Raw genomic sequence first — 72,089 nt, 5'->3', positions numbered from 1 at the left:
GGGAAGTTCCGGGAGCCGGAACTCGGCCGCTCCGTGCTCGGTGTAAGCTCCTATAAGGGTAGGCTTCAAGAAGCAGTCCCCGCGGGCTCAGTTCCGGGAGCCGGAATTCGGCCGCTTAGTGCTTGGTGTATGCTCTGATAGGAGCAGGGTCCAAGAAGCAGCCTCCGCAGGCTCCCCAGCCCTGGGCCAGGGCGGTTCCCTCGGTGTTCGCTCCGATAAGATCAGGTTCTAAGAAGCACCCATGCACTGAACCCTAGCAATCTGTCTGCAAGCCGCAGGCGAATGGCAGCCTGAAATTACCTGTTCTATGGCTGAATGAGCTGCGGTCAATCGAAAACAGGGATGGTGACGTCAGCTTTCCAACATGGTGGCTGCTGGCCTCCTCTGTGGTCTGACCGGTGTGGAGAACCGAGATGGACCGCTTCCTTCCCCCGTCTCGAACCCAGAATTCAGCCCTGAGTACGGTGCTTGCACGGCTGGCAGAAACTGCAGCGCTGTATCCCTGCGTCGCTATCTCCTCGTTTCCCAGCGCGCGCTGCAGACTCTAGCCGCGGGGCGATTTGCTGAATAAGCCGTGTTACCCTCCGTGCGACAAACCTCTCGCGTTTGAGTCCCCGTAGCCGATCCTCGTGCGATGGAAATCCTTCCTCCAGGTTCCGGAGCACCCCACTATTGCTGGAAATTCCTAACAAGATAGCCTTTAGCCGTCCTGACTTGTCATACTCCCACACAGTGAAGCAGCACACGGGGGGCAATGCACTCCCCTCGCCGCCATCTTCCCTCTCTCCAAATTCAACTTTCTATAACATTTCAAAATGCTTATAATTAATGCCTGAGCCTAATTCATAGTTTTTTCTTCCCTCCAGCTTCAGGAGATGACAATCTCTTTCTATGCTGTTGAAAGGCTCTCAGGCTTTGACGCATCACCCTAAATTAATGATTAATCATCCTTAACCTTTGAGTGTCTCTCACCAATTGATAGCACTCAACAAAAGTCATCCAATTCCACTGTCCTGGCAAGCACTACTTCTCCAGAACCTCTCAAATGCCTGAAATATTGCTCCCACAGTGCATTCTTTTTTTTTTAATTTTTTAGTTGTTGATGGACATTTATATTATTTATTTGTACGTGGTGCTGAGAATCGAACCCAGTGCCTCACTCATGCTAGGCAAGCGCGCTACCACTGAGCCACAACCCCAGCCCCCATGGTGCATTCTCTGGTATACGTTTCCCATCCTGGTTCATCACAAGTACAAATTTTAACAATTGTCCTGCAACAACCTGCCAGGAAGGAGCTCTCCAGATCCCTCATCCATGAGCAATGGGCTACTCATTGCCAGCTAACCAGTGCATAATCCAGCTCCAAAATCCTACATCTATCACTAGCTGTCTTGAGTTGGGTTCCTTGGGAAATAGATTCTGAGGTGATGATTTTTTGCACAATAAATTTATAGGGAATGCATGTAGGAATTCCTGAAAGGGAGTAAAGACGATAGGATTAGACTAAGAGGGAACCTGAACTATGATGCTGTTGCAATGAAGGCCTCAGCCCATCCCACCAGGAACTTTGAAGCTCAGTTAACCCATTGGCCTTGAAGGAGTCCAGGATGCTAGGCTTTTGCATCCCCATTTCAACCCTGTGGGTTGATACATGCAAAATGCCTTGAGGAGAGAGGAATTACTTTGGGTGAGATGGGTCCTTTAGGCTTCCCAGAGAGCCATTAGCCACTAACACTCCCAGCAGCTGGGAGAATGAGTCTGTGTACTGAAGGGAGGTACAGGTGGTACCTCTCAGAATCCTCCACAGACCAAGGTAAGGAAAGAGAGTGAACAAGTTTGTAAGCTTGTGGTCCAACCAGATCAGAACTTACTTTAAGCAGCTCTCATGAAGAAGTCTTCAAGCACTTCATTTATGGTTTTGTTTTTTGTTTTTTGTTTTTGTTTTTTGTTTGCTTTTTAATGCGGTGCTGAGGATTGAATCCAGTGCCTCACACGTGCTAGGCAAGTGCTCTACCACTGAGCCACAACTCCTGCCCTTCATGTATATTTTTTAAGCAGTTCAAGTTCAATATGAGGGAAGGTTACTTGCACCCAACCAAAAAGACCTATAATATTCCTAACAGTCTTCCTTTATTTCTCACATTCAGAAGGCTAAGTTGTTAATGCTCATGGTACCACAAGATCCAGGGTCTAATGAGAGCACTTTTCCTGGTGAGCAAGTGGCATCTTCTTGCTATATATCCTCACATCTTTCTCATGTTTCGTCTTATAAAGACACTAATTCCTTTCATGAGGGCTTCCACTTCATGATCTGAGGACCTCTAAAGTCTGTATTTCCTGATACCATCACATTGAGGGTTAAGATTTTGACACAGACTTTCACTCCATAACAGACTAGTTTTGTTTTAGTCCTAAGGCATGATCTTCCTCTAGGGAACAGTTCCTTTTCCTAATTGTATGGTCTTTTTGACTTCCCACTATATCCCATGGCACTCGATATGCACTTTAGCTGTACTAGAATGTCCATATTTTCTAACACTATGGCATATGGGATATATTTCTTTAGCTCTCAGGTACATAGAGGCTCTTAGCTGGGTTTGTGGAATGTTATCACATGCACTATAAGCCAGACCTCAGCCCCCAAAACCCTTATAAATTCTCACACAGAATTCCAGGGTAACCTCCCTGCACAGTTCCCTTTTCTGGTACCCTAACCACCAACTTTAACTACCTAAGGAACTTCTCATTTCAATCTCTGCCACCCAGTTCAGCAAGACTGCTGCTGTGCTCTAGCTCCGCACCCCCTGCACCACAGTAGGAGAAGTGGTCCTGGTCAGAGAGCCAGGACGAATGTGGAGTTCGCCTCATACATTCCCTTCTCTCAGGCATCACCATCCCTCCTTACCTCTGTTCAGTGAATTGCTTTGTATATTTTATCCCATTTTATAACTGTTTACAGTTAGAGGAAAAGCCAAGCATCATATCCTATTTTGTATGTTTTTCATTTTTTAAATATTTACAACCACGTGGAATAGATAACATCAGGCTCACTTTGAAGATGAGAAAATTGATTTCCATAAATCATAAGTAATTTTTTTAGATCACACAACTAACAGATAGTAGAGTCATAATTTAAATCCCAATCTACCTGATGACCAAAGCCATCCTCTTATAACTCTGTCAAATTTATGAAAGTAGATTACTGGTTTAAATGGTGTTTTCCAAATTATACTGTAGTAGTGTGTGCATGTATGGATATATAAGAAAAAATCCCACCGTTATGTACAACTATAATGTACCAATAAAAAATATGAGAGGGGCTGAGGTTATGGCTCAGTGGTAGAGCACTTGCCTGGCATGTGTGAGGCACTGGGTTCAATCCTCAGCACCACATATAAATAAATAAATAAATAAGATAAAGGTCCATCAACAACTAAAAAAAAAAATACTTAAAAAACAAATATGAGAAAAAAATGGTGGTGTTTTGAGTTCCCTTTAGAAAATGTGAATATCTATGTCTCTCCTTCATGCTCAGGTCCTTGTGAATTTTCATTTTTATAGTTAACCTTTATTTGAAGAGGAACAATTTACTATAAAAGGTCATAAATAAATAAGTTACTTCAGAGCAGAAGCAAGTTCCCACAGGCCAGGTAGAAGTATCAGAGAGCTTCCATGGGGAGAAACTCCCATCACATTTTGGCCAGGAGTTAAAGTGAGGCTGATGGTAGGAGTCCAAAAGACCCAGAGAGATGATTAGCAAGAAGTAAGTGAAGGTGGTAACCCTGAAAGTACCCCCCAACACACACACACACACACACACACACACAAATCCAATGAAATCAAACTGGAAGACCCAAGGATGAACCGGAAGCTACCAAGGGAAGGGAGAAAGAATCTAGAAGAATCAATGGCTCTTAGCCATGGTGAAGGTACAAGAAGTTCAACAGGATCAGAGGAAAAAGGTCCTCAAGAAAGGGAAGAGCCTTCAATCATGAGCCCTGCCAGCCGCAAAAGAGCCAGACCCTGCTTCTGGTGCTAGGTTCCCCCTAGCATCCAAGGCCAAATCATCTCAAGACTGAGTTTACTGTCTCTTCTACAGTACATACTGTCTATGCCAATGGTTTTCATCATTGTCTGTACATTAGAATAACAATGAATTTTTTAAAAAGTCCTTAAATATGAACCCTGCCCCACACAAATTGAAACAATCTCTGAGGGTGTATCCCAGTATGAATAATAGTTTATAGCTATCTAGATGATTCCTATAGGGGAATGGGGGTAAGAAAGATGGTGGAATGAGAGGGACACCATTACCCGAAGTACATGTATGAAGACACAAATGGTGTGACTCTGCTTTGTTTACAACCAGAGAAATGAAAAATTGTGCTCCATTTGTGTACTATGAATTGAAATGCATCCTGCTGTCAATTATAACTAATTAGAACAAGTGATTTTAAAAAAAAAATTCAAAAAAATAGGTGAGTCCTATAAATCTTCAGTGCAAGTCGACTGATTTATGTCATATATTCTATGTATTAGATATTAGTTCCAAGTATCTCTAAAGATATATTTTCATGTCTTCCTTAAAAACCATACAGTTACAAGAGAGAAGATCTAGCTTTGTCTTTGTACTCTATCTAATCTATCCAGTATACCACTAAAAATGGAGACTAAATAAAAAGTCTCAGCCTTGGTCAAATTTTCCATATTTAACAAACTATCCTATTTTGAACATATTTGACCAATGAACTGAGAAATACTCCCATAGTTTTAAAAGGAAACCAAGGTAACATGCAGTGATTCCATGTGAAGTTCTATGTCGGGCACTTTCTCATGCATTATTTCATTTAAACGAGGTCACCTGTGGAATTGGTGTTATTATCTATAACAATAATATAAGGATAATATATTACAATAATTAACAACAATATAAGGATAAAAATTTATAGGATCATTCTGGCCAATGTGTGACAATAGTGCCACCAGCTCATCCTTTCACGCCCTGTGTTGGTTTCATTTATGCACCTCAGAGACTTTCCACACCAGGCCCAGGTGAAATCATGCTTACAGCACTCCAAAAGGCCACTTGCAGACACTTTCGATGAAACCCCTTTTCCATCCCTGGCAGAGGGTCTTATGGCCCCAGTCCTGTACACAGCTTCCTTGCTTATCAGCTCAGACTATTCTACTTTTTTTTCACCATACCATTTTTCTTTCTCTCTTGTATTTTGAATCTTATTAGCTTATATATACTGTTCCTTTGAGAGCAATCTCATATATCTTTGAAATGAGGTTGGATGTCAGTATATAATTAAAAGAGAAAGAGATGGGAGATGGAAGAAATAAAACAATTTAAGGTTACTCCATGACTAACAATAGTGATGGGATTTGAACTGGCTACAAGTATACCACACCGATCACCCTGAGGACAAAACTTAAATTCCAATCATATATCATCCCATTAATATGAATAATCTTTATGCTTTTATGTACTGCTTAAAATAAAGTCAATTGATAAATAAATTTAATTAATAAGTTATATATTCTAGATTAAAAATTAAATCAAATAAAAATGCTCTGGTTTAAAAATTAAATTAAAACATTCAAAATGACTTTTCTAAGTCCAAAACAAAGATTTAAATTTCAAATCCCGAAGACAGTAGAACAAATTCAACCTAACTTTCCTATGTTCATATATGAATACATGACCAGTATAACTCCACATCATGTTCAACCACAAGAATGGGATCCAAATTAGTTATACTCCATGTATGTATAACATGTCAAAATACACTCTACTGTCACGTATATCTAAAAAGAACAAAAAAAAAAAAGTTAAAAGGAAGAATAAATAAATTCCAAATCCCTATGCAAAATTATAAGGAAGAATCCCCTTATTTACTATTACATTGGAAACCTGACTGCCATGTTGAGGACAGCCAAGTTGGACCAGGAATCAGCTCAATCAATCTCAACAGGGTGTGTCTTCAAGTGTTGTGCCATGTTCTACACCAAGCAGCACCTAGAGACCCTTCTATAAACTACGAAAATATCCAACTCACCAATGATCATGAGAAAACACAAAGAAGACTCCAACCTGGTCTCTGCCTTTTTGATTGAAAGAGGGAGGCAGATCTGTAGACAGGTAAATAGAGGAGGAGCTGAGGGTGGTGGCCCAGGCTTGTAATCCCAATGACTCAGGAGGCTGGGGCACAAGGATCACAAATTTGTGTCAGTCTGAGCAACTTAGCAAGACCCGATCTCAAAATCAAACTAAAAGGGCTGGCGATGTAGCTCAGTTGTGGAGGGCTTGTCTAGCATGCATGAGGCCCTGGGTTCAACCTCCTGTATCATTTAAAAAAAAAAAAAAACATTTAAAAGGCAGAGTATAAATGCCAAACATACATCTCAGCAGCTCCTACTGTTCCATCATATATGTGCTTCTGAAAAACAGAGTTCTATAAAAGTCCACACTGAAAGTCACAGGCCTACTTGGGGAAAGGGGACTATGCAAAGACCACTCAAAAGCTATGTAATTTATCCAGGTGCAGTGGCATAGGCCTATAATTCCAGGTACTTGGGAGGTTGTTTTAGTCACCTTTTTGTTGCTGTAACCAAAAAGACCTGATAAGAACAATGTCAGAGGAGGAAAATTTATTTGTCACTCACAGTTTCAGAGGTCTCAGTCCATAAAACAGCCAATTCCATTGCTCTGTGCCTGAGGTGAGGGCAGAACGTCAGGGCAGATGAGTATAGCCAAGCCAAGCAGCTCAGGACATGACAATCAGGAAGCAGAGAGAGAGTCCTCACTGACCCAGTGACAAAATATATACCCGACGGCACGTCCCCTAGTGGCCTACCTCCTCCAGACACACCCTCCCTACAGTTAATCCATGCAAGTGGATTAATGCACTGATTAGGTTAAGGCTCTCATAACCCAACCAATTCACCTTTTTGGAGGACACCTCATACCTAAACCATGACAGAGGCTGTGACAGGAGAATCACAAGTTCAAGGTCAGCCTGAGCAACTTAGTAAGACCCTGTCTCAAAATAAAAAAATAAAAAGGGTTGGGGATACAGTTAAGTGGCAGATCATCCCTGGTTCAGTTCAATCCCCAGTACTGAGAGAAAAAAAAAAAAAAACTATGTAATTTTACATCTAAACCACTAACAAAAAAAAAAAGTTAAAAAAATCCTAATTGAATTTGGAACATAGTTAAGACTCTCCCAGCATTTGTACCCAAGATTAATCAGTCCTTCACAGAATCCAGTTCTTGGAAACTTTGATCTCCTTTGAAATGTAGATTCTGGATGCCATATGTTTCTTATAGAAGGTTTGTTTCCCCCTCATAATTAAGCATCTGGTTTAGAGTACGGCCTTCTTTATCAATCCGTTGTATTAACACATGGGGAGATGTCTTTGCAGCTTCTTCATCAACACACACAACCTCAACAAACAGCTAAGTGGCGCCTGAGGCCACCAAATCAACTGCTACTCGGATTAAGGGAAGGTTCTTCTGGAGATTTTCATCTGTCTCCTTGAAGTCCTCATATATTGCTATGATTTTCTCTCCAAAAATGAGGAAGCATGCCCTTGAGTTCTAGAAAACATTTGCATAACTAAGAAACATCACAGGCAAACATGACAATCTCTGGATTGTACTGAAACTATTCCTTCCTTCTTGAAGAAATCCTCACAGAGAAGAAGTCAGCTGGGAGGCAAAATGGATTGTTTCAACAAAATTCTCCGTGTGATCAGAGAACCAAAAAGGCTTTAGGGAAGAGGTGACCTCTCACTTCAACCTGGAAGAACAAACAGCAATTCAAGAGCTGGATTCAAGTGGAAAGTCTTTCCCAAAGAACAGGAAAATAAGAGAGAAGCTGGCAGTGAGCCTGGACACAGACTGAAGCCAGAGAAAGGAAAGATGGGAATAATCTGGGAAGGTTTGGACCTTATCCCATGTGAACTGAGGAGTTTTCGGTGATTCTTGGACAAGGAGCAACATGGTTAGAACCCAGAAGCGGTAGCATGTAGAACTGATCAGAGAGGAGAGAGGGTAGAAAAATGGAGAATTCTCAGAAAGACATTACAAACTGTTTGGAAAGAGGCCAATTTAGGCAAGGCAAATAATATCAAGACTCACACCTTTGCCTACATTCAATTTCTGGTGGAATTCAAACCATCTGCAACAGGAACCTGAACTTGACACCTTCTACTTACAAGGACACGGTCCCTACAGTACGGCTCATCCGGATACAGTGTGATCTCATCATAATTTGATTATATCTGCAAAGAATATATTTCCAAATAAGGTCCCACTTATAGGTAGTGGGGCCTAGGACTTGAATATATCTTGTGGTAAACACAATTCAACCCATGGGACCATCTTACGATGTTTAAACTTAATTTCATGAGCACAGGCAAATAAGAAAAGGTTTACACAGGAAATTAATATATATATTTAGATTTTCACATTAAAAAGATCACGATGATGATAATGAGCAAAAGAGATGGGTAGTGGAGGGGGAAGGACTCAAGACAAAAGGGCCACCCAGAAAGTCAGAATGTTACTTAGGTAAAAAGTGATTAAAAGGTGGTTTCAGTAGTTCAAGGGAGCAGGGGAAAGTACCCGTATTAGAACAATGACATGGAATTAGAGAAAAAAGGGGAGGTTGTGAGAAATATGAAAGGAGTGTAATCAACTTATTTGGTGATTGATTTAAAAGTGGAGGATAAAAGAAATGAGCCGAGCTTGACACCATGTTTTAACTCAGATGCTATTAACCATGGAAGGAAAGAAAACAGTTGGAGAAGCTACCTAGTTTTGCTTCAAACCTGAGGAGTTTGAGGTGACCATGGGATCACTGTGTGGGGGTTAATATGTAGAAGATAAGTCAATCAGAAGGAGAGCAGGTGGAGTGGAAAGGAAAGAGGTAGCCAGGTAGATCCCTCGCAAACACTACATTTTAAGGAATAAGCTGAGGAAAAGTACACAGAGGAGGCAGAGAAGGAATGATCAAATTGGTAGGAAATCCAGGAAAAAGAAGGGAGTCACAGGACCAAAGTGGTACTAGTTATAATTTCCTGGGCCCTGGCATCTCACTCCCTGGCCCTTAGCATCTCACTTCCTTCTTCTGTACTGCACAGGCTAAAAGCTAAAATAAAAGTTGTATTGCAAGGCTAAAGGACTAACAGCTACATTCTAGACTCTCTTGCAGCTAGATTCCATATGTCATTTAGCTTCTACTCATAAGATATCAAAACAAAATTTGGACGGTAGGCAGGAAATGAAGGCCTTCTTTCAACCGAGGTGCTGGCTGACAAGAAAGGTCTAACGTACACCATGAGAACAGGGCCAGATTCTCCCATCTTGTCACAGGCTTCATGGGTGTGAACATCTGGGAGAACTGAAGTCATGATAGCAGCAATTTTCTGCTGTGGATTCTACCTGACAGGTGATGCTGGGCACCTTGTCTGGTGACAGCATCCAGACTTCCAATCCTCCAGTTCTTTCAAGACTTTGTAAGCACATGATTCCCAGTATTTCTACCAAACAGATGCTATTAACCATGGGAAGAAGAATAACTAGATGATATTTTTAAAGAAAAATAACTAGAGTGGTTCCACCTGCTTCACTCTTCCTGCTAAGGCTTGCTTTAGCTATTCTGGGTCTTTTATTTTTTCCAGATGAATTTCATGACTGCTTTTTCTATTTCTATGAGGAATGTCATTGGGATTTTGATTGGAATTGCATTAAATCTGTTTAGTGCTTTTGGTAGCATGGCCATTTTGACAACATTAATTCTGCCTATCCAAGAATAAGGGAGATCTTTCCATATTCTAAGGTCTTCTTTAATTTCTTTCTTTAGAAGTCTGTAGTTTCATTGTAGAGTTCTTTCACCTCTTTCATTAAGTTGGTTCCCAAGTATTTTTTATTTTTTTGAGGCTATTGTAAATGGAGTAGTTTTCCTACTTTCTCTTTCAGAGGATTTGTCACTGATGTACACAAATGCCTTTGATTTATGGGTGTTGATTTTATATACTGCTACTTTGCTGAATTCGTTTATTAATTCTAGAAGTTTTCTGGTGGAAGCTTTTTGGATCTTCTAGGTATAAAATCTTATCGTTGGCAAATAGTGATAATTTGAGTTCTTATTTTCATCTGTCTAATGGCTCTGGCTAGAGTTTCAAGAACTATGTTAAACAGAAGCGGTGAAAGAGGGCATCCCAGTCTTTTTCCAGTTTGTAGAGGGAATGCCTTCAATTTTTCTCTATTTCGAAAGATGTTGGCTTGGGGCTTAGCATAGACAGCTTTTACAATGTTGAGATATGTTCCTGTCATCCATAGTTTTTCTATTGTTTTGAACATGAAAGGGTGTTATATTTTGTCGAATGCTTTTTCTGCATCTATTGAGATGATCATATGATTCTTATCTTTAAGTCTACTGATGTGATAAATTACACTTATTGAGTTCTGTATGTTGAACCAACCTTACATTCCTGGGATGAACCCCACTTGATTGTGGTGCACTATCTTTTTTATATGTTTTTGTATTTAATTTGCCAGAATTTTATTGAGGAATTTTTGCATCTATATTCATTAGAGATATTGGTCTGAAGTTTTCTTTCTTTGATGTGTCTTTGTCTGGTTTTCGAATCAGAGTGCTATTGGCCTCATAGAATGAGTTTGGAAATGTTCCCTCTTTTTTTCTATTTCATGAAATAATTTAAGGAATATTAGTATTCTTCTTTGAAGGTCTTGTAGAACTCAGCTGTGTATCCATCTGGTCCTGAGCTTTTCTTCGTTGGTAGGCTTGTGATGGTGTCTCTTATTTCATTGCTTGAAATTGATCTATTTAACTTGTGTATATCATCCTGATTCAGTTTGGGTAAACCATATGACTCTAGAAATTTGCCAATGCCTTTAATATTTTCTATTTTATTGGAGTACAAATTTTCAAAATAATTTCTAATTATCTTCTGTATTTCTGTAGTGTCCATCAGTATATTTCCTTTTTCATCATGGATGTTAGTGATTTGAGTTTTCTCTCTCCTTCTCTCCATTGGCATATCTAAGGATTTAGAGGAGGTGACATATTTCAGAAAAGTTTAAAGTTGGGTTGTGAAAAAAATGGAGGGAATTCTTTTGTAATCAGGACCTATGACACATGCACATGTCTCCAACCACAAAATGACAATTAAAACAAGAAGGAGGAGGAGGACAAGGAGAAGCTGGTCTAGCCTATTCTGCAACGCATATATGATTGCATTAAATATATAGTTATATTAGTTATGATTCACTTGGTGTTTCTGATGACTCATTTTCTCTTTCCACTAGTCTGTGGTATAACTTGGGCAGCTGATTGAATTCTGAACCCAGGTATTAGGTGAAACAGCAGCTCCCTGTGCCCTAATGGCACATCACTATAAGACAGGGAAAGAGGGAAAGCTGACAGTTTTTTTTTTTTAAATAGGGGAAGGCCAGCCTTGTTCTAATGACCTCAGTCATACAGTGTGGCCTTCTCTGAGCTGACCCCCATGAATGGGTGGTGATGAATGCAGCAAGGCATGGGTCTCTGGATTCCCCCTGTGCTCTAGAACCAGGGTGGGCTGTATTTAGAGAGGAAGGAACAGGTGATTCTGCTCCACAACCCCATGTTGCCAAGGTCCTTCCTAGGAGAACTTGGGCTGCTCTGCTCTTGAGCTGTCCCCTTAAGGGGCAAAGAGGAAGGCAGCAAAAACTCTCTCTCTCAGTGCTAAACCTTGGGGCCAGAGGAGTGCTGGCATGAATGAGATGAGAAAGCTCAGTCTCCCACTTGCTGAGCTCCAGTGAAAGCAGCATCCTTCCACCCAGAGGAACAGGAGCAATACAAATACTATGGGTGTGGGTCCTTTCTATTAAAAGAAGCAAACAAAAACTCAATGAGCCCAACATTCTCTGTAAATAATTCCTTACAGAAATCCTAGCTTCTGGGGAGGATGTGGGGTAAAAGGAGCACTTTTACACCATTGGTAAGATTGTATGATTACAACCACTATGGAAATCAGTATAGATGTTCTTCTTAAGACTAGGGATAGTACCACCATATGACCCAGATACACAACTCCTTGGTATTTCTCCTAAAGAATTCAAGTCATCATACCATGGTGATACATGCACACCCATGTTTATAGCAGCACAAATCACAATATGGAACCAGCCTAGGTGTCTGTCAATGGAAGAATGGACAAATGTGGTCTATATGCACAATGGAATCTTATTCTGCCATAAAGAAGAATGAAATTGTGTCATCTGCAAAAAAAAAAAAAAAGTGAATGGAATTTGAGAATATTATGTTAAGCAAAATAAGTCAAACTCAGAAAGTCAAGTATTTTATGTTTTCTTCCCTATGTGGATGTTTGAGAGGAAAAAGGAAAAGAGAGGTGGGGAGTGAGATCGCACAAGAATTGAAGGGAAATCAGTGGAGAAGAGAAATCATACTGTCATATCACGAGCATGTACAAACAAATAACAATGAATCACACCATTATGTAAAATTTATGTAATTTTCCAATTAAAAAGGTAGAATGAAAAAAAAAAAGAAATTCTAGCTCTTCCCAGCCAAACCACCTCCTAAAGATTCCCCCCCCACACACACACACACAGGCTGATCTTCAAGACCTGGTCCCAACTCTTCCATTTAATCATGAAAGAGTTCAAATGGAGACCCATCTCATCTTTCTCAGGCTTAGTCTTTTTTTGTAGCCTATTTATAGGTTAATTAATCAATAATAACAAATATCCCACCATTTTGTAATTCTCAGCAGTATCTCATGCCTAATCTCCATCACAAATCATCTTCCTGGAGCTTTGGAAAATGAGCCTGTGAAGAATAGCTTATTTATTTATGTGAGCATTAGAAACTGTTCTTTGCCATTGTTCCTCAAGGAGTCTTGATTGCTTCAGTGGAGAAAAAGATGTATTAAAATGACGTAGGGGCACACTTGACTTTGACCCCCGATGGCCAGCCAGGCATCTTCTCAGACAAGGCGTGGGAAGAGAGTGATGCCTACACGCAAGGAACGGGACCCAAGGGCAGAATCCGAAGGAGAATCTTACTTGGAATCATTAAGGTCACTGACATCAACAAATAACACTCAGCTTCCTCCCACTCCTTTTAAAAAACTAATCTAGTTTTTCTTCAGTTTTGATGAAACAGTTGTCTTCCCAGTAGCTCTGCATGATTGACAAGCAAACCTTATCCTTTATACCTGCAATAGAATAAAATTGGCTCTCCCCAGACAAAAGAGTGCCCAGGCTTTGGATAAGCCCTTGCCTTGCACCCCTGTCCCCCTGCGCTGGATGAGTCATTGCTAGTTGGCCCACCTGGAGGCGGGGGGAGGGGAGCGGGGGGCTGCTCCACAAGCCAGTACAGGGTGTTATAGCTGAAAAGTACTCATTAATTGCTAAACTGAACTCAACGAGGCTTCCCCATTTTTAGTCCATTTTCTATTGCTATAATAAAATACCTGAGACTAGGTATTTCATAAAGATTAGAGGTTTATTTGACTCTTGGTTCTGGATACTGAGAAGTCCAATATCAAGGTGCCGGTATTTGGCAGGGGCCTTCTTGCTGCATCATAACATGGCAGAGGGCATCACAAGCAAAGCAGGCATTCCAGAGATAGTTTGCTTTATAAGAAAGCCACTTCCTCCACAGCCCATTAATCCCTGAATCCATGGCCCTTGTGACCCAACCTCCCCCTAAATGTGTCACCTCTAAGTACTTTTTCCATGTGAATTTGGGGATTAAGTTTCTAACACATGAGATGTGGGGGGGATACACTCCAACCACCTCACCCATTTTTCTCTAAAGTCACCCAAGATCATCCAAATCAAAGACAAGCCTCTGAACTTCTGGACCCAAGATGGTGCTTCTCCAAAACCTTGCTACTCAAAGCATGATTCAAAGACTCTGCTACCCTTGGGACATGGCAGAATCTCAAGTCAGACCTTAAAAGTCAGAATCTGAATTTTAACAAGAGCCCCAGGCAGTCAGCACATGCTCAAAGTAAAAGAAGCACTACTTCAGGAAGCCTGCCCATGACCTCTTTGCCTTTGTGTGTTTCCACTCACTCAGAAGAATCTACATCTGCTAGGGCTGCCATAACCAAATACCATAAGAAACAGAGATTTATTTTTTTCTCCCAGTTTTGGAAGCTGAAACATCAAAGTATCAGCAGGGTTGATTTCTGCCCTCACAAAATTTAAAACATCTCACGGGTCATAATTCCCTTTTTGTCTTGACTGCCCTGACCATGGGGTTCAACTGGCCTCTCACCCATTGTTATTCCACATTTTTGAGAGGCCTGAGCTTTCTACACTGACCACTTCTCCAGACCCTATAGAGCAGCTAATTCCCTCATTCCTTGGCTTGGGAAAATGAATAAGCCCTATGTAGACATAAACTAAGAAGACCCATCCTCAACAAACAATGGCTTCCCCAGCCTTCCAGCTTGGCCAGTTCTAGATAACGAGGATGAGCCTGGACCACGCTGTGTCTTGTTATCATAGCACCACACCTAGCACATACCTGGCCTTCACTCATTTTTTTTGTATTCATTCAACTAACACTTTCCTGAGTACCAGCACAGGCTGGGTCCAGTTAAAAGTACTCGAGCTCCAACAGTGAGCAAATCCAACCCCTGCCCTGGTGAAACAGTCTATTAGAAGAGAGGGTCACTAATCAAATATACACTTTCATATATTTATCCAACAAATATTTTACCAGGGTCCACCCTAAACCAGGTATGATTCTAGCTACTGAGGAAACAAAGTGTCTGCCTTCAGTGAGCTTGCATTATGGAGGGATGGAAATGTACCATCCATTCCATAGAGGAGACGTGCTGGGTGCTACAAGGACACTTAAGGATAGTCTCTGACTTCATCAGGAAAGACTTCCCTGGAAAAGTAAGCAAAACTATTTTAAAAGAGTTTTAGATTTTATTTTTAAGTTGCAAAGATAGTAAGAAAAGTTCTCATATACCCCACAACCCATATCCCCTATTGTTAACATTAGTGCATACATTTGTTATTAGTACCATAATATCAATACATTATCATTAATTGAAGTCCATGCTTCACCATTATTATTTCAAGGGTATATACTAGCAACATGAGTTATGATTATTGATCTTGACCTTGATCACCTGGTGCCGGTAGTGTTTGTCAGGTTTCTCCAATGTAAAGTTTCTGGCCTGCCACCCTCACCCCTTTCCAAACTGAACTCTTTGGAAGGAAGCCATGCACAGGCAGCTACATGAATTATTTGGAATTACACTGTATGAAGCTAAGTCTGTTCTCCCTCCCCCACTTATTTATTCAATTATTTATATCACTATGTACTCGTGGATATATATTTTACAATTTTTATTATACATTTATTTTATTTTTCTAGTTGTTCCAGTGTTTTACCATGTAGCCCTTGGACATACCTCTATCATTGTGGGGGATCTTTTCAACCTTTTTTCTATTCTCTGGCATTACAAGACACCCAAACCATACATTTTCTTCCCCAGTCATAGAATCAACCATTCCCCCAAGAAGCCCTGGTTCTATTACTGGGAAATGGTATTAGAAACCAAGATCTGGGCCTGAGTGTGCTCATAGACCTTGGAGTGTCATTGCTTCTTGGTCTTCTCAGATGACAAAGCAAGGAGACATGTGTGTGTGTATATTAACCCTTATATATGGACATAACTATAAATATTTCTATATGTATCCATTTGTACCTATATTAAACTAAATATCATGAGTTCGTAATGGTGTCTCCAACTCTAACCCAGTACCACATGAATCCATCCAGCCTTCCCTATTTTTCTCCAATTTTTTATTTTGAAAATTTTCAAACCTACAGAGAAAAATAATGCAATAAAAATGAATGAGTTTGGGTGTTATGATTTGGAGGTAAGGTGTCCTCCCAAAAGCTCCTGTGCTAATTCAGGAATATTTAGAGGTGAAACAATTGGATTGTGAGAGCTGAAACCTAATCAGCCCATCCGAGTTGGAATGGACTGACTGGATGGCTGTAGGCCTGTGGGGCCTAGTTGGAGGTGGGTCAGTGGGCTTGTGCCTTGGAAGGGTCCATCTTCTATGCAGCCCCTTCCTCCCCCCACCTTCTCTGTCTCCTCCTCCACTTTCCCTTCCTGGTCACCGTGAGTGGAGCAGTGCTCCTTCACCACACCTTCCCACCATGATGTTCTGCCTCACTTTGGGCCAAGACCAATGAAGACTGCCTACCATAGACTAAACTTCTGAAACCATGAAAGAGACAGAGAGAGAAAGAGAGGGAGAGAGGTTTTTTTAGCTGAAATATTTGAAAGTAAGTTGCAGGCATCATGACAATTTATCCTTAACACTTCATCATGTGTTTACAAAGAACAAAGACACTCTTTCATATAACCTTTATAGCATCATCTCTGAGAAAATTAGCATGATTCTATAATGTCATCTAACATACAAATCAAATTCAAATTTCCCCAATCATCCTACATATCTTATTTGTTTTACTTGTCCTTGAATTTCATTTGTTTTATAATTCAATGTCACATTTGCATTTATTTAAATCACTTCAGTCTCCCATCTTTTGTTGTTATTTCTTCATTTTAATGACATTTAATGATATTTTTATGCATTTCTAATATTTTATCATTTGATTCAAGTTAAACACTTTTGACAGTAAGACTTCACTGGTAACACTGCATAATTCTTATCCATCTCATGGGAGACACATCATTTTGGGCTGTTTGACTATTGGGAAACCAAGTGAGGCTGCTTGGTTCAGCAGGTGTCTGCCAGACTTTCCCATGCAAGAGAATCATCCCTTGAAAAATGAAGTGGTCTGTGGGAGAACCCCAAGACCATCTATCAATCCTATTCCCAACAAACTTTCCCCTACTGGGGAAAGCATCCATTGATGATCCTCCCTTGAGTCCGTTACTATATTGACAGTTCAGAATGTTTTACTAATTCTATTATTTCTTAGAATTAATTCTGTCATTCATGTATTATCTGCCCCTCTTTTAGGAACTAAAATTTTGAGGTGAGAGCTAATCAATAAGTAGGAATTGACCAAACAAATGGTCTAGAACTGATGCTGTACATGTGCTGATGCATTCACAGGAGGAAAATAGGAAAGACCAACGTGCTGCTCCCCTGAAAGCAAGAGGTGGTGTGGAAAACTGAAAATGGAAAAACAGGTGAGAGCCAGAGCATATAAGGCTCCTAAGCCATATTAGGACATTTTATCTTTGAGAATAGGGAACCACTAAACAATTTTGAGCATTAGTGTAACCTGATCAGAACAGAATTTTCAAAATATTATTTTGACTGGTGGGTGGAGAACTAATTTGAGCAGAGTTAGAACAAATGAGGAAAGGGAGGAAATCAATTAGGAAGCTACTTCAGTAGACCATGCAAGAGGCAATGTAGCTTGAAGTGTAATAAAAGAGTTGAGACAACTAAGCAAGCCAGTTAACAGGGCTGGGTGATGGGTTTGATATGAGGGACGAGAGAGATTTCAATGATTTCATGAAAGCCCAGGAAAAAGATTGTTGAAGAAGAAGGATGGGATCCACTGTAATCAATGCTATTGAAAACCTGTAAGGTGAGGATAAATAAGCTCTGCTGGATTTAATAACATGGTGATCTTAAGAGTTGTTCAGGTTGATTGAAGAAGGTTGAGTCATGGACAAGAGGTAATAAAATGGAGATACGTGTGTAAATCATTCTTGGGGGAAAGTCTGGCTTTTAAGGGCAAAAGAGAAAGAACCCTGCAGCTAGAGCAAATGCGGAATCAAGGCGCTGCTGGTGACATACTTAGTAAATATTTGTGTGATTACTGAATTAATCCATAAAAAGCAATAACATGAGTGATAGCCCCTTGTATAACTATGAAACAATAAACATAAATCCAAGGCTATGCCTTTGATGCTGGGAAGATAGAGCGCAGCAATCTGTCATTGAAGGGAAGGAAAGAATCTTACCATTGGCTGATCAGTCGCACAGAGTCAAGAAAGGTGAGTACGGCTCTTTACTGCATGCACAAGTTGTCTCTTCCACCCCTTGGTCCTATTCAGCAGTTCCTCCCCAACCCTCCCCTAGAAAAACAGAAGTGAAAATGACCTAGTACCCCCATAAGAGTTACTCATCTTCCCCTCCCTACAGGGTCCTCTGCAAGTTCAGACAGAATCTCTGATGGCAGCTTTAACCCCTTATCTGAAAGTATGCTGAGTACAGCTAAACACAGGACACATCCTGTGTGAAAAGGAGTGAACATCATCTTGCTGGAGGCAATGGGTAAATTTAACTTGATTCAATCAGTGGGAGCTCAAAAAACATGTTTTGTTTTCTGCTTTGGACTGAACCCAAGGGCACTTAAACCCTGGGCCACATCTCCAGCCCTTTTTTATATTTTATTTTGAGACAAGAGTTTCACTGAGTTGCTTAGGGCTTCACTAAGTTGCTGAGGCTGGCTTTGAACTCATGATCCTCAGCCTCTCGAGCTGCTGGGATTACGGGCATGTGCCACTGCACCCTGCAATATATTTGCTCTAAGTTGAATTGTCTCCACTCATATTCCACCCTGGCCAAATACCTAGTGGAAGTGTAATGCAGGCAGTGGGAAGCATCTTCTAAAGAGATCTGAAGGAATGTCTGTGGAACAGGAAGTAGAATTATTTTTCCTTGTTCTAGTAAGCAGGTCCCTGATCTTATGTGGTCATCCATCCACCTCCTCTTTATCATTCAACCACATTCTCTGAAGATTTTGACCTCTCAAAATCTTTTCTTCACCCTTCCTTCCATCTTCTTAACAAACTGAAATGTTCACACAATATACCCTAAAAGGAAATATACCCTAGCCCAGTGTTACTCAAAAGATAGTCTTTATGAGAATTAACCCAAGGGTTTGCAAATCATGCACATTCTTGGTATCACCCTAGGCCAATATTTTGATAGGCTTCTTAATGTACTGTTCATGAATGAAAGCTTGGTCTGCAAATTCTTTGACTTTCTCATTTCTTGTGACTTTTTCCTATTCCTCCAATCATCTACACCCAGAGCCACCTTAGCTGCCATTTTCGAAAATTCTCCATATAAAAAAATTTTAGTTATAAAATATCTGAGAAAATACAAAAGAGTAATAAAATTCCTAATTTACACTAAATAACAACTTTAGACAGTGGCTTCAGATTTCTCCTTTAAAAAAAGAATTAAGAGGAAAACAAGATAAGAAGAAAGAAGCTATCTTTACAGACAGCTGTGAACTTCCACTCTTTCTTCCCCATGCCTATCCTAAAGCTTATGGGCAAGATGTGCACATGTGTGTTCGTAACTCTACTATAAATTATTTCATGTTTTTCAAATTAAGGTAAGTGGTATTATTCTCTACACATCTCTCAACATTGTTTTTTAACTTTGTCCTTGAAGACATGTAGACCTGGTTCAAACACTTTAACAAATTGTTGCAGAGTTGTAAACTGCATGAACAAATAGCAATTTATCCATTATCTTACTAATAAAAGGAAGTCTTGACGTTTTGTTATTTCCAATAGTGCTGATACTTGGGTTCCTTTGGAGAGAATCATACATGCATGGAATTTGATTGTGAACCCTGTCCCCTCTTCTTTCCCTTCCATCCTCCCTCCTCCTATTCTCCTTTCTCTACTGATTTTTTACTCACCTATTTGTTCATTTTCTATTTATTTCTTGGTACTGGGGATTTAACCCAAGGTACCTAGCCACTGAGTTACATCCCCTGCCCTTTTAATATTCATTTTGAAATATAGATTCTCGGTAAGTTGCTTAGGACCTCACTAAGTTTCTGGGGGCAAACCTATTCACAATAACTTTCAAAAAATACTTGGGAATAAATATAACCAAAGAGGTAAAAGATATCTGCAATGAAAACTGTAGAACACTGAAGGCAGAAATTTAAATACCTTAGAAGATGGAAAGATTCCCATGTTCTTGGATAGACAGAATTAATAATGCCAAAATGGCTGTACTATCAAAAGCTTTAGATAGGTTCTATGTAATCCCCAACAAAATAGCAATGACATTCTTCAATGAACTAGGAAAAAAAAAACAGTCCTAAAATACATTAGGAAAAATGAGACCCAGAATAGCCAAAGCAATACTGAGCAAGAGCAATGCTGGAGGCATCACAATATCTGAACACAAATCACACTGCAGAGCTACAGTAACAAAAACAGAATGGCAGTGGCATCAAAAGAGACATGGAAACCAATGGAATAGGATAGAAGACACAGACAAACCCACATGAACACAGTCATCTGATTCTTGACAAAGGTGCCAAAAAAAAAAAAATACATTGGAGAAAAGATAGCCTCTTTAACAAATGGGGCTTGGAAAACTGGATCTCCATATGTATAAGAATAAAATCAGATCCCTAGTTTCACCCTGATCAAAAGTCAATTCACAGTGAATCAAAGACCTGGGAATTAGACCAGAAACATCACAACCGCTAGAAGAGAATATTGGGTCAACACTCTAACATGTTGGCACAGGCACCAACTTCCTTAACAAGACCCCTAAAACTCAAGAAATGAAACCAAGAATCAATAAGTGAGAGGCCATCAAACTAAAAAGCTCTGCACAGCAAAGGAAACAATTAAGCATGTGAAGAAAAAGCCAGCAGAATGGGAGAAAATCTTTGCCAGTGGCTCCTCTGACAGGGAATTAATATCCAAAATATACAAAGAACTAAAAAAGTTTAACACAAAAAAATAGTAATAACCCAATCAATAAATGGGAAAAAGAACTAAATGAACGTTTCTCAAAAGAAGAACTATAAATGGCCGATTAATATCTGAAAAAATGTTCAACATCCCTAGCTATCAGAAATTCAACAACATTGAAATCTTGTCTCAGTCTGGTTAGAATGACAATTATTAAGAAGAGAAATAATAATAAATGCTGGCCAGGATGTGGGGGGAAAGATACACTCATACATTGTGTGGGACTGCAAATTAATACAACCACTCTGAAAAGCAGTGTGGAGATTCCTCTAAAAACTAGGAATGTAACCACCGTATGACTCAGCTACCCCACTCCTTGGCATTTATCTGAAAGAACTAATATCAGCATACTATAGCAAAACAGGTACTTCAATGTTTATAGCAGCACAATTCACAATAGCCTAATTATGGAATCAGCCCAGATGAGTGTCAAAAATGAGCACATCAAGAAAATGTGATATGGGAAAATGGACTTTTACTCAACCATAAAGAACAACACTGTCTGGTAAAGCTAGGCTCAGGAAGTCAAGGGTTGAATGTTTTCTCCCATAATCAGAAGCTGAAGCAAAATAAGGAAAAAGGCTGTGTGTGTAGTTGCGGGGGGATGGACCCATGAAAAATGAAGGGAGATTAGTGGAGTCAAGGATGGAGATAGAGGGGAGGGGAGGAGGGTCAGTGTGGAACTGCAGAATGAAATTGACCAGCTTATACTTCGTACATATATGAATAGACCACAGTGAATCTCACCTTTATGTATATCTATAAAGCCCCATTTTAAAACTATAAATAAATAGGAAGACCAGTAAAATAGAGGAAGGGAAATAGGGGGAAGAGGAAGGGAGGAAAAGAGGATGTACTGGGGACTGAAATGTAGCAAATTATATTCCATGCATTTTTTATTATGTCAAAATGAACCCCCACTCTTGTGTATTATAATAATGCACAAATAAAAACATAAAAAGAAGAACTGGTAATAGATATCTTTGTTTCTGATTGAAAAGTGGTGTCTTTAAATATTATGCTTGCTGTAGGTTTTTAGTAAAAACATGTTATCAGACTATAGTTCTTTTCCTAAACTTAAAATTGGGTTTCTTACAGGGGTCTTGAATTTTGTCAAATGTTCTTTTTGCATGATTGTGATGATTGTGTAGTTTTTCTCTTCTAATCTGCGAACATCATAAAGTAGTTCTGTAGGTTTCCTCATTCTTTGGTCAAGATCTCTTTTAAAATGTATAGCTAAATGGTTTTTACAAATGGATGTGTACATTTTTATGCACATATAATTGAGGTTGGTTTATAAATTTCATTGTTCATACTATCTTCATCTGGTTTTTGAATTTGAGATTGGTTATACAAGACTCAAAAAAATTAGAGAACTTTGCCTCTTTTTCTTTTCTTAGAAATAAGTTTCAATATAATATAATTGCTTGTTCCTTATAAATTTATCAGAGAAGGAGAACAGCTCTTCTTTTTTTAAAGAGAGAGAGAGAGAATTTTTTAATATTTATTTTTTAGTTTTCAGTGGACACAACATCTTTATTTTTTATTTGTATGTGGTGCTGAAGATCGAACCCAGCGCCCCACGCATGCCAGGCGAGCGCACTGCTGCTTGAGCCACATCCCCAGCCCAGAACAGCTCTTCTTTATGATGAATTCCAGTTCATAAATATAGGAAGGATGACAGAAAGATGAAATAGGGCTTGGGACGTCACTCAGTGGTATAGCACTTACCAAGCATGCATGAGGCCCTGGATTCAATCACCAGCATTACAAAAAGATAAAAAGCAGAAAAATAGGAAACAGCCATTAAACAAATGGCAATTGCTAATTGTTACAGGCAAAATTATCTATAGATGGTAAATTAGTGGGCAAAGTATGTGGAGCTGCAGAGTATTTACATAGTCTAAAAGTGTCTCCCCACAAGACGCTTATTCAATACTAAGGGAAAATAGTAACCTGACGGTGGAGAAATTCAACAGGTACTATGTTAAACAAGTTAAACAAGTGACAAGTTAATATCACTAGTAATAAGACATGTCAACAACTTATACCTCTTGATATGATGCACTGAGAAGGTCACAATGTCATTTTGGTGGTGTTCTTGTCAAAAATTCATAACATAGATCTAAGCATGAGACAATATCTGAAAAAAAATTACATTGAGGGGCATTTTACAGAATAACGGACCAGTAGTCTTCTAAAGTGTCAAAGCCATGTAAAATAATGGGAAGCTGAGAAATTGTCAAAGATAGGCAAAGGGTAAAGAAACATGATAGCTAAATGCAGTCTGGAATTCTGGATTATAAAAAGGACATTAATTAAAAATTTTCTTATAAGATAAAAAGATTAATATTGCATCAATATTAAATTTCTGAGTTTCTACAGCCCTGTAGATATACAAGACTGTAAATGTTATGGGAATATAATGAAGGGTATATGTGAGTTTGGCACTTGGTATTTTTTTATCTCCATTAGTCTTAAAATTATTTTAAAGTGAGGGGAAAAAAGATCACTAAAACTTAGGTTTCTTGGGATAAAATGCTAAGCTGTTATAAGAGAGAGACCCAAAATACAATGGCTTAAAAAGTAAAGAAATTTTTCTCTCACACAGAACAGTTCTGAGGTGCCAGGCCAGATTGAAAGAACGGCTCTCTTCCACATAGTCATTCGAGTCTCTCGTTTCCCTCCAACCTGCACATCACCACCCACTAGGGCTTTGCTGTCTCCAGAAGCATTGAGGCTGATTTGCCACAGGTACTTTAATGATTCTTAGTTGTATTAGTCAGAGTTCTCTAGAGGAACAGAACCAACAGGATATGTATGATTACAAAAGGGAATTTGTTAGATTGGCTTATATGATCAGAAGCTGTCCATCGATAGGCTAGAGAGCCAAAGGACCCAGGAGATGCTCATCTTAAGAAGTTGGAGCCTCAGAACAAGAAGGACCAATGATGTAGCCCCAGTCCAAGACTGAAGCACTGGGAACTCCCTGGAGAATCGCTGATGAGAGTCCACATTAGAAGCATGAAGAAGCTGCAGTTTGCTGTCTCCAGGTGATGGCAGCAGCAACAGACAAACCCTCTCAAGAAGAATCTCACTTCCATGCAGCTTCCTCTTTCTTCCAGCTTTTGTTCCGACGGAGCACCCAACTAATTGAACAGTGCCACCCATATTCAAGGTGGGTCTCCAGGCTCAGATTGCTGTCCTACATGCCAATTGTCTCTGGAAACGCCCTCCATAACACATTCCGCAGTCTCTCAATCCTAGAGTGCTTCTTAGGTGCGCCTCAATCCAATCCAGTTGGCAATCCAGATCCCAGATTAACCATCACATGTATAAAGTTTACTAATTTTGTTGTTAAAATATTGTATAACCCTTTAATGGGGGCATGCTTGATTAATTACTGAGAGAAGCATATTATAATAATTTACTATAATTGTGTATTTCTCCTTGTAATTCTGTCAATTGTTACTTTCTATATTTTGAGGTCATATCACTAAATGCTGGTATAAATTGTATCTTTTGGTATCATTTTTGTGCATACTTCAGAATTCTTCTAGGTTTCCACAAAACTTTTCCTTTATGGTTGTGACATATTTAATCTTAATTGTGGTTTTTTTTTTTTTTTTGGCTTTAAGTTCATTTTATCTAATATTAATATAGCTACATGTTCTTTTCTCTTGTAGGTTTGCTTGCTTGACATTTAGTTCCTCTTTGTTTTTTATCTTATCTGTGTAGTTATATTTTAGAGGTTTGTAGTGTAATTAGGCTATAGTTGAATTTTATTCACTTAGATCTTACATGGCTAATTTTTTTCTTCTTTCTTGCCTTCTAATAAATTAATTCTATTTTTCTTATACCTTTTTCTCTCTTCTCTCTACCAGTTTGAAAATTATTCCTATTTCTGTTATTTTAGTAGTTTCCTTTACATTATTAAAACACAAATTGACCTCACAAAGTTTGAAATGATGTTTCTCCTTTCTCCTCCAAATATATAAACTTAAAAAAAAACCCTTAATTCCAATTACTGTGTTTTCATCTTTCATGGTTGTTTTAAGCACCTAACTTATCACTATTATTAATCAGCATTTGTTTAAGTTCACCCACATGGTTACAAATTTATTTGCTTGTCATTAATTCATTCTTCTTCTTCCTGCTAAATTGTATTCCTGCTCTTTCTTCTTCTCCTTCTTTTTCTTCTCCTCCTCCAGATCCTCCTTTTTCTTTTGTTTTGTTTGTTGTTGTTGCAGTATTAGGGACTGAATCCAGGGCAAGTGCTCTACCACTGAGCTATATCCCCAGCCTCATTTCCTTCTTTTCGAACTACATCCTTTGGTATTGCATTCTCTGAATGTGGAATATCATCCAAGCATTGGTCTAAAAATGTCCTTGGTTCACCCTTACTCTTACATGGAAATTATTTGACACAGGATTCTAGGTTGATACTGCTACACTCTGAGAATATTCCATTGTCTTTTGACTTCTATTGCTATTGTTGGGAAGTCTGCTAGAATCCTAATTTTTACTCCTCTTTAGGTAATCTGCTTTTTTGCTCTGGTTTCTTTTAAAATTTTTTCTTGTCTTCGCAAACTTGAATTTTCAATAAGATTGTCTGAAAATGGGATTATTTATATTTATCTTCTTTAGGAATCACTGTGCTTCCTGAACTTGAGGATTCATATCTTTCACCTATTTAGGAACATCAGAATAATTAGCTCTTCTAACAATGTTTATCCATATAATCTCTTTATCTTCTAAGAACACTTAGCAGTTTATTTGATCTCATTCTATCCTCCATGTTTCTTAACATCACTTACATATTTTTCTCTTTATCTCCCATTGTGCCAGATTCTTAGAGCTTCTTTCAGCTCTATCTTCCATTTGACTATTTCTCTGTTAAAATGCATCTAATCTGCTATCACTCATTTTTTCCAGTGATTATTTTTTTCTAAAAGTTCAATGTGATTCTTTCAAATCTGCCAATTTCAGTCTCCCATGATATCTTATTCTTATGGTTTTAAATATTTCTTTTATGTATTTAGTCACTCAAATATATTGATATTCTAATCTCTTTCCTATATTATCACTCAATTTTCTAAAGTTCTCTAGGGTCTAAGTTTGATTTCTATTGTCTTCACTGTACAAATTTTTTACATCCTGGGCTGGGAAAATATTTTCTTCAACAGTATTTTTGCATTCATTCTTTCAAAGAGTCCTAGCTATTTCCCTAATCTGGGATACATTTTTTTTTTTAATTTTTTGGCTATTGCTGGGCCATATGGGAAATAAAAATTTAATCAGCAAAGCATAGATGAAGCATGGCCCTGTGGTTATGAATTTGAGGAGAAAGGAGGGAAGGACCTCTTTTTATCCATACAAGAACAGATAAGCTTTCTATTATCTTTCTGAGCCCATGCACAGATTTTCTTTGCCAGCACTTTCACTGTATTAAAGAACAGGTTTTGTTCACTTGTGGCTCTTTCTTGTCAACTCACAGTTTTAGGTCCTATTGCCAAATCCAATTGGATTAAAATCCAAGTTCCTGGACTAGAGAGACTGACCATTTTCTTTGTGCTCTTCCCTAACCCAGAGAATAAACTAGAATTTGCCATTCTTATTTTTAGTTCTCTGTGTTTCTATAACAGGGGACTTCCTCCTTTTTCTTGCAAAGCTAGTTAACCAAACAAAGGAACCTTCATTATATTCTGTCAATAATTTTCTGGGTATTTGCAGAAGGATTTGAGATTATCTAGTTTTGCATATTTCTAGAACAAACACTCTTATTGGAACAGGCTTGTTCACTCCCTGCCCCACATACTCCAGTTCCCTTAAATTCCCAACTATGACAGTCTAGCTTTTTCTCCCCTTTCTTTGGAGACGCTGCATCTAATAACAACACCAGACTGCACGACCCAGATTGATCCTCAGGCTGACATGCATCTGCACCTCTCTTGACCTGTCTACTTAATTCTTGGCTGTCCTTCAACCTGCAGAGTATATTTCTTTTTCCTCTTTCCTTTGAACCTCTATAATCCCACAGATCCTGATACTTATTTCCACCACACTCACTGCATTAGAATGAACATATCTTTCAGGGTCTCTATCTCTCTCTCTCCCCACTCTCTCTCTCTCTCCTCATTCTGGGACCATGATTTACTTGCTGTATCCTCCTAGTGTCTGACACACAGTGTTTAAGACATTAATTAACTAATTAAACAAACACAAACCGGTTCCATAATTATTGAATTTTAAAAGTCTAGCAGTGCCCCCAGACACAGGAAAACTTCCAGTTCCCTAGAAAATAGTATGTGAAACTATCACTTAGGGAAGAAAAGGGAACTCTGTGGAACTCAGAACATTACAATCCAGGGAAAGATGATACATGGTACTCCCTCCCCCGCAGAGTAGGCAGCCTGAGATAAGAAGGACATGAAATCCGATTAAATGGAATGTTCAGATCCCTCTGATGACTTACCATAAAATGTAGTACAAAGGCTCAGCCTGTCATTCAAGGTAATCCAAGATCTGACATATAGTCTGTCTTTTTAGTATTATCTTCTGTTATGCTTTCACTCAATTCCCCCAAACTATTATACATCTCATATTATCATATTATTACACCTGCTCCATCGCCCCTCAGTCATGTTTTATACAAGGGCTAATAAAAGATATTATTTTATTGCCAACACACTATTTTTGAGTTTTGGTTTTTATTTTATTTGCTTACTGTTGGTTTAGTTTATGCTTTTCAGGTGTATATTGAAGGAAATAGAATGTATTTAATTTTGTTACTCTTGGCTGAAATACAATTCTTTGCTTCTTTTGCCTATGCCACCAGCCTCCTCCCACACCTACTCCCCAGCTCAGCTCCAAAGGAGAGTTGATCATGAAGGGAAAAGAGGCTGATATTTCAGGTCTAGCATGGCTCCACGTGGCAAAGTCATCTCCGCCTCTTCCTGCTATCCCCCAAAGTCAAGAGCATTGGTAAGCTCCCTGATTTGTGGTACCCTGGAGTAACTCTGTTCCTGAGATCACTTTCCCAGTGAAATCTGCCATCCTGTTGAAAAGGTTTGGGATGAACTGATTACTTCAGTATAAGTATGTAATTATTTTTATGGTCAACTGAGACAGCTTCACATGGGAAATAAGAACAGATGTTGCCCAAAAAAGATTTCAGTTTGGCAGATGCAGGGAAACATGGTGAGGAGTGAACGTACTCTGCCTGGCTGAGTAATTGCAAACAGCTGCTGGTCTGCATCCAGCTCCAACTAAGAAAATGTCCCAGTGGGAAGGAGCATCCGTGTTCTGCTGGTCCAACCTCCTCCTAGGGCAGATGAGGGAGCAAACTGAGGCCAAAGAAGAGGCAGGATTGGAATCTGTTTTTATCCTCATAGCAATTCTTTCTCTGAAAAAAAAAAGGAAAAGCTTTGATAGCCTAATAACTGTTTTCTTTGGATTTTTCTATACAAAGAAAATATGTAATGAAGCATTGTCAAATATTTTTAAGCTATTGAGAAGCCAGTGAACTCCAGTAAGGGGATTGTATATTCTGGAGTAGCTTCTGTATTCAGCATAAACAGCTGTATGAATGTGGAGAGCTGAGCACTGAGCTCTAAGCCCTGAATATCAAACACCAACACTGAGTGCTGAGTACTAAGCACTGAATACTAAGTACCAAGGAAGCCCTCCCAGGATCCAGAGATCGCTGGCCTCCCTGAGGAAGGAAAGTGATCAGTCAATGGATCCTGCCAGCTCTTCCATGGCTATCAATGCTGAGAAAGATTATGTCATTTCCTCTTCATTCAGAAAATATTCTGAATATATTTTATATTGTTATAGTTCATGGCATTCTCAATTTGTCAATAGTATCCTGAATTTATTTCAACCTCTGGAGTATTCCAAAAAGAGTTCTAGGTTTTTTGGGGCTCCTCGATTTTTCTCTCTCAAAGGAAGAGGCAAAGCTTTCCCACCTAGTCCCAGGTACAATCACTCTCTTCCTCTTCTGGTTTCCCAGAGCACTTAGGAAAGCTTTATTCTAATGCAGCATCCCATGCATTCAAAGAGTTGCTGTCCTCTCTTTGCTCCCCAACCAGACTGTGATCCAGGTAGAAGGGATTATTCTGCTTAGATACCAGAAGCTGTGGACTCTAGAATTCTGCTGAAAGCACAATCCTGTAGTCATTTTGGTAGGCTTAAAAAACACAATGAATGTGGGCTGGGGTTGTGGCTCAGTAGAAGACTGTGCACCCCCATGGAACCCAGCACAGCACCCAGGACATTTGGGATGCTCCACAAGAGGTCTGAGGGGGAAGGTGTACGTGGGCACATCAGGCACTGTCTTTCTCCTCTCCCTCTCTTCTACCCCTGTTTTCCAAGCTTTCCTCCTGGGCCACAGGCTTTTTCTACATCCCAACACCTTCCTCCCAAGACCTGAACACCAGGGTTTCATGAGCACATGTTCCCATGAGAGAGTCTAAGCCTGTGTTTCAGGTACACATTCCCTTTTCAACTTTGATCATGATCTTGATCCACAGGAGATGGGAGAAATTATTTTGCACAGGTGATAAGGAAAACAGTATCCTCATGTTCCATCCTGCTTTGAAGGTTTCTAGACTCTACCTGAGTTCTGGACTCTTCAGGAAGCTCTTTGAAATTTAAATCTAGGAGTTCTAGAAATTTCTTAGAAAGCAAACTCTGGGGTGAGCAGTCCCTCACAGCAGAAGGGAGCAACTATTTCACATAAAGGAAAATTTAGGAAAAATAAAAACATTTAAGGACTGTATTTTTCTCTCTTGAGGGACGTACATGTTCAACTTGGATTTATCTGCTTTACTAATTTGAAGAATGTCCGGGAAGACGCACCATTGTTTTTCTGCCACCCACACCTACACACAAAGGTCATGTCTGCGCATACATAGCTGAGGAATGACACCATCGACTCGTCCTTCTAACTTCCCTGTTATTTCTTCCTGGTGTGCAAACTTGGGCCACCTTTGGGCCTCTCAGCCCTGTTGGGAACAATTTTCTAAGTCCCAGCCAGCCTCAGTTTGCATTTGAAAACTGGTTTTCCCTGGGATAGGTCAGCTGTTGCTTATTGCTTAGATACCAGAAGCTGTGGACTCTAGAATTCTGCTGAAAGCACAATCCTGTAGTCATTTTGGTAGGCTTAAAAAACACAATGAATGTGGGCTGGGGTTGTGGCTCAGTAGTAGCGTGCTCACCTAACACACATGAGGCATTAGGTTCGATCCTCAGCACCACATTAAAAATAAAATAAAGATATTGTTTCCACCTTAAAAAAGATTTTATATATTTAAAAAAACACAGTGAATTAAAACAGGTTGTTAGGAACAATGGTCAAAGATGAGCAGAGAAACTGAACACTCACTTCACTTGATGTTCTTACCTTGACCACCAAATTATCTCAGCACTACAGGGCCTAGGGTTGGAGTCATGCCCAGGGCCCCTTTATAAATAGCCTCCACCATGGTTAGGCTCTGCCAAAAGGGCAACCACTGCAAGCCCTGTTCGTGTTTTGGTTTGCATAGAATTAGGCCACTTTTGTGGAGTTTAACTTGACTGTTAGTCCTGGAGATAATCAAGTCAGAAACATTCAAAACAAACAACTCAGTGTTATTCTCTCCCTCTCCCTCCTTCACACACACACACACACACACACACACACACACGACTAAAATCTCTTAACCAGAAGACAATTACTTCAGGGGACCCTTCTAGATGTGTCTGCTCTTATCTGTATTTCCAGAAGCTTTAAAAAAGAAAAGCAGGTCTAAGAGGCACTACCGAGAGCAAATCATTTGTCGAAGGGAATCTTTCAAGTTCAACAATGATCGCATGATACACTTGTTACATTCCAAGGACACACTTACCTGGCAAACCCTGGCCCACTGTCACAGCACTGAGGGACGCTGGGGTTAATAATGGCTTTAGGTGCAGGGAAGAGGCACAGGAAAAAGAAGGAAGGAGGTTGTACTGACTCTGAGTTCAGTCTTTAATTAAAGACTTGTCTGCTAGTGACTTGGGGCTGCAAGGTCTGGGGTTTTCTTCTAAGTGTCACTGCCTTTCTCTCTAAATTCCACTGAGCGGCATGAGTATTGGTTTATCCTTGACCATTGCTCTTCCCTATTGGCCACACTGTTGTTTGCATGGTGAAATATGCACTAAACACAGTGACCTAAAAATATTCTCCTTCTCTCCCTGCCATTTCCATTGTGCTAGAATCTTCTAGAAGGCTTCTACTTCTGCTCCTGCCTCTGACTCTCCCCCCAAGGCACCCTTTGAGCTCTAAATCACCCACATGCAGCCTAAAGAAAAAGAAAAAAGAGTTGAAATGACCACTGCCCTGGGATCCAAGGTTAAGTGGTGTCTCTGCTCCACCAAGACCTGTCTGTCCAGGTTCAGAAAGTAAATTTAATGGCTAAAAAAAGAATCACCCTTATGCCTTTCTCTTTCACTGTAATTATTAACCTTCCCAATCCTGTGTCTGTGACAGGTGCTAAATACATATTTCTGGCTCAGGCTGCTAATATCAGATTCTGGAGCACGAGAATCAATCAGGTGTTCCTATAGTTCTGCCGGATGAACGGCAAATGTGGCTAATTAGTGCATGAGTCAGAGCCAAAGGTGAGGGCACTTCAAATTTAAATCAGAGATGTTTTCACGAACAGGAGTTGGCCATCTTCTACCCCCTGTGATGCCACCACACATTTCCCTGGAGCTGTAATTCTGCCATCATTGAATCAATGTCACCGATGATTTGCATTATACTCAGCAAAGGGCTGAAGGAGCCTGGGAATCAACAGCTCCGCAGAAGAATTACAGAGTCAGGCTGTCAGTAAGGTCACATCCTAAGCTTTAGGGTGATGAAGGAGAAATAGGAGGAAGCCATAGTAAGTTTCTTCCCAATTTCCACAGCAGGAAACCCTGCTGTGTGGACAAGTTCTAGCAAAGTCACAGGTGCCATGCTCTGAGTCCACACCATATTCACATTGGGTGGCTCCAGGGGACTCACAACCTTGGGCCCCAGTCAAAGCAGCCAATTCCTTTTTCTTTTAATCCATTATGTCCTTCTCATTGTGTTTCAGTGACCTAAAGAAATAATAACTCCTGAGATATGATCACAGATTCCAGTTTAATTGTAAAGATAAGATTAACCCACAAAATGTCAGAGAGAGAAAGACACCTGGCAATGTTTAATGAATTGCTAAACATGGCCAGAGTGGGCTGGTTGTAGGTAATCAGAGGAAAGGGAGATAAATAAGAACCAAGAGACTCATCTTCCTCATGCTTTAGAGACTTTGCATATGCTGTTCCCTCTGCCTGGCATGCTTTTCCCATCTCTTCACCTAGTTAACTCCTGTTCCTCCCCAGGATTCACCTTCAATGTCCCTTCCTCAAGGAAACTCCTTCTGAGCTTCCACTAAGTGTTTTCTCCCATAGACTTCAGCTCAACTTGTGGAATTGATTTACTTTGAGTTTATTTACTTTCTTTCTCCTCCTGCTGGGCTGTAAACTCAAGGCCATGTCTGTTTTGTTCATGGCTGAACTTCAGACCCTTAGCAGAGCCTGGCACATTGACAGGTGCTCGAATGAGATCCGCTACTGGGTAAAGGTCATGGAGCTTGAACTGGGCTCTGAATGAAGTGTACGATTTAGAGGAGAGACACGAGAAATGGCAGGATCCCCCAGAAAAGATCTCAGTGTGAGCAGAGACCTAAATGTTGGCATCAGTGGGGCACCTGTGAGAGGTGAGAACCGCCACCTGGCAGGGCAGAAGGGAGGGAGGGGCAAGGCCGATTGAAAGGAGACACCAGGTCTGCAGGGACCTTAGACCCAGGTCAGTTGGTGGAGGGAGAGGAGAAAACTGAGTCCCGAAGGTTCTTGGTAACAAGAACTTCCTCCATAAGTGATTCTGATTGACTCACTTGGCATCTTGCTTGGAGGAGGAAGCACCTGGGAGCAGGAGGGTCAGAGATGTGGGCCTGGCCTGGGGAAAGGAAGGAAGCCCCCCATATGGTAAAGACCTTTGTGGCAGACACTGCTCAGAAAGGGCACAGACACACCCCTACAAATATGAACAGGACTGGAGCCTGGAGGGAGAAGGGCTCCCCCGTCCACAGGCTGAGTAAATAGGGACTGGGGGGACCGCAAGTTAGTTCACAGGATTCAGCAGAGGGAGCTGGACTGGGGGAATAGGGAAAAGAATATAAGTTCAGTCTTGATATTCTTTTTTTCTTTCTTTCTTTCTTTCTTTCTTTTTTTTTTTTTTAATTGTAGAAGGACACAATACCTTTATTTATCTTCTTCTGTGGTGCTGAGGATCAAACCCAGTGCCTCACACATGCTAAGCCTGCGTTCTACCACTGAGCCACAACCCCAGCCCATCAGTCTTGATATTCTATCCACAAAAGTCACTGGGTGTGTTTTAGCTATCTGCTGCTGTATAACAAATTATCCTAAAATCCAATAGCTTAAAACAACACCCATTTATTATCTTGCAATTTCTGTGAGTCGGGAATTGGGCACAGCAGGATCTAGCACCAAGCTGTGATCAAGGTATCTGCAGGCGCTGTGTGTCCACCTAAAGGCTAAACTAGGGGCGAGTGTGCTTCCCAGATCAGTCTGGGCTTGTCAGTAGCCACACGGACTGTTGGGCTAAGGGCCCCACTTCCTCACTGGCTATTAGCCCAAGGCCACTCTCGGTCCCTTGCTCCTGTAGGTCTCTCCAACATAGCATCTTTCTTCATCAAAGAATGCAGGCCAAGAAGGCAACAGGGTCTGTTAGCAAGGTGGAAGTCACAGCCCTTTGTAACCTAGTCATGGAAGTAATATCCCTCAGTGTCTCTGTATGAAATTTGTTGAAAAGAAGTTACTCAAGGGTGATATAATCATACAACACGCTATGGTTTGGATCTTAAATGTTCCCCAAAGCCTGTCTACTAAAGACTTGGTCACCAGCCTACAGCCCTCTTGAGACATACTGAAGCCTTTAGGAGTTTGGAACTAATAGAAAGAAGTTAGACCATTGGGGATGTGCTCCTGAAGGGTATTGGGACCTGACCTCTCCCTCTCTCTTTTCTTCCAGGGCCACCATCAGGTGATAGTTTTGATCCAACATATGTTCCTCACCGTGATGTATTGTCCCACTACAGGCCCAGAAGCAACAGAGCCAACTGACTACGGACTGAAACCTCTGAAACACTAAGCCAAAATAAACTTTCTTCCTTTTAAGTTGATCATCTCAGGTATTTGTGATAGAAAGTTAATTAACACATTAAGTGCTGACTAACAATAGGGAGTTCAATAAATCTTCAAAATGGAGGAAAGGTAAATCTAGAGAATGATTCTCAAATCCAAGACCATCACTTTCTTCTAAATCTAAAAGGAAAATCATCTTTTCCAGGGAGCACTCTTAGATTAACTTGCCCCCCCCCCACCCCATCCTCCACTAATAAGAGACCAAAAGTCTATTCTGTGCAAAGGGCTTCCAAGTTGTGCAGGAACAGAGTCTCCAAGAAACTTAACGACTTAGGGGGAAAAAAACATAAGTGACTTTTTAAAAGATGAACAGCTTAAAAGATGAACAGCAATAACAGCATGAGAAGGATACTCAGAAGAGTGGGAGTGACAGAATTTCAGTGTAGGTGTGAGCATGGTCTCTGTTTACTCTTGTCAATACGCAGCTTTGGGCTTGGGTCCCAGGACAGCTAATGTGGCTCTGGTCTGTCTCCCCAGCTGCATCATGTAGCTGAGTGAAAGCAGAAGCCACATGTTTTAGATTTCTCCTGCACTCTGATGGTGTCCTGCAGGGTCAGTCCTGTGGAACTGCATGCTAAAGGAAGAATTCCCTATCAGGTGATGGAACTTGCAGAAACAGGACATGGCAGAATGCTGAGAATAACTCCAGCATTTGAAATATGCTTTCCGTATTCACCAGTCATCAGTTCATAACAGAAAATTTTGCTAGAAGGAAGTATCTGCCAGCACTGCGTAGGGTTTCTTTCTCCTTGCCGGCCAAGTGACTCATTTATTTGGGTGAATCATGCCTTTATTTGGTTTTTAGATTGCACTCACAAAATCACCTCAGGGGTGAATCTTCCTAAATGAAAACAGATAAGACCAAGCAAAACCACAGCAGCTTCTAAAGCTCTCCCGGGAGGTCAACCACATCTGACAATGTGACACAGCAGGCTCCATTTGTCAAGGTCCCTGGAAGAGAAGTTTCTGGGAGCACAAACTACCCACCTGTTTTTCCCTCCTTTCTCTGACGGACCCCTTGCATACGGCTTTGAAGAAAACAGTTCCTGGAAATAAATATAAGAGGTAAAACAGGACAAGAGGACAATAGCCACCAAAGATCAAATTTCTTCTGAGAAAAGGGTTTCCTGCTGACCAAGGGCAGGGTTGAGGCCAGCACCCCTCCAGATGCCACAAAGCGGAAGGAGGGAAGAGCAGTTTGTTCCAACCCCGGGACAAGTCTGGGCGGATGGCAGTGTGGCTGTCCCCTGCACAGAGCCTCTGAGCTGACTACTCTTCTGCCCTGCTCCCTGGGTGCAGCCTGGAGGGACGCCAATAAGAAGTGGCAAGTTGCCAGCTTCCCATTTTTCAGCTCATTAATAATTCTTCTGGGCTCCCAGGGCAATTATTTGACTCCAAGTAGATTACAAAAAAGATCACCACTGAGATTTCTTTACCCTTTCTGACGTTCATGAAAGTGAAGGCAGAAATTGATACTGAAGAGTCTGGGGGCTGTCCTTGGAGGCTGGTGGCTGAATTTCTCCTTTTTCCTGATACACAGCAGCCTGGTCCACTTCACCTGCCTCCAAGAGGGGAGCTTCTGCCCTAGCTGGGCTCTGTCCCACTTGCTTGTGGTATACCTGGGCCTTGCTCTTCAAAGTGTGGTCCACAGTCAGCAGTATCAACATGACTCGAAAACTTATTTTAAATGATCTGAAGCTTATTAAAAATGACCTCTCGAGCCCTACCCCAGACCCATAGAATCAGATCTTGCATTGTAATAAAACCCTCCAGATAATTCATGGGCACCATAAGAAGCATTGCTCGAATTTGTTCATAAGAGGAAATAGATAAAGGTATAACTATCAGGTACCTATGTTTCTTGAAACTGGAAACAAACTAACACATCAAAACAATGTTTTCTGAGTTCCTACTACGTGATTCTGGCAAAGTAGACTGAGAAAACAAATAATGTCCTAAAACGTATGGTTTATTTTTAAGGAGATGGGATGTTACCTAGTCAGTTTTTCAATAGTTCTTTTTGAAAACAGCCTACTCTCCCAACCTTAATTCCTGCCTTCCAGGTGGCTCAATTATTGCAATTCTTTCCAGGCAAACAGTCCATGCAGGCTGTGAGGCTGGGGACTCCTGGACACCTTGGAGTTGCGTGTGAAATGAATCAAAATCCACTTCCAGGGCTCAATCTGTCTGACCGTGACTGTTGGCTTTCACTTTTCCTCCCAACTTTCCTTCCCCCAAGGCACATCCACTTCATCTCAGCTGCACAGGACTCCTTGTTCTTATCTCCGCTGTGCTCATGGGATTTATGTCACCGTAGCCATTTTTTTTTTTTCCTAAAAGGAAGACAGCTCAGATAAGCACCTTCCGTTTAAATCCAATGTAAGTTTATTCAACTGTAGCCTCAAGAAGGGTGATGAACTCTGGAGAGGGACCTTCTAGAGACTATAGCAATATTATCTTTCAAGTCCAGGTCTGAAGTTCACAGCTGCTCTCACTGGGTGTCCATAAATCATCCCTCTGCTCTGTATTATCCAAGCAAAGCAATGTCATTTGGGCAACTTGCCTTCTTATGACCGCAGCAAGTAGTTAGTGCCTGCCTTTAAAGAGACGAAAAAGGAGGAAGAGGAAAAAGCCCAAGAAGAAGAAAAAGAAGAAGATGGTAACACCTGAAAATACAGTCCCCAGCCAGAGGAATGGCCTTGCTCTGCCTCGTGGTCAAAACCCAGCCCATTCAGGTCCCACCATGTTCTCTCCTGGAGGGGACCCCACTAGCACACTGAGGCCCACCGCTCTGCTCTGGGAACCAGTGGCTGCTGGAAATATTGGTCCAGCTGCACTGGAACGTACTGATGTCTTACCTGATTCCCTTCCTTGACCACTCAACCTGTGGAGCCTGCACCAGTGCACCCGCCACTTTGCCATCTCTTCATTCTCTCCCATCCCATCCATCTCTTACTCATGGGTTAACTCAACAACCAACCTCTACACTGGATGTTCTCAAAATGAAGGCTCTTTTCTGAGGCGCTCACTTCCCACATGTGGTGAAAGTAACATGGACAAATCAGACCACCTAGATGTCCCTGTGTCCCCACTATTGACAGGTTACATTTACTGGTGTAGCATTTCCATAAAACTCATCTTTCCCGGGTTGGTCCCCTCCCTCCCTCAAAATTCCTTTTTTGCCTACTCTAAGATGATACACCTGCTGAATTCTCCCCTTCTTCTCTCCACCTGGCTCTTGCCCGTGTCCTGCACGGGTGGTGGAATTTGGGTTTCCTCTGTGTGAAGCTGGATGGCTACGGAATAAAAGCTAAGAAAGAGAAGACGTGGAAGAAACCACGGGACACAGGAAGTAATCTGAGAAAGCGGGGGTAGGACAGCTCTCCGATCATAGGGATCAAACTTCCACACTGGAAAGAGAGCGAGAGCCCACGTTTGCTTTATGTATATGGGGAAACATAAAACCTTTGAAGGTTTTCCATGGAATGTTCTTTGCCAAATAAGGTAGGGGGTGGGCTGTCTAGTTTCCAATGGGTTACACCTAACTCCAGAGCTACAAGAGCTGTCCCACTAGTAGAGCAGGGGCAGAGATCTCATACCTTGGGCGGTCTACATACAGGATGCCGGATCATTCCCAAGGGGAGACCTAAGTCCCCCCTGGCTCAGTACCGAGTAAAAGACCACTCAAGTAGCTTCTCCAGGTGGCGTCCCACACCTGGCCTTGTGTCTTTCATGAGCCTTCCTCTGTCTGCACCCTGGGCCCCACCATGGATGCCACCGGCCTGTGTCAACCCTCAAGTTACTGTTCCTGGCTCTGCCTCTCTATCTTTGGCAGAAAAACATGATTCTCTCCCACTTGGTCACGTAGAGTCTTTTTCCTGTCTGTCTGTCTCTCTCTCTCTCTTTCTCTCTCTCTCTCCAATCTTCCTGAATAAGTCTGAAGTTTCATTTGGTTGACTGTTAACCAAGAGCCATCCAGTAGAGGAGGCCAGGTTTGGCCTGCAAATTACAGTCTTTAACAGAATCACTTCTCAGGCAGTTCCCTCAATAGTTTCTCTAAGATAATCAGGACACATATGCATGTACACTCTCAGATATACTGTCACACACCCATTCACACACATACTTCTACACACACACACACACACACACACACTCACACAAACTCCCACATACTCAAGCCCATACACATATGCACATATATTACCTCTACAAGGAGGAAGCAAATTGAATTAGGCTCTTAATTTTTCCCTTCTTGCTACAATTAAAATACAAATATAGGGGCTGGGGTTGTGGCTCAGTGGCAGAGTGCTTGCCTAGCATATGGGAGGCCCTGGGCTTGATCCTCAGCACCACATAAAGATAAATAAATAAAATAAAGGTATTGTATCCATCTGCAACTACAAAAAAAAATCTAATACAAATATTAATGATATAGTCAAAATTCAATTTGTCAAGAAGCTGATGAAGTTTAAGTATCTGGGCTTCTTACTGACACCAGCTTCAGAGTTCCTGAGATGGTCTGGGTGGGGAGAAATCAAGTTACAAACAGGAAGTATTTCTAGAAATGTACCTGAAACTATCTCTGAAGAATGAGAACTGAATCTCAAAATTTGTCGTGATTTCTTTTCTTACACTAACAGATGTTTGCACTCCCAGCTGCTATGTCTGAATGTTTGTATCCCCCAAATTCATACATTGAATCTTAACCTCCCAGTGTGATGGCACTTGAAAGTGCCTTTGAAAGATGATAAATCACAAGGGCTGACCTCGTACATGGGATTAGTGCCCTTACAGAACAGGTCTCAGAGTGTTCCCTCCTCCCTTCCACATTCAAGGACACAGCCAAAACACATGCATCAGAAAGTGGGCCCTCACTAGACACCAAATCTCCAACACCTTGATCTTAGATTTCCCAGCCCCCAGAACTGTGAGAAATAAATTTGTTATTTAATAGCTGTAGTTTGTTGTAGCAGTTCAAGTGGACTAAGACCCTAGCTTGCTTATTTTATTTTATCTTATCTTATTTTAATGCAAATTTTAATGTTCCCTAGGGATTTGGGAACATGGTTCAATGATAATGTACTTACACACTATGCACAAGACTCTGGGTTTGATCCCCAGCAATTGTAAACAAAAAATAAAGAAGGTCCCTAAAATTACATTAGCTTCAGATGCTACAAAACTTGGAATTTTCCTTGTGGATCTTGGCATGTTTGACATTGGGCTGGATACTTTTGTTGTTGTTGTTGTTGTTGTTGTTGTTGTTGTTGTGAGGGGGCTGTCCCTGCCCTGTAAGACATTTAGCAGCAACCTTCGTGTCTACCCACTAGATGTCACTAGCACTTCCCCTTCCCCCTCCAGTTGTGACAAACAAAATCTCCAAACATTGCAAAACATCCTCAGTTGAGAGCCATTGCATTAAAGTTTACATAAATGACTTTAAAATTCAGGTAGAAGATTGAGGAAAGAAATGTGGGTATTAAAGGATAAACAGAAGTTTGGGAAGAAGAGCCATGTTGTAGATGACATAGTGACCCCGAGTATTGGGGAGGACAAGGAAGAGAAGTAGTAAGTGAATGGGTACAGATAACTAGTCTAGGCAAAAGGGAGGTAGAGGGTGCCCTTAGCAAAAAAATTAATTAATTAATTAAAAAATAAAAATAATTAGGAAAAGTAGTGAATTTGGTTTGCCATGTTGAGTATCTTGTGTCCTTATATGGGAAGTCAATAGAAATAAGGCTACAGATTAACATACAAATTTGATCCTTATCAACTATGTGGAAACTGAAGCCATTAGGAAGCAAGAGTTTGCTCAAGAATCCTAAGAAAGCCAAACTAAATCCTGAGAAACATGAACCACAGGTGGCATAAATCAGCAAAAGATACTGAAAAAGAATGGATGGTTTCAGGCTAAAGCAAGTGACCCCAGATGGTATTTCAAATTTCCAAGAAACTGTTAAGAGAAGTAATTATGTAATTATAAAAAACAATACACATGCATGTTCTCCCTTTTCTTCTCTAAAATAATTTTAAGCAATTGTATAAAATAATGTATGAAATGTATTCTTGGGCTCATGATATATAAATATATAACCTATATTATGTTCTGAATGTTGGCATTCCTCTAAAATTTATGTTGGAACTTACTTACTCACCAATGTGACAGTATTAACAGGTGGAGCCCTTAGGGGGTGATTAAATCATGAAGTGGAGCCCTTATGATCAACAGTAGTGCCCTCACAAAAGAGGCTGGAGGCTTAAAGAAGAATGAAATTATGGCATTTTCAAGTAAATGGATGAAACTAGAGAATTTCATGCTAAGAGAAATAAGTCAATCCCCGAAACACAAAGGCCGAATGTTTTCTCTGATAAGCAGATGCTGATCCATAGTGGGGGGAAAGAGAGGAGAATGAAGGAACTTTGGTTTGTGTGAAGGGGAATAAGGGGAGTGGTGGGGCTGTGGGGATGGGAAGGTGGGTAGAAGGAGACAGACATTACTATCCCATATACATGTGTGATTACACTACTGATGTGACTCAGCACCATATACAGCCAGAAGAATGAGAAGTTAGGCTCCATTTGTATAGATGTGTCAAAAATGCAATCTACTGTCATGTATAACTAATTAGAATAAATTTTTAAAATGAAAAAAAGAAAAAGGCTGGAGGAAGACTGACCCTTCCATCATGTAAGGATGCATCTAGAAGATGCTTTCTATAAGGAAAAGCTTCCCTGCAGACAGTGAACCTGCTAACACCTCGATCTTTGACTTCCTAGCCTCTAGAACTGTGACCAATAAATTTCTGTTGTTTATAAATTTCAGTGTCTAAGTATTTTGTTACAGCAGCACACTTGGACAAAGAGAATCTGTGTAATACCTTTGCCAATAATAGCACAAAGGAAGTGGGTGGGAAAAAAAGCCGTACTGGGGTATGGAATGACAGCAAACGGTAAAGTGATAATTACAGCAATGTATTGTTGGGTTCGTAACAGCAATAGACGTAATAGTAGTATGGATAACAATAATACTACAAAAAGGGGAAAGAGAATAGACATATTCAGCAGTAGTGTTGCTGCATTTCTCTGGAATTAAATTAGTATAAATCTGAAACTGATTCTAGTCAATTCAGATGTGTGGTAGCTAAGCCTTAGAGCAGCCACTAAAAAAAATCAAAAGTACATGGAGAAAAACATCATTAAAGGAGCTTAAATACTTTAGTAGAAAATATTCATGGTATGCAAAAAAAAAACAGTGAAAGTGGAATAGAAGAACAAAATAGACATAAAACACACCAAAAGAAAAAACCCACAAAAATTACAATGTCAGGCATAAATCCAACTATGTCAATAGTAACATTAAATGTGAATGGGTTGAACAATATAACCAAAAGGCAGAGATTGCTAGATTGGATTGAAAAATATCCAACTATATATTGTATCTTTTTTGTTTTTTAGAGAGAGAGAGAGAATTTTTTATTTATTGTTTTAGTTTTCGGCAGACACAACATCTTTGTTTGTATGTGGTGCTGAGGATCGAACCCGGGCCGCATGCATGCCAGGCGAGCGCGCTACCGCTTGAGCCACATCTCCAGCCCCTATATGTTGTATCTTGAAGCTACATTTTTATATTAAAGAGATACAAATACATTGAAAGTAAAAAAGATATATCATGCAAAAATATATATCACTGAAAGAAAAAGATATATCATGCAAACAGAAACCACAATAAAGTCAAAGTCACTCTCCCATATGGGACAAAATAAGACTTTTTTGGTCTGATATTAGCTTATCGCTGGAGATAAAGATGAAATCTTTTATAATGATAAAGGCTTAGTCCATCAGGTGGATGTAATAATTATAAAGTTATATGTACTTAATACCAGAGTACTAAAATACACAAAGGAAAAACTGACAGAAATGAGGGGATAATAGACAATTCAACAATATTAATAGAGACATAATACCCACTTTCAATAATAGGTAGAAAATCAATAAAGAGAGAAAAATTTGAACAGCACATTAAACCAACTAGATCTAACAGACATCTAGAGAACACTCCACCCAATAACTACTGACTCTGTATCTATTATTGTCAAGTATACATGGAATATCACCCAATATAGACCACATACTAGACCATTAAAAAAAATCTCAATAATGTAAATGAATAGAAATAATACAAAGTAGGTTCTCTGGTCATAAACAAATGAAAGTAGAAATCAGTAACAGAAATTTAGGAAATTCATAAATACATAGAAATAATACAACATACTTCTAAACAAAGACACATCACACCAAAACTTGTGAGATACAGTGAGAGCTGTGCTTACTTTGAGTATACTGTCTTTATTTCATTCATCTCAAAGTATTTTCTGATTTCCCTATTTATTTCTTATTAGACTCATTGAGTTTTTAGGAGTATGTTATTATGTATTTTCACATTTATGTGAATTTCCTTCTTCAAAATTGAAGAACTTTGTGCTTCAAGGGGCATCACCAACAAAATGAAATGACAACCCAAAGAATGGAAGAACATATTTGCAAATGTCCTTCATCTGATAAGAGAATTGTATGCAGAACATTACAAAGAACTCTTTACAGATCAATATAAAAGGCAACCCAATTTAAAATATGGTCAAAGAATCCAAATAGATATTTCTCTAAGGAAGATACACAAAGGAACAAAACATGTATGAGAAAATGTTGTATGTCATTAGTCATCGGAAAAATGCAAAACAAAAGCAGGGTAAGATACCAGTTCACACCCAGTAGAATGACTAGAATCAAAAAGTCAGATAGGGCTAGGGGTGTAGCTCATTGCTAGAGTGCTTGCTTACCATTTGCAAAGCCCTGAATTCGATCCCCATATTGAAAGAAGGAAGGACGGAAATAAAGAGGAGGGGGAAAGTATTAGTAAGGATGTGGAGAATTAGAACACTCCTATACTGTCTTAAGAATTGTAAAATGATTCAGTCACTTTGGAAAACAGTTTAGTAGTTGTTCCTCAAATGACCCAGCAATTCTATACCTAGCTATATACCCAAGAGAAATAAAAACATATGTCCACACAAAAACATGTTCACAAATGTTGATACACCATTATTCCTAATAGCCATGGTCTGATGAATAAACAAAATGCAGCATATATCCCATCATAAAAATGCATGAAGTACTAATATGTGCTACAACATAGATGAGCCTTGAAAAATATTATGCTAAGTGAAAGCAGCTAGTCACATCAGATGAACTGTACAAAATAGGATAAGCTATAGAGAAAGAAAGTCCATTAGTGGTAGAAAGAAAGTCCATTAGGGCTGAGGGGATGGACTTAAGAATATAATAACTAAAGGGCACAGAGTTTCTTTTTGAGGTTAAGGAGGCACAGGTCCATGAATACACAGAAACCCATTGTGTACTTTAAATGGGTGAACTGTATGGTATATGGATTATTTCTTAAATCATTTTTTAAAAGTGTTTAGAAAAATTGGCGAACTGGAAGAGAGGGTAAAATGAAAAATTCAAAGTAAGGTAATCAATAATATTAAGTCAACAGAGTTAAGGTCAAGAAGAGAAAGTTCATTGGACTTAGAGATTATCAGAAAATTAATTGTCTAGTCTTAGAGAAAAGTTACACTCCTATTTTACCAAAACCAAGTTTTACCCAATCCCTTTCCTTTTTCTTTTTCCTTGGTCTTATTCCATAAATATCTCCTCTACCTTTTATGTCTTTAATCACATCCTTCATTATTTTCACTCTTTCACTCAAAAATGTCTATCAAACATCTACTATATGCTCAACACTCTGTGTACCAATAGATTTTTGACTGTTATCTTGACAAGAATTATATCATATGGCCACTGTCAACTGCAAAGAAAGATGACAAGTCAAGTATTTTCATTTCCCAGCTTCAACAGCAGAAGAAGGTCAAAGGAGAAAAAAAATCTCAAATTAGTGTTGAGTGCACCAACTTGTATTGTTTTCCATATATTTACAAATAAAACTTTGAATGAAATTCAAAGACAACTCTGATAGCAAAAATTGTTTGCATGTCTTTTGGAGAGCTCGGCTACTCTCCACTCATTGTACACCATTTGCTCAAATGCTCATGTCCAATCCTTTGGAGTCACTCTTGACTTTTTTCTTTCAGTTATGCCTTGTATCTAATTCATGAGCTATATGAATATTCATATATGTCTTCATCACAGCTACTATGCTAGTCTAAGCATCATTATCCCTTATCTGGCCTATTCCTGCCTCTTCTGTCTAGTCTTCAGAGCATAATGTTTTCAAAATACCATTCCGTTGTTGGAAATGCTCAGCTTCTAATCATACTTAGCATTAAATCTAGTGAAGAAAAAAATGCATCTTTCCAATAAACAATGCTGGGCAAAATGTACATATGTACAAAATTGGAGTTTGATCCCTACCTCACACCATATAAGAAAATGAAATCCAGACAGATTATAGATCTAAATATGAAATGTAAAATAATAATGTTGCTAAATGAAAGATCTTCATTGGCTTTTAAATAGGAAAATATTGGTAAAACAGAACACAAAAAGCATTGGTAATAAAAGAGCTATATTAAAACTAAGAAATTTCCCACCAAAAGAAACTTAAGAAATGAAAAGACAAACCATGAGTCAAGAAGATACTTGCAATGTAAATATTCAATCAAGGACTCATATCCAGAACAAATAAAGAACGCTTACAGACTTTTCTTAAAAGGATAGTCAATTAACAGAAAATATGGAGAAAAGATTTGAACAGGTACCTTACAAAAGTAGATTTTCTATGGTCCACAAACAAATGAAAAGGTGTTTGAATTCACGAGTTAGTAGGCAAATGCAAATTAAGATTACATCACACCACTACATATACACCAAAATGGCTATTAAAAAAATTGACCAATTATCCCAGCATTGGCAAGAATATGGATCCTTTGGAATCCTCATAAATTGTGGATGAAAGTGAAAGGATACAAGCAATTTGGAAAACTGGCAATATTTACCAAAGTTGAATCTTTATAGTGTAGTCCATGAACCGGTAATTCCATTCCTAGATTTATACCCAACAGGAACACATACATAACACACCGAATCATACATACGGATGATTTTGTGATAACCCCAAATTGGAAACCACTCAAATAGGTAAACTGTGAAATGTTCATATAATGGAATATTTATAGCAACAGAAATGAATAAAAGCCATGACACATAACAACATGGAAGATTTTCACAAACATAAAGCCCAATGAATGAAACCAAACACAAAAGAGTACATATTATATGATTTAATTTAAATAAATTTCTGATTCTAGAAGTCAGATAGGGGTTCTCTGTCGGGAAGGTGAATGACTCTAAGGGGACACTAGAGTGGGGTTCAGGTAAAATTCTATTTTTCAGTTGAGTCCTGGTCACACACAAGTGTTCAGACTGCATGTTCAGAATTTTCATGTGTCTGTGTGTTTATGACATATCAGTAAAAAGTATTACTTTTAAAATCCCATATGGTAAAAATTCCAAATGCAAAACTTGAAATAAAAACAACATAAGATCCAAGAACATAGGTGGTCCCTGAGCCTTGAACAACCTGGCCTGGCTCTTTCCCTTCAACTTGTACAATTCCCTTGCACACCATCCTTGGCCACACTGCCTCTTTATTGTTGTTCAGACACAATAGGCAAACCTGTACCTCAGGATCTTTGAAATTGCTCAGGTGTGTTCTTTCCCCAGATAACCATACACCCTCTGTCTGATTTCTTCAAACTTCCACCTGTGTGCCATCTCTTCAGAGAGGTCATTCTGATCACACCACTTTCTAGGAAGTATCATTACCTGGTATTTTATTGTTTCCTGCCCCTACTGTAACAACACCATGAGGGTGGAAACTGTCTCTGTTTTATTCATTGTGGTATTACCAGTGCCTGCAATAGGGATTTGTTGAATAAATGAATGAATGAATGAAGTTTACAGGCTTTGCACCCCCTGTGCCTTGCAAAGAGCTTGGTACATAACAGATGCTCAATAAATGTTCAGTGAGTGCTTTAGAGTTGGACTTTAAAAGTCACATTGCCAATAAATCTTTCTGTGGGAAGACTACAAGGCATTTGTGAACAATCTATGTGTGCTAGCATTGCTATTCTGTGCTCCTAAAGCAAGGCAAGGATCCTAAGACTTACAGTTTCAGCCTTTTATCCCATTCTCACTTCAAAGACAAAAAAAAAAACAGAAGTCAGATCAATGCAAGGACTCAATATTGCTATCACCTAACAGAGTAAGAAAACAATCCTTTTGTTTGGTTTAAAGTTCCCTGCAGAGATGAATCTTGAGTGACAGGGAGCAAGAACACACTGGAATATTTATTTGCCGATGACAAAGACTCCTTCACCTTCAATGCAAGGAAGCCACAGGTTTTCGGGAGAAATGAAGGAAGGCAGTTTCCCCCACACCACGTGGTAACTCACCAGCTTTCTTTGTGTATTATATCATGGGCTTGTTGAAAGATGGCTATAGCAGCAATGAGGCCAGACCTGGCACTCACAAGTTGCATGGCAGCAAAGGCCACATATTAACCGAGCATTCAAACTCTTCAGCTTAGGTTGGCAATGGCAGACTCCCCTGGGCCCTCCTGAGAATGGGTGCTGCAGATGGAGCCCAGCTGCTCATGGTCCAAGTCACGCAACAGGCACAGCCTTTGCCCACAGGAAAGTCAGAGCAAGCACGTACTCAAGGGCAGCCTCAGGAACCTGGGGAGGGGCCCCTGGGGAGGGGCCCCTTTCCCTGCCACCCTCTTCCTACCACAGGGGTGCTCAATACTCTCCAACCGCATCCTTCTAAAACCTGCTCTGTGGAAATTACAGGTAGACACACTGAGGTAGACTTACTATAACTTAAGGAGTTTTTTTCAACTAAGGTTAAAACAGTACAGATTTAGGGAGAGGGGTTTAATTGAACTCATCATTTGGTCTCTCTTTTAAAAAAAAATTAATTTCTTTTTTTTTTCTTGTACCAGGGATTGAACTCAGGGACACTCAACCACTGAGCCACATCCCCAGCCCCATTTTGAATTTATTTAGAGACAGGGTCTCACTGAGTTGCTTAGTGCCTCACTTTTGCTGAGCTGCCTTTGAACTTGAGATCCTCCTGCTTCAGCCCCGAGACACTGGGAGTACAGGCTTGTGCCACTGCATCGGACATTTAGTCTCTTGAAACCATCTATCTTATTTATCTCCTTTTATTGCATTCTATCCCTCTGCTCATTCAGACTCAAACCTTTGATACTTCTCACACTTTACAAGAACATGGTCAATGCCTTATCCGTTTTTGTATACATTATGGAAAACCCCGTGCCAAGCATGCATTTTCCACAGACATTCATGTTTTCCTCTTTGCTGACACACAGTTGAAGCTCTGTGGCTTATTAAGTATGGAAGGCCCTTGGGCCATATCCATCCCTCTGACCATCTACAGCCATGAGAGGAAAATGCAGCCCTCACCCAGCTGGTATCTTTGATGATCACTTCTCTCTCTTCAAAACTTTCCATGGATCCTCATAGCTAACTGGTGCTAAATTCCTATTTTTGCCCTTCTTTTAAGACAAATTCCCTGCCAATATGTGCTAGTTACCTATCTTTCTCTCTCCACCAATCCTAAAAATGAAAGGTTTAGAGTTGCAGAAAGGAGAACCCCCCCAAAAAAATGCAAAAGAAAAAAAGACACATTACAAATTTTCAGGTTCTGTATTTTCCCTAAGATTTTTTTTTATCTGGAAATATATATATATGTGTGTGTGTGTGTGTGTGTGTGTCTAATTTTTAGAAAAATTAATAAAAGTTTTAGGTAAAGTTTTGTAAATTACATTTTCATACCACCCAATTGAGGTTTATATAGACAAATTTTACATAAAAATAATGGCAATATATAGAGAGGGTGGGAGGAACTTTGGAGATGACAGGTTTATGGCAATGATTTTGGTGATGGTTTGTGGGGTGTACATTCCTCTCCAAACTTATCAAGTTTTATACATTAAATATGAACAGCTTCCTGGATGTGGATCATGTCTCCAAAAAAGTGGGTTAAAAAAGAAAAAGAAAGACTTCATATAAAATTGAGAGCAAATATTGCACCAGAATGAGAAAGTTGAGTTTTGTCCAACATCCCTTACTAAATTGGTCATGAAAGAACTACTATTTGAGAAATGTATATTTGCTTATAAATAGCAAGAAAAGTCATAGTAAGAATTTATTAAGGAAGAAAAATAATTTGATCATTAGTTTTTAAAGGTCTCTAAGTGCCATGAGGAAGCACAAACAAGTCCCTTAGGGAAGAAAGGAATGATGGTGTGGAATAATAAAGGAAGATTCCAGATGGGCATGAGCCTTGGACCTGGACACAGAAGAACAAGACAGATTTCCACGGGAAGAGATGGAGCAAGAAAACACCAAAGCAAAGAGGAAAACCAGAAGCAAATATCGGACAAGAAAGTTTGGCATGTGTTCTGGGGACACAAGTCATTTACAAGATGGCCTTCAGGACAGGGTTTGTGTGGTGCAAAGGCAGATGACAGGCTGAAAAGCAAGAGGACTTTGCAAACCCGAGAGACTCACTGGGAATATTGCTACTTCTTCAAACCTAAGACACCTAAAATTATAAAGCACACCATCATTTTAGGACCCAATGGTGCTAATTAAACTATAATGAGGCATTTACTTAAGATGCTTCCAATTTCAAAGACATTCAAATGCACCCAAAAATGTGGCTATGGTTTGAATACATATGGATTATGTTGGAAACCTAATTCCAATGCAATCGTTTGGGAGGTGGAGCCTAATTCGAGATGATGACTAGGTCATGAAGGCTCTACCCTCATGAATGGATTAATATTATTATCACAGAAGAGGGCTACATATTGAAGAGTGGATTTGCTCTAATAGCAGCTGGGCTGGCCCCCTCTTGCTCATCACTCTTGAGCTACCATGTGATGTGTGATACAGCACAAAGGCCATCCCCAGGTGCTGGCACTTTGACCATGGACTTCTCAGCCTCCAGAACTGTAAGAAATAAATTTCTTCTCTTTTATTATAAGATACCCAGTATTTGGTATTTTCTTATAGAATATAAAATTAACTAAGATAAAACATCTTGAAGCCAATTAAAAAAAATAAGTAAGGAAATTGAAGTAGTACCGTCAGGAGATAATGTCAATAAAGGTAATTGCAATAAAGCAAACATGCTTGGCCTTGGAATAGAATTGGCTCAGCTATTATGGCATGAATGAGGTAGACATTTGGGGGCAGTGTGCCCCTTCAGTGCCTCTAACATTCCAGCATCCTGCTCTTAGGCACTCAAAACCACTGCACAATGGCACCGCTGCCCTGCATGCACTGAGCAGCTTGACCTGCCCTGTCTGGCAAACTTGTCATAATGGCCTCTGCAGAGGAGGGAGAGGACGGAAGCTCAGAATTCTCATCTTCTGTCTTCTCCCAGAGCAGACAGCTCGTGTGTGCTTCACCAATACATGGAAAGAGTGCTGGCCTGCTTACTCCCTCTTTTCATTGTGCACAATTTAGGAAAACTGAGGTGGACAATGAGCTGTCTTAATGATGTCTTTGCTAAGAGAATCAAAGGATTTTTCCATTTTTATCCTTAAAAGAAGAAGAAGAAGAAGAAGAAGAAGAAGAAGAGGAGGAGGAGGAGGAGGAGGAGGAAGAAGAGGAAGAAGAAGAACAACCTTAGCATTCTGGCTTTGAAGCCCAGAGAAATGAATGGATTGAATTTTTTTTTAAGTTGGTGTTATTTTATTTGGACCTTTATTTTATTTATTTATATGTGGTGCTGAGGATCGAACCCAGTGCCTCACACGTGCTAGGCAAGTGTTCTAGCACTGAGCCACAACCCCAGCTCCTCTGGACTGCATGTTAAATAATCATTCATAGAAAGAGGAAGCTGTGGACCTTACTCTGAGCTACCACCACTTAAATGCAAACTCTTTCTCTCTCACACACACAACACACACACACTTTCATGAGATTTTGAGATGACTTCAGGTGAGAGGAAGAAGATAAACATTATTTTTGATTCTGAGACATTGGATGTCATAGATTTTTAGACATGATCAAGAAAATTTTTTAATTTATTTTATGCAAGTTTACTTCTATCTACACATTTGTCTACAGTGACATTAGAAGCAGCAAACCAAGGACTTACTTGCATATTTCATTAGTAGATAATTATGTTCCTTATAATTGGTTTCTAAATCAGACCATTTCACACGATTATGGTGTTTTCTCTGCCTATTCGGTCAATCAAGATAGTAAGAAAGTTCTTTGTTATCAAAAGGGCATATTCTTAACCTCTATTATGGAGTGAAGAAGATAAACTAAAATAAAAATACAACTATTTGCATACATATAATGTTCTTTGTTAAAATGCATCCTATCTTCCAAAGAAAGAAGATGACAAAGATGTTTCTAAAAATATCAGGAATAACAAAATACCAGGAGGGAAATTTGATGGTGGGGACAGATTTTTTAAAATCAATAATGAAGTCTTGCTGTTTAAATGACAAAATAATTTCTCACCCCAGTGAAAAAAGAAAATTGGGCCTCAATGAAGGCCACAAAATAACTACTAACAAAAGAAGCTATGTGATCCCTGTACTTAAGAAAAATCTAGGAGAATTTTTTCATCGATTCAGCAAGCATTTCCTGAGCAATGTGTTAGGGGCTGAGGACAAAATAGTGAGCAGAAAAATATTGCAGCACAGCTGGGGCTTAGAGATGACCTCTGGGCTCACAAACTCTACACACACACACACACACACACACACACAACTTAGTGAAGCTGTACTCAAATGGGGAGCAGGGAAGTTCTTAACAATATTATCTGAGGCAGCAGTTAAAAGTACAGACTGTGGAAATCCTGCCTCTATTAGGTAGCTTCTCTCTGGGTGCCTTAGTTTTGCCATCTGCAAAATGGAGACAATATGAATATACCTATATACCTTTAAGGGATTTGTAAGTTTTCTACAAATTATTATGTGTGAAGCACTTATAACAATATGGGCATAACATCAGCATTATTATTATAAGAGTTAGCTATTGTTATCCTTTCCAACTTTTGATCTCCCTCTTCCAAGGTAAAAATGCTTTAAAGGAGTTTCTTAGTAACTCCCTGCCATTTGTTAACTCTCTCCAGTCCTCAAACCCACCTGCAATGACACCTGCGTTTAACTATAAAGCCCCAGCATTGGCTAAGAGTAGGTGTTCAATACATGTTATTCTCACCTCCTTTCCATTCCCTCCGTAAAATGATGCCTTCTTCAAACAGTATACCAAAGGACTCAGCTGCCAAAATTTCATCATCCTTCCATTCTTATTTAGAGAAAGAGGACTATTTTCTTTCTTTCTTCTCCTTTTTTTTTTTTAGAATTTTCTTAAGTTAAATTTTCCCCCATAAATTTTACTTACATTGGTGGTTGTTTTACTTCTAGTTCACTCACTAGAGATTAGCATGGGATAAAATCTGCATTAGTATTAAGTTTAGTATTTATATCTTATCATATATATATATATATGATGTCACCTTTTCCAAACAAGTTTGAAGACCATTGTTTCCGGAAATGGTGATGGATATTAGGGGTGAGATTCCCATGGGCATTTTGTGCCGCAAAGAAAAGGAGAAGAGGAAGAATTAGGATAGACTCCAAGATTATGAAAAGTAGGAACATTTGAGGGTTGTTTGAAGAAGTGAGGGAAATTTTAGGAATCAATGGGGCAACTATTTTAAGTAGGGTGATCTTCCAAAGTGGGGTCATTTTAACAGAGAATGTAGATAAGAAAACCCTGTGGGTGAATTTCAGGGGGAAAGGAACCTGCCTGGGAATTGCCTAGTTCTGCCTCTCCAGGTAGCTAGCTCTCGGGGGAAACCTGACAAGGAAGGCCACCAAGTTCTATGACCAGGGAAAGAGATGCCAGCTAAGGGAACAAGTGGAATAAGGAGGGACAGTGATGCTGGGAAAGAATGAGTGAAGCTGCAGCATCTAATATCGACTTTCAAAATGCCTTTTCCCTCCAGAGCAATGGCTGGGGCTCTGAATAAGGCTTCTGCAGAAAGCCCAGAGGATGAAGTAAGTGCTGGAGAAGATGAAAAAAGTCCTTGAACAGGAGGAAACAGGCTTGTCTCCGTGCAGAACACTCTCAGGACCCCAGGAAGACTCCACATCTGTTCCTCAGCCACCTGCACCCATCAGCCAGCAAGGACACAGGAACACAGCAAGAGTGCCCTGCCCTGAGGATAAAGGAGGCAGAGTCAAGTTTGCAACTCCATGACGTGTTCTCTCAGGCTTCGACTTAGATGATACTTAAGCTTGCTCAAAGAGAGAGTTTGAATTGCAAAAGAGAATAAAGGAGGCCATGGAAGTGGCACATGCCATGATCTGCAGGCTCACTTCAGAGGGTTCCCCCGTCAGGATGCCACCATGGATTTTTGGCAACATCCCAGTATTGGGATATTGGCTCTGAGGGCCTGACTTAGGCTTTCACTTTGTCTCTCACCTTGAAATAAGGCAATCTGGCCACCTGCCCCCCACCAACCATTTATCATCCCCATAGCCCCACAGTTTGTCACATCAACTGCTGCAAAATGAAAGCCTAACACATCCCCGCTCTGCCCCCAGCCTGCCACCAATCTTTTCCCTACCTCATCCTGACCCATCCACATATCCACCTTCATCGTTTGTGAACTCCTGTCGTTGAATCTTCCCAGCAATCTTCTGATATAAACTCTGACTCTCAGATAAGAAAACTAGGGTACATAGAGGTAAAGTACAGTCCGTCCTCATCATTCACACATTCAATATTTAGGAGCTTATCAGTATAATTTACCTGTACCCCCAAAATCAACATATGCAAACTTTTCCAAGATATTTATGGACATGAGCAGAGCTCCAAACCCTGCCCCAGCCGAGGCTGAACAGGCAACATAGTTCTTGTAATGTAAGCCGCATCCTTTTCACAGTCTGTGTAGTGCCGCACTTTCTGACTTCTGAGCTTCTCGTGGGTGTCTTCGCTATGTAAGTTGGCCCCCAGTCTGGTGCCAAAGTGCCTTCTGGTGTTGCTAACGACAGGAATGCTTCATGGAGAAGATAAGCGTGTCAATAAGCTCTGTTCATGCGTGAGTTACAGTGCTCTCGGCGGAGTGTTCAATCTTAAAGAATTAGTTCTGTGTATAAAATAAAGTGTTTTAAACAGAAACATACATGACAAGTGTATGTATTGATTGGCTGAGAAAAATGTCATGATCAGAGCCTCCCAGAAACATAATCCTGAATTTCCCCAGGTGACTGGATTCAGTATTCCCACTAACTCAGTATTCAAGAAACTTGATACAACCTAGTACTAGGAGTGATGAGAGTTAAGTATAATTTGCTCAAGATCACAGCGCTAGGATTGGAAACCTGTTCTTGATTCCAGAGCCATGGCTTGTTCCTCCTGCTCTGGAAGATGGAGTTCCTTGCAGGTCATGCTTGCAAGTAAATAAACACATTGTTGTCCATTTACCATATGCCTGACAAGCTTCTCTAGAGAGTGCCATCTTCACTCAACTTTTAAAAAAATATTTACTTTTTAGTTTTAAGTGGATACAACATCTTTATTTTACACTTATGTGGTGCTGAGGATCGAACTCAGTGCCTCAATCATGCTAGGCGAACACTCCACCACTAAGCCACAACCCCAGCCCCAATCTTCATTCATCTTTAAAATCAAAAGAATAATAATAAAAAAAAAACTGCTACATAGGCAGTTTTTTTTTTCCTCTGCCTTTCAAAAGTATCAGGAAAGTGTGCTCAGAAGTATGCAGGGCTCAGAGGTACTTTCCAGGGGGTTCAAAGACAGTTTTCTCGTTTCACAGAGCAATATTGTTTGACATTTGCAGTGTCAGTTCATCCTTGGCAAATGAAGGGGACATCACAGTTCGGTTTGTGCCAGTGACGCTGTTGTCTGCATGTTGCTGGGCATCTACACTTACTCTGATGCCTTCGATGGAGAAGTGGGTTTCGCACAAGAACAGGAGACCCAAGCAAGCAATACCACCAAATCACAGGAGGCCCTCCGTCCACGAGAAATGGCTGAGCTCCCATTCAAGGCAGAACACAGGGGTAGGGATCCAGGAAAAAGGTAATCCTAAATCATCCTTCTGTCTCAACTAACCTAAATTATGCTGAGAATTTCCTTTATTTTTTTCAGCAGATGATACAGCTTTGCAATGCAACCCTCAGTAGGGTAAAAGCACAACTGTGTATTGTTGAGTCTGAGTGATATCTTATGGGAAAACCACCAGAATGAAGAGGATATTAACTCATGCATACCCTACAATGCAATTTCATGCTTTTATAAGTTTAATGTTCTAACAATTACATCCAACTTTTGCTGTAATTCTTTTCTCAGAAGGGGCATTCTAATGCACTAGCTAGGAGCCCATTTTCTCCCCTTAGCCATTATAAGCTAATTTCACTGCATTAAGATCCTGCTGGGAATGTATCTAGAAATACAAAAGGAAATCAAGACCAATAGTAACTGGATAACCAAAGGTACCACTAAATACATTGCCACCTCTCTCAGCAAACACACACACACATTGCAGAGATCTTTTATTTCACAAGTAATAATGAACTCAATATTTTCAATAAATAGAAAGATGAATTAAAATGAAATTGGTCATATGTTCCCCAAAAGGTTTGTGGGTAGTCACTTAGAAAAGGCAACTGAGGGGCTGGGGATGTGGCTCAAGCAGTAGCGCGTTCGCCTGGCATGCGCGGGGCGCTGGGTTCGATCCTCAGCACCACATACAAATAAAGATGTTGTGTCCACCGAAAACTAAACAATAAATATTTTTTTAAAAATATCTCTCTCTCTCTCTCTCTCTCTCTCTCTCTCTCTCTCTCTCTCTCTCTCTTTAAAAAAAAAAAAGAAAAGGCAACTGAGTTCATCCCCTGCCACCAGAGAGAGTTACCCCATTTGGGGAGGTTGCAATTTCAGTCATTAACCTGTGAATTCATTCAGTCAATTTTCACTGGGGACTAAGATGTTCTCTCACTCTTTAGTAAGAAACACTAGAAGGTAGTATGAGAAGCTCAATACACACACACACATACACACACACAGAGTCTGTTGTGTTTAATTATGCTTGAGAATGTACAAAGGGTGTGTGTGCATGTTGCATGTCTTGGTGTGTAAAATAAACTTCAAACAGTTTTCATTTCTTAGTGTGGGTTCTGTCACACTCCAGGAAACCTTCCTGCTTCTTTATGGAGTTTTGAGGTTAAAACCCATTCAGATTCCACCCCATAGGGACCTGCAGGGTTTCCTGATGATTGCCAAGTCCCTCCTTTTTAAGAAAACCCAAACAGCTGTTTGTGTCAAAAGAGATGGTTTCCAATTGGTCTGAACTAATCAAGGTATTAGATAAAATGTTCAAAGACAAAATAACAAAAGAAAAATATTTGATAAATTAAACTTCATTGAAATTTAAAACTATGGTGCTTCAATGGACACCACCAACAAAGTGAAAAGACAATCCACAGAATGGGAGAAAATATTTGCAAATCACATGTCTGATAAGGGGCATGGATCTGGAAAATAGAACTCTTACAACTCAACAAAATATCACAATTTAAAAATAGACAAGAGCTTAAATAAACATTTCTCCAAAGAGGAAATGCAAATAACCAAAAGCATATGAAAAAAAACTATGAAGGTGTTCAACATTACAATGTGATTAAGGAAACGCAAATCAAAACTACTCCACAATCAATAGGATGGCTATAATCAAAGAGGCAGACAATAATAAGAGTTGACAAGGATGTGGAAATTTTTAAACTCTCATTCATTAAGTGGTGAGAATGGAAAATGGTATAGCTACTTCAGAAAATTATTTGGCAGTTCCTCAAAAAGCTAAACATAGAGTTTCCAAGTGAAATAGCAAATCCACTCGTAGGTAAACACCCAAAAGAATTGAAAACAAATGTCCACAAAAAAGAGAAAAATATTATACATGAGAATGTTCTTAGTGGCATTTTTCATAATTACTAAAATGTAGACACAAACCAAATGCCCCCTTAATTGATGGCAGGTAAGTTAAAATGTGGGTGTAGAAGACTGAAAGTGGCCTCTGAAGCCAGCCTGGGTATCTTAGTGAGACTCTGTCTCAAAATAAAAAATAAAAAAAAAGATAAGCTATCCAGGTTTGTTATGGTTTAGATATGAGGAGCCCACCAAAAGTTCATGTGTGAAACAATACAAGAACGTCTAGAGGTGAAATGACAAGGTCATAAGAGCCTTAGCCTAATGGGTGCATTAATTCACCTGAATGGATTCACTGGGTGGTACCAACTGTAGGTGGGCAGGGTGTGGCTGGAGGTGGTGGGTCACTGGGGAGGGGGGCCCTCTTTGTTGGTACATATTTGTCACTGGTGAGTGAAGTTCTCTCTGCTTTCTGATTGTCAAGTCCTGAGCTGCTTTCCTCTGTCACACCTTTCTCCCTTGATGTACTGCCTCAGAGCAATGAAATCAGCTATCTATGGACTGAGACCTCTGAAACCCTAAGCTCCAAATAAAATTGTTCTTATTAGGTCTTTCAATCACAGTGATGAAAAAGCTAAATAAAACAAGGCCCTGGAACCTAAAGTTGTGGCCTTATATAATAAATGAACTCTGCAGCTGCGACTAGTTAAGTATCTTGAGGTGGAAGGAGTAGCTTGCATTATCCAAGTGGATCCAATGTAATCCACGGGGTCATTATATGAGGAAGGTAGAGGAAGACTGGACTATAGAGCAGGAGGCAATGAGAAAACTGAAGCAAAATGCAGCATATAGTGCAGGCTTGGAAGATAGAGAAAAGGGTCACAAGGCAAGGAATGCTGGCAGCCACTGAAAAACCAGCCTCTACCTCACAGCAAAGCCTGTCCAAGGAAGGGACATCACCTTTGTCCTTGGAAAGACCCACAAGAACACTACTAGGCACATTCCCACCCTGCTAAGTTGTTTATCCACAAATAACAGGAGAGATCTGCTGCATCAGGTGTCCCTGACTCAGTCAGGCTAGGTGGGGACCCATAGCAACCCCCTAGCAGCCACCAATCAGCATGAGACAGGGAAATACCTGGGATGCCAGATGACCCTCCCAGTAGTTTATGGTGGTTGATAACCTGTTGGGAAACCATGTAGTTCAGCAGGAACACCCATCTTGGCTTAAACCAATCAGTTCAAATGAATACCCCTTTTGTACTGACCAATCACCCCTACCCAACTTGTTCCCGCCAGTGAATGTGCTAATCATGTTTTAGAGTTGTTATTTGATTTTCCTGCGGTGTGTGATGATTTGCTAAGAGATGCTATGATGTATGTGGGGGTCCCTGCCTTCTCCAAAGAATGTATAAAACTGCTGCAAACCCTGGGCTCGGGGCCTCTCAGCGTCACCAGCTGCTGTGTGTGCGCGCAGAGGACCGAGCTAGCTCGCAATAAACACCTCTTTGCTGTTTACATCGATCTTGGTCTCTGGTGGTCTTTTGGGCATCCCGAATTCGAGCATAACACTACCAGGAGTTGGAAAATGCGAAGAAATGGATCCTACCCTAAAACCTCTGTGGAGGGAGTGAGGCACTACAAACACCTTGACTTCAGCCCAGTAAAACTGATTTCAGACTTCCTACCTCCAGATGGTAAGAGAATAAATGTATGTGGTTTTAAGTAACAGTTTTGTGATAATTTTTGTTACAGCAGCTGCAGCAAACTAATACAGGGGTACATTAATACATTGGAAGATTATTCAGTCATACAAATGGAATAAGGAATTGATACATGTTATGGACAATGTGAATGAACCTTGAAAATACTGTGCTCAGAGAAGCCAAACACAAAAGGCCATGTTTTGCATGATTCCACTTCCATGCCATACTCAGAATAAACAAAGAGATCGAAAGTAAATTAGTGGCTTCCAGAGGTTGGGGGAAGGAGAAATAAGTTTGGGGTTTTCTTTCAGGGTGATAAAAAAAAATGTTCTGGGATAAAACTGTGGTAACCAATGTGCCACTTGATCAAAATATTCTAAAATATACTAAATATATTAAATATCCACTGAACTATAAAACTTTTAAAAAGTAGATTTGAACTGGAGGTGTGGCTCAGTAGTAGAGCATTTGCCCAGCACTCATGAGGCCCTGGATTCAATCTCCAGCAGCATGAAGAAAAAAAAAAGATGATACTAAGCCATTAATAAAAAATGAAAATAGATTGCCTAGCTCAAGATCAATAAAGCAAAAATTAATCACCAAGAACTACATGGACTAATTTCATTACAATTAATACCTTATTTAAAACTATATAACAAAACAATTGTTTTAAATTTCTCTCTCTCCCTGCTCATACAGTGGATGAAGAACTCTTTACATGATATTTTGTCCCAAATGAACTATTAAAAATAAAAAAAGTCCTGTGAAATGATTTATCCCATAAGATATAAAGCTATAAACATATCATGAAGACAATTTTAAAATAATTTGAGAGAAATCCATATACAAAAAAAAAATGAAATTAAACCCCTATCTCTCACCATTCACAAAACTCAACTCAAAGTGGATCGAGGACCTAGGAATTAAACCAGAGACACTGTGTGTATTAGAAGAAAAAGTAGGCCCAAATCTCCATTATGTCGGATTAGGCCCCAACTTCCTTAATAAGACTCCTATAGTGCAACAATTAAAATCAAGAATCAATAAATGGGATGGATTCAAAGTAAAAAGCTTCTTCTCAGCAAAAGAAACAATCAGTGAGGGGAACAGAGAGCCTACATTTGGGGAACAAATTTTTACCACACATACACATCAGATAGAGCACTAATCTCTAGGATATACAAAGAATTCAAAAATCTTAACACCAAAAATCCAAATAACACAATCAATAAATGGGCCAAGGAACTGAACATACACTTCTCAGAAGATGATATACAATCATTCAACAAATATATGAAAAAAAAATGTTCAACATCTCTAGCAGTTAGAGAAATTCAAATCAAAACTACTCTAAGATTTCATCTCACCACAGTCAGAATGGCAGCTATCAAGAATACAAACAACAATAAGTGTTGGCGAGGATGTGGGACATTGTTGGTGGGACTGTAAAATTGGTGCATCCAATATGGAAAGCAGTATGGAGATTCCTTGGAAAACTGGAAATGGAGCCACCTATTGACCCAGCTATCCCACTCCTCAGTCTATACTCAAAGGACTTAAAAACAGCTTATTACAGAACACAGCCACATCAATGTATAGAGCAGCACAATTCACAATAGCTAAATTGTGTAACCAACCTAGATGCCCTTCAGTAGATGAATGGATAAAGAATATGTGGTATATATACACAATGGAATATTACTCAGCGTTAAAAAAGAATAAAATCATGGCATTTGCAGGTAAATGAATGGAGTTGGAGAATATAATGTTAAGATAGCCAATCCCCCCAAAAAACCAAATGCCAAATGTTTTCTCTGATTTAAGGATAGTGATTCATAATAGGGTTGGGGATGGAGTGCATAGGAGAATTTGATGATCTCTAGATGGGGCAAAGGGGAGGGAAAGGTAAGGAGGGGGCATGGGAAAGACTATAGAATGAGATGGATGGATATCATTACCCTAAGTACATATATGAAGACATGAATGGTGTGATTCTACTTTGTGTACAACCAGAGATATGAAAAATTGTACTCATACGTATAATATGAATCATAATACATTCTGCTGTCATATATAACAAATTAAAATTAAAAAAAAATAATTTGGGGGATTTTAATGATATGTATTTATTAGCTTTGTCCACAAAACAATAACAAAGATTAAATAATATGGAAAATGACTTTACTAAGTTCCTTTAATTTTTACAACCAAATTTTCTATGTTAAAATTAAAAAAATATATTAACCAAACAAATTGATGTAACGTATCTACCTCTGGAGGGAATTAATACTTAGAACCATAGGGATTTTTTTTTCTTTCTAGAATATAACTAGGTATTACCTCTGCCAAATTCCATTTAATTAGATGTGATAAGCCCACAATTAAGGGGGAAAGGCCCCTTAATTACCAAGGGAGATGATATCCACAAAGTCTTCCTGGGAAAGCTTGTCTGCTTCAGGTATAACTTGATGATGCTGTAGCCTCACAGAGAGCAAAGAACTGCATTTCCGGGTAGGCCAGGAATATTAACAAATATGGAAATATTAGAGGAAATAATACTGTTAACTTCTCACAGAAAAAAAAAAGTGATTTATAGATTCAGGGACTGTATAAAACCTCCAGACAGAAGTTGATTTTAAAGCTTTAATATTTGTGTTTAGCTTTGATAGCCGTGCAAAAAGAAGATATTTTTGTATGAGCCAATACCTCTTAATATGCCTGTGTAAATAAACTGGCCAAATAAACAAGGTGTCAGTTAAATAAGAGATATGATAGATTTTAGCCTTCTTATTAGTAATTGATAAAGGCATGGGCATATTACCAACAATCTGTTGGGGAAATAAGGTCAATATGGAAAGGGTATCTTTAATAACAAAAGACACACAGAAAATTTCCCCTCTTCTATTTATATTATCATGGCCAGATATAATGACTAGACCTACTGTAGGCATTTTGCAACCACGAGGACAAGTCAAAATGTGCAGTGGTGTGAAACTGAGTCCTCATATTATAGGATTCAGCCCATGAATTAGCCAAATTGGAGCAAAACTTTTTGCTATGAGATATATTTTTCTTTTACTTGCAAGCAAAACCAGACTATTAAAGACCTCAATTAACCATTCTTTTACCATCAAGATTCTTATGCTTAGAGTAATCAAACCAAGTAAACAGCACAATGTGAAGTATCCTGGACAATGTGCTTGTACTAGAGAATTTACAAGGGAGATATGTGTGTGTGTGTGTGTGTGTGTGTGTGTGTGTGTGTGTGTGTGAGAGAGAGAGAGAGAGAGAGAGAAGAGAGGAAAGTTGAAGGATATATAAATGGCATTCAAATCATGTAGGTCAAAAGACAGCCCTGGTTCTAGGTTTAAAACAAAAATAGGGCAGAAGTGAGGTGAATCAATAAATTACCCCAAGGGTTATAATTAGAAGAAAAGTTCTTCAGATGAGAAAAGTTGTGATACATGCAGACCTCTTCAGAAACACATAGTGTTTTATGTTCGTCAGCTTTCTGTTACTGTGACAAAATATCCAAGATTATCAACTTACAAGAAGGAAAGATCTATATTGGCTCACAGTTTCAGATGTTTCAGTCCATGGTTGGTTGGCTCCATTGCTTTTGGGCCTGTGGTGAGACAGAATATCATGGCAGGAGCACACAGCAAAGGAAGCTTCCCACCTCATAGCAGCTAGGAAGAACAAAAAGAGGAAGAGACCAAGGTTGCAATATTCCCTCAAGGGCACACCCCCAATTACCCAACCTACTTCCACTAGACCCCACCTCATTAAGGTTCCACCACTTTCTGATAGCGCCCCAGGGCAGGGGCCAAGCCTTTAACCCATGGCCTTCAGGGAACTCTTATCCAAACTATAGCATACTTTAACTCATGCCAGAGTCATGAATGACTTGGAACTGCATCTCTATAACACACGGCAGGACAGCAAAGTCCAAAGCCTTCGGTTCTGCAGGATGTAAAACTAATGATACTCCTCAAGATGGCTGGCTATACACTGGTGCCCAACAGCAAGAACATAGATTCCAGGGTTGGGCAGCTAATCTTGGAGACATACACACACATTATTTTTTTATCCATTGGGTTAAAGAGCTGAGTGTGATTCCAAGGGACAAGCGTGGGCACCTAATTAAGAGAGTTGCCCTAGGGCTACCTCTCAACACACAAATGATTTGCATATGGCATGGTCATTTCAGGTACCATGAAGAACCCTAGAAGGTCTTTGTAGATAGCAAATTTTTTTCAGAGAAACATTTTTTCCTACTGAGAAAATACATTCAAGATTATTGGATCAAATTAGCCACTTCACACATAAGGAAACTAACACCAAAAAATTTCTTGTGACTATTTCAGGATCTTGAACCAGAATTAGAACTTAGATCTTTTAACTCCTAATCCAGAGCTCTTTCCAATCTTCAACTTTCTAGCCCAAATATAGTCCTCCTCTCCCAATAAACCTGATTGTACTTGTTCTGCCAACAATTCATCTCATGGATATTATTTTGAATTTTAATTTTATATTCTAAGTTGTAACAATACTTCTTCTAACCTACTGGGAATTGACTAAGGTTTTCAGATCTTCAGATTTTCATTCTCCCCCTACCCACCTATCCCTGCTTTTGTTCAGTGATAGAGCAAACAATAAAATCATGACAAATAATCACCAAGGAGCTAAACCTAACAAAACCTATGACCATAATGAAATGTGGATTTTCTCTCCCCTCTCATAATGCCAGGGTCTTAAAAACAGATTTAGAAGGTTCAAAAATAGTTTTAATATTAAAAATATCCACAGCAATTATCCCTATTAACATCAGAGTTGTTCTTCTCACACATGTATTATTTATGATCAGAGCATTCATTCCCTAGTTCCATAGAGATTAGAGCAATCAATGTTTATATAATGTTGACAACAAACCTAATCGTATTCTCATAAGTAGACCAACAGTGCTTATGTAATTAATGAAGCTGTTGCTTTCTGCTAAAATCTAAGGATGTCTTCAGACTTCCCATGGGAAGAAATCTGACCTTATGTTATAGACAGCTTTTTTTGCTTCTGTGACCAAAAGACCTGATAAGAACAATTTTAAGAAGGAAATATTTACTTGGGGGCTCACAGTTTCTGAGGTTTCAGTCCACAGATAGCCCACTCCATTGCTCTGGGCTGAAGGGGAGACAGGAAAGCAGATGGGAACTTGGTACCAGGAAGTGGGGAGGAAGAGACAGAGGGAGAGAGAGGGAGGGGGAGAGAGAGAGAGAGAGAGAGAGAGAGAGAGAGAGAGAGAGAGAGTGCTCGCTCAACAAGGACAAAATATATACCCTAAAGACACTCCCCCAGTGACCCACTGCCTCCAGCCATACCCTACCACCTACAGCCTACGGTTACCATGAAGTTAATCCCTATCAGGGGATTAATGTACTGATTAAGTTAGGGTTCTCATAATCCAATCATTTCACCTCTAAACTTTCCTGCATTATCTCACACATGAGCTTTTAGGGACACCTCATATACCGTAACACAGTACAAAAATGCTAGCTTTATCTACATAACTATAATTTTCTGGATGGCAAGGCTGTCATTTCAGTATTTCAATGCATTGATCTGGCAATCTCATTCCAAGTTGATCTAAGAAAAATGAACTCTGAAAGCCACGTTGCCTGTTGGAGTCAGGAGTGCATCCTTACATTATAGAACAATGCATTACAAGAGGCTCTGAGAAATGTTCCAACAGCTTCATATTTAGACTGTTGCTTAACATAGGTAACTATGTTGGGGCTTGACAACCCGAGCTGTGCAGAGATTTGCATTGTTGAACTAGACTGAACTTGAATAATTTGAATGGAATGATACACTTAAGCTTTCCCCATCAGAATCAATTAATACGTGCTCAGTATCTCTTGGGTTCCGGTGTCATATTATGTTCTCTTCATGTGTAAATATATTTAGAAACAAATAAAATGTCACTTCTCAATTTTCAAATAAGCTTATTCAGTTTTTAATTAAATTTCTCAGAGCAGTTTGTCAACCTTGGCATTTACACATAAAACATAGATAATTATGTAAAGATTCTTAAGGGATTTGTTTAGAATGTGTCAAGTTTAGAAGCACAATACCGGAAAAAGGGCAAAATGAAAACACAAATGCAGTGTTATTCACATCATGGCCCTGGGAACAAAAGAGCATAACAGTACAGCAGAGCATAGCCAGGCAAGCGTGATTCATGCTCCCCAAGACCAGGAGAGAGGGAGGGAGCCACCAGGGAGGGAGGTCACGTGTAAACCAAGGCCAGCACAATATTCCTAGTGGAAGGATGGAGGGAGAGAGGGAAGTAGAGCTAGACAGAGGTGGAAAGGAAAAGAGAAACAAAGGGATAAGTGGGAGGACTAATGCTGGTACTGTGTAAATGAATTAACAAAAATAGCATTTTATAAATCCCATTCTCTTGAATAGAAGCATTATCTGTATGGCAGATACAGATAAGGTCAGAAAATAATGGTCACCAAATATCAGAAGATGTTTTCAAGGACCTTTTTTTTTAAGCTATTATTGTTCCTCAGCTTTGTCTATCATATGTTAAGGTATACGTGATCAATAAAATTGTGTACGATTTAAGATATACATGATAAATAAAACTGTGTGCAACATAATGTTTTGATACTTGCATACATTGTGAAACGATTACCACAATGAAATTAATTAATATATCCATCACCTCACCTAGGCACCATTTGTGTGTGTCTATGGTGAGAACATTTAAGATAACTTGGCAAATTTCTAGTACAAAATCCAGTATTGTTAACTACTATTTTCACCAGACAGTGCATGAGAGCACCAGAGATAAGGCATCCTGCATCACTGGCCCTTTGTGCCCTGTGACCAGTGTCTACCATTTCCCTAACGTCCCAGCACCTAGAAACCAACATTCTACTTTCTGCTTGTATAAGTTCCACTTCTTTAGATTTCCATATATAAGTGAGATCTTGCAGTATTTGTCTTATTGTTATCTGGCTTATTTCACTTACATAATGTTCTACAGGTCAATCCTCCATGTTGTCAAAAATAGCAGGATATCCTTCTCTTTTAAGGCTCAATAATATTTCAGTGTGTGTAAGACATTTTATTTATCCATTCATCAGTTGATGAGCACATAAGCAACCAAAACCTCGGCTATTGTGAATAATGGTGCAATGAACATGGGGATGCAGATCTCTTTGATATATTTATTTCATTTCTTTTGGATATCTATATCTATATATATCTATAGATATATATATAGAGAGAGAGAGAGATCCAGAAGTGGGATTTCTGGACTTTAGGGTAGTTCTATCTTGAATTTTTCTAGGAAATTCCATACTGTTTTTCTTTCTTTTTTTTTTTAAGAGAATTTTAATATTTATTTTTTAGTTTTTGGCGGACACAACATCTTTATTTGTATGTGGTGCTGAGGATCCAACCCGGGCCGCACGCATGCCATGCTCAGGCGCTACCGCTTGAGCCACATCCCCAGCCCCTCCATACTGTTTTTCATACCAATTTACATTCCCACCAACAGTGTGCAAGGGTTCCCTTTCCTCCACATCCTCATTAGCACTTTGACTTTTATATGTGCTTAAAAAAAATGTATATTATCAAAGTTTGTTGCCCAACACATTGTTAAATGTTTTGTTCAAGTATTCTGTATCTTTTCTAATCTTTTGTCTATTTAACCTGATAATAGAGAGAACGAACTCACCCATGATGAAGATGGATTTTTCCATTTCTTAGTCTACCCATTTTTTCATATTTTTTTCATGCACAAATTTAGAAAGATGTATTTTCCCAGGAAAATGAAATTTATCTGCTGGTAATGCTTTTTGTCTTAAAGTATCTGTCTTTCACATGCCATCCTCAGCTTTCATCTTATTATTTGCTAGGTATATTTTCCATCATTTAATTTCCAACCTAACCTGGAACACAGTGATCCAGGACAGAGTTCTGGTTTATTTATAAATTTATTCTATTTAACCCAAAAGCTATAGATAGCTTCAGGTTTATTTTGTTTGTTTGTTTGTTTTTTACAAAAACAGTAAAAACAAGCCTCTACTTTAAAATTGAAGTCCTTCTTGCCTTCAAACAAGAGCTCTGAAAGTTATGTATGCCCATTGGAACAAGAAGACAAAATTATGAATGGAACTATGACATTCCATAAAACAACATTTTATATAACTGAAGGCTGTTTTCCAAGACTAGTAATTGCCTTTACAAAAGAAAGGCAAAAAAGCAAAACAACAACAACAAAAACCAGAATAAAATGAAATTAAAGCTATTTGAAATCAACCTGTTCTATATCAACATAAACCCACAGTGACCTGGCACACTAATTGTTTTATTTTCTCTCTCCCTGAGCTCAAATCCCAATTCATTATCAGTGACTCTACAGAAAGATTATAACATTAAAATATTAATTTGAACTTCTGTGGTTATGTAACATTGGTCTTACTTCTGGGCAAATTTACAAACCATACAGGGTCAGAAGCATAACTTAAATGGATGTTAAGATTCAAATGAAAAAGAATTAAAGAAAGAGGAAAAAGGAAAACAAACCTTTTGGAAGCCAGGGGCATTTAAAGTAACCATAAGAACACAGATAATATTTAAACCCTTTTTTTAAAAAAAAAAAAAAAAAGAATTTTGGCAGATTCAAGATGGCAGATTAGAGGAAAGCTGCATTTCCAATTACTCTGTGGCTTGGGATTCTAATAGAAGGAGTACTGCTCTTCATCGAGGTGGACAAAAGGAGAATTCATTGAAATTCAATATTGGACAGTCAGAGACTCTTAGAGACTCACAAATTCAGGTGCTTTGAACAAAGAGCAAGAAAGAGTATACCAGATCCAAGCCGGTTCCAGAAACAGCAGCCAAGCTGGTTAACTACAAAGGGGAAGGATAACCCAGAGAGAAATACAAAGCACAATTTTGGCACAGAAAAAGCTATAGACCAGAAAAGCAGCCTGAACTTAGCTGATTTGGAGGCTGCACAGAGAACTGGAGTTTGAAAAGTGCTCGGTGTTTCTCAACTGGCAAGCAGACAGCTGAGTGGGGAGCCATTGAGTTGGGAGGGCAGGGGCAGGGGTGGCAAAAGAACAGCAGTGTAGATAGTGAATGATTGGGTCAGGGATCATGGGGACTGATTCAGGAGGAAATGAAATGCTAACACCTCCAGAGCACTTCCCCCTCCTCCAACCAGTTGCTTAGGTTTCCAGCAAGGGGTTGTTAATGAGTACCCCCTGGGCGGCTCCTTTCCTGCACTTGAATCACTTCACCTTTTGTGTCAGTAGGCAAGATAGGAGGAGAGGGCATGAGAACAAAGGAAATCTGAAATCTATAAAAGGGGCAGGACATCCCCACCCCCTTGGGCACCAACTTGGATCCCCTTCTCTGTGGAGGAGTGTCTCTCTCTCTCTCTCTCTCTCTCTCTCTCTCTCTCTTCTTTTAAATAAAACTTTTTGCTCTTGCCTCAACATTTTGGGGGTGTTCAATCTTCAACACTGGGGGAACGAGGACCTGATCCTGATTTATTTTCAACACTGATATTTATCTCTGGTCTCACCATCCCGAGGAGGCCACTCTGAGCTCGTTGCTACAGAAGCCTGGGAGTGTTATGCTCGAATTCGGGACCCCCAGAAGACCACCCAAGATCGATGTAAGCAGCAAAGAGGTGTTTATTTCGAGCTAGCTCGTTCCTCCATGCACAAAGCAATTGGTGACGCTGAGAGGCCCCAACCCAGGGTTTGCAGCAGTTTTATACACTCTTTGGGGGAAGGCAGGGACTTCACATACATCATAGCATCTCTTAGCAAATCACCACACACCCCGGGGAAAATCATAAAACAACTCTAAAACATTCACTGGCGGGAACAAGTTGGGTAAGGGTGATTGGTTAGTACAGGAGAGGGATTCGTTTGAACTGATTGGTTTAAGCCACGAGGGGAGTATGTGCTGAACTACATGGTTTCCCAACATGTTATCAACCACCATAAACTATTGGGAGGGTCATCTGGCATCCTAGGTATTTTTCCTGTCTCATGCTGATTGGTGGTTGCTAGGGGGTTGCTATGGGTCCTCACTGTAGCCTGACTGAGTCAGGGACACCTGGCACCGCAGATCTCTCCTGTTATTTGTAGATAAACAACTCAGCAAGGTGGGTATGTGCCTAGGAGTGCTCTGTGAGTCTTTCCAAGGACAAGGGTCATGCCCCCTTCCTTGGACAGGCTTTGCTGTGAGGTAGAGGCTGGTTTCTCAGGAGATCACAGCAAACATTACCATACTGTCCTGGCAAGTGCCTACCATGTGGTCTAGGGTGTACTTAGCAGATTGTAAGCAAAACAAGCACAGAGAACATTGTACCCAGGGGACTTAAGTCAGAAAAATGGAGGTGAGGGCAACTAGCTTTTGCTTTGAGTCTGAAGGCTCACGTGATCAACTGAAGAGGGTTGTGGAACTGAACAGGCAGGTGTGATTATGCCCAGGGACTGAGCCTGGGAAGGCTATATTCATGGGCAACAGAGTGTGTGTTGGTTTGGCTCCCCTACCCCTTGAGTTTTATTCTTGGGAAGCTCTGAGATTCAGACTCCTAGCAGAGATCAGCATCTGCCTGGCCCTAGGGGTGTGTTGTTTTACTCTTTCTTCAGTAGATATCACCCAGCAAAGCCCCTGAGGCCTGATTAGGTCTAAAACCTAGAGCTGGAATTTCCTCTGAGAACACTGCAGGGGCCCCACCCTGGGGAGTAAGTACATTGATCTGGTCTGTCCAGACAAAAGTCCAATCGATAGTACTTCTCATTCCATCCTACCTTACTCTGGTGAGGAGGGAAGCCGAGCTGTTTGAATCAGCTCCAGTTTTAGGCCACACAGCTGGCAGCCTGGTGAGCAACACAAAAATAGGAAGGAGTTAACAACCCCCAGTCCCCAATCCTTGCACCACACACCGCATGCACACTCTCTTTCTCTCTCCTCCCCCCACGCCCCTCTCTCTGGGTACATAGCCCAAGAAGAAACAAAAGGTTTGAGTAGTGACCATATATCCTTGTCGACTCTTTTGACCACCTGAGTGAAGACAATTCTTTGATTTTTTTCATTAAAAATCTTTTTTTTTTTTGGAGCTCTTGCTGTGAGGATTGGATCATGGATATACATGTACATATTTGTGTGTGGGGGGGGTCCCTCATTTTTAGCTTTTTTTTTAAAAAAATAGTTTACAATAGTTTTTTGTTTTTGTTTTTGTCTTTGTCCTTGCTTGGCTCTGCGGTGGAGAGTTAGAGAATGACAGTTTTCCCTGAAAGGGGAAGACACCCTTCTAGGGGAAAAAGATGTAGATTTACATCTTCTTGGGCTTTGAGATTATAAGGTCCTTGCTTAGCATCTGGACAGCCATCTGAAGTGACAGCCGCCATTTTAAGGAAAAGTTTTGCTTTCCCGCCCAAGGGCATTTCTGAGAAAGGCTCACCCCTCCCTTATATCAACCACTCCCTCCTAGGACCCACTCAGCTCTGATTCCTGAGCCTCCCCCATAAAAGTCCCAAAACCCAAGCCTGTTTTGCCCCTCTCCGGCTATGGAGAGGTGGCCTTTATTTGACAACTCGGACAAATAAACTCTTATATCTCTCCCTGGTCTCCGTCTTTCATTCTTCTCGTTCCTCGCTTTCCCTTCAGAGATCTTTCTCTTTTTTCTCTCCTATTTCATTTGTCTTCCTTATCCCTTTTATCTTTGTTTTCATCTTGCTTTTTCATAGATGCCTTTTTGTTGTTGTTGTTCAATGTATCTCTAATTTTTTTTCATCTTTCTTCAGTTCTAGAAAGCAAAAAGGATCCCAAAAACGTCTTTTTTTTTTTTTTGGCACTGGGGATTGAGCCACCCCCACGCCACCCCATGCCCCCCCCTTTTTTTAAAGATTTTTTTAGTTGTCAATGGGTATCTATTTATTTATTTTTGGTACTGGAATTGAACTCAGGGGCACTCAACCACTGAATCATATCTCCAGCCGTATTTTTTATTTAGAGATAGGGTCTCAGTGAGTTGCTTAGAGCCTCGCTTTTGCCGAGGCTGGCTTTGAACTCGCAATCCTCCTGCCTCAACCTCCTGGGATTACAGGAGTGAGCCACTGCACTCAGCTATTTTTAAAAATATATTTTTCTTGTAGTTATAGATGTATACAATATCTGTATATTATTTATTTATCTTTATGTGGTGCTGAGGACCGAGCCCAGGGCCTCACATGTGCTAGACAAACACTCTACCACTAAGCTACAACCCCAGCACCCCCTGCCGTTTTTTTTGTATTTTATTTAGAGACAGGAGTTGCTTAGGGTGGTCTCACTAAGTTGCTGAGGCTGGCTTTGAACTTGCATTTCTCCTGCCTCAGCCCCCCAACCAGCCACTGGGATTACAGACCTAGCCAGCATTTTTTTTCATTCAAAAACCCAGTCAGGTGGATTCTTTTCCACCCAGTTGAATATAAACTCAATCACAATATCATTTTCAAACCCAAGGATCTCCATCCTCATTTTGTGACTCAAGGTTTTACAACTTCCAACTTTACTTTGTCCCTGCCCACCTTCAGATCTAGGCATTCTGTGAAGGTCAGCTTCTCTTTGTGCTGAATGGATTACCCTTCTGCACTCCTTTCCTCTTGAGGCTTCCCTTGGGCCTCCCTCTAAGAACTTCCTCCTCACTGTTCTAGTAGGGCATGGACCCTGCAGACCAAGCCAGGCAGGTGAGTAATTCATTCTTTCCAAAGATCCTCACTCAAACACATCCCACGCGGGTGGTGGAATTTGAGTTTCCTCTGTGTGTAGCTAAGTAAAGCTAAGAAATAAAGCTAAGGAACAGAAAACCGGGAAGAAACCACAGGACACAGGAAGTAATTTTAGGAAGGGTGGGGGCAGGACCACTCTCCAACCTTAGGGATCAAGCTTCCACGCTGGAAAGAGACTTAACCACCCCCCCTCCCCGCACTTGCTTTATTTATATGGGGGAAGCATCAAAGGTTTGCCATGGAATGTTCTTTGCCAAATAAGGTAAGAGGTGGGTTTTCCCAATTCCAATGGGTTAAGCCCAACTCCAGAGCGGTCTCCCTAAGGGAGCAAAGACAGAGGTCACCTGTTGAGCAATCCATTGAGTGGGAGGAGCCACAAAATAGTTTGCAATGCCAAACCTAAATTTCCCTGGCTCAAGGCCAAGTGAAGACGTTCAAATAATTCATGGGCGGTGTCTCACTCCTCATCTCCATGCAGGGAGGATTCAAAGAGATAATAGTGTACTTAGCACATAGAAGGCTCTCAGTAAGCATAATCATCCCTCTGTGTCTGTGGAGATTGGTTTAAGGTCCCCTTTCCCACCTCCATTCCCTGCAGATACCAAAATCCAAAGATGCTCAGGTTCCTTACATAAGATGGTATAGTATTTGCACAAAACCTACACACATCCTCCTGTATGCTTGAAATAATCTCCAGATTACTTAAAATACCTAATACAATATAAAGGTTATGTAAATAGTTGTCATACGTATTATTTAGGGAATAATGGCAAGGGGAAAAGTCTGTATGTGTTCAGCATAGATACATTTTTTTCTGAATATTTTTGGTTGAATCCATGGATATAGAACCTACAAATATGGAATGTAGACTGTATTCCTATTTAGCACCCTTTTCTCCAAATTAGATTATTGTATAAACAGTTTTTATCTTGTTTTTAATGAGTGAATTTGCTGATGTGTGACCATTTTATTATACAGAAACAGAAATTTCATGTTTCCATATATCAAGTACATTTTTTATATTATCAAATATTCTGTGAGAACAATTTTAAATGACTGCAATTATGACATTAGATGAGTAAATCTGATTTCCCTAGTTCTACTCTTTTTCTAATACATTTAGACTATTTCTAGTTTTTCATGTTTCATATGGATTTCTAACTAGGATATGTCATTTAAAGCTTATCGGTGAGACTTTAAATAATATGATAATAATTTATACATCAAAATTTTTCTCAAAAGCTAATGAATATTTTCTTTTTAAGCCCCTCAGCCTCTCATTAGTGTACTGATTAACAAGTCCCTCTCCCCTCTTCTATCCTAGCCCACCACTAGATAATTAGATTGGCCCTCCCCTCTGCCTTTTTGCAGCTTTATTGTAACTTTATGAGAACCAGAGGGTCTAAGGGTAGGGGAGTCCAATTCCCTGGGTATGAGTGCTAATACAATATAAAGGTTATGT

The sequence above is a fragment of the Marmota marmota genome, unplaced genomic scaffold, assembly GCF_001458135.2.
Source record: "Marmota marmota marmota unplaced genomic scaffold, marMar, whole genome shotgun sequence".
Taxonomy (NCBI): Eukaryota; Metazoa; Chordata; class Mammalia; order Rodentia; family Sciuridae; genus Marmota; species Marmota marmota.
The sequence above is the reverse complement of the archived record's forward strand: the minus strand, read 5'-3'. Positions refer to the sequence as shown.